The sequence below is a fragment of the Hippopotamus amphibius genome, chromosome 9, assembly GCF_030028045.1.
Source record: "Hippopotamus amphibius kiboko isolate mHipAmp2 chromosome 9, mHipAmp2.hap2, whole genome shotgun sequence".
Lineage (NCBI taxonomy): Eukaryota > Metazoa > Chordata > Mammalia > Artiodactyla > Hippopotamidae > Hippopotamus > Hippopotamus amphibius.
The window spans coordinates 113532629-113590291 of NC_080194.1; the positions used below are offsets into that span (position 1 = coordinate 113532629).

Genomic DNA, 57663 nt, shown 5'->3' on the forward strand with positions numbered 1-57663 from the left:
TGCGAGTGCTTAAAAATATCGAGTCATTTCTTCAAAACAACTTTGTGGATGGGGATTATTATTGTACCCATTTTACAGATGAGAAAACAGAGGCATGGAGAGGTTTGGTACTTTGTCCAAGGTTACACAGTCAGGAAGTTAATGAGGTGGGATTTTTTTCAACCATATTTTCTGAATGTATTGGTCTCTCTCATATTAACAGATATAGAAAACTCATAAACTCATTTTCCTAAAGAAACTGAAAGGTTAAGGGGGCAAAAAAAAGAAGTGAAACATCACTGAATACAATTTAGACACCTCAGCCACATTTTCAGAGCTTATCTCTGCTAACAGTTCTTACTTGTTTACTCCATTTCCCCCCCTCTGGATAGGCCTTTGAAATCTAAATGAAAGGTTAAATCAAGACCAAGATAAGACTATTGAACACGAGGCCTCTGGTTGCCTAACCGGTATCCATCCTTACCACCTTCCTTATTTCGTTGAAGACTGAAATGTGCCTATTTTAAAAACTATATTTCCCAGCCTCCCTGGTAGTTAGGGAGGCCAATATGATGTAAGCCAAAGTCACTATGTGGGGTTATGAGGAAAGCACCTTTTTAAAAGGGAGATAATACAGTCATGAAGAAAAAACTATAGACAGCCCTTAAACATGTGAAAAGATACTGAAGGTTTGAAACTAGGAGGCCTGACTGGAGTCTGCCGGGTTACCTCCCCTGCTCCTGTGTAAGCTCCTTTCGAGGATTACACAGAGATAACATGGATAAACTTCTTCACACACACACACAGGCATCAGGGCCTGGTAGCTACTATTACCAGGAGCAGCCGCAGTGTACAAGGCACTAAAAACTAATATACTTTCTCTACCTTCAGTCATTAAGCATCACTGCAATCTTACATAACAATCTCCCCATTTTATAGCTGAGAAGACTGAGGCTCAGGTAAGTTAAAGGATTTGCCCCGAGATTGCACAGTCAGTGGCAGAGCTGGGACTTAGACTCAGGTCAACAAGACTGCTGCCTTCTAAGTTGGGAGCAGAGAGGAGATGAGGAAATGGGAGGTAGCAAAGTGGGAGCCAGCTTCCCCTCCGGTGCTGAGGACCAGTCGTTTTCTTCTGTAGCCGTGGCTTACCCTGGAATAGAGAGTGAGGAAGGGAAGAATACTTGGCCATGAGCTGGTAAAAGTCAGGCCCTAGTTTCACTGGAATCTGGACACTCTCTTCTACGTATTTTTCTTTCCTTATCAGGTTCTTCCTGTTCAGAATACAACAGTCCAAGGCTGCATGGGCTTGTCTGAGAAATAAATAATGAGGGGAGAAAAAGAAAAATCATGGTTTAGAGCAATGGCTTTCACCATTTTTTTTTTCACAACGAGCCTGAAGAGAGGCTTTCATTTCACAATTCAGCACAAGCACACACATGCCAAACTGAACTGAAACTTTCTCACAATACTGTCTGATTCTGATTATGTGCAGGGCACACTGTACTGGATCATCTTCCCCCTTTATCATTTTTTCTCCGAAAATGCTTATTATGACCCATTAAGCCATTTATGAGTAACGCGAGTTGGAAAATTCTTGGTTAAGAGCAGTTTCTCAACTTTTTTCACTATTGCTCCCCAAGCCTTTTTTAGACATTTTATTTCCTAAGCACCATTTCTCATGAACTTTTGATAACACAGATATACTGTATCTTTGTGCTTTATGTATCTAAAAGATATTTTTTGCCCCGCCAAGAACCAATATCTGCCCTCTTGGGGGCGCTATTACCCCTGTTGAGAATGCACTGGTGACATCATACCAATTCATCTTCTAAGCCACATTTACACGCAGCATCCCAACATCCAATAAAATAGTATTAGTCCCATTTTGCAATGACTAAGCTGAGGCTGCGAGGTTGTATTAATTATTGAAGACTGATATGGCTGGTAAATGGATTGGGAATCCAGAGACCTACCAGATCCTAGCTCAGCTGCTTAATTATCTTCTCCTTCCCTCACATGGAAAATGGTGGAATTGGTCCAAAGACATGTTCTCTAAACCTCAGGGTTTTTTTCCCCCATTTGAGCTAATAATTGCAGACATTTATACAGCTTAAGTTAGATGTCAGGCACCAATCTTTGCCCTTTACATACATTAATTAATGTGATCCTCACAATAATCCAAGAGGGAGATGCCATTATTACTTTCCCTTTCCGATTGAGGGAATCGAGGCACAGAGAGGTTGTGTGACTTGCCCCAGGTCATACAGGTAGGAAGTGGCACAGCTGGGATTTGAACCTTGTAGTCTGAGTTCCAGAGTACCTGCTTTTAACCAAGTATGTTAGAAGGAAACTTTTTATCAGTATTGAAAATAGAAAACCAGTATCACTTGTTATAAAGAGAAGGTAACAAAAAATAAAATGAAAAAAACTTGTTCTGACATTCTTGCTAGATAGTATCACATGCTTAGAATTCTGAGCTGGAGGCCTTGTCTCTCCTTGTTAAAGACAAGACAAGACAAGATAAGCATGGATAGAGAGGCGTTAAAGGGCTTCTGGCAGCAAAATGAGATTTTGTCCTGGAATAATCAGAAGCATTGAAAGGGAATTGGAAAGAGAATGGCTTTTGGGTGTGTGTGTGTATGTGTGTGTGTGTGTGTGTGTGTGTGTTCTTCCTGATGGGTATAACCATCTAAAATAAACCCAAGATGGGATGCATTCCACACACCGTGGTCGCTTGTCTGGATGTTCTAGGAGTGTCTGAACATCCCGTGGAGGAAGGGAGGCACGCCAGCCAGTTCTGGTGTGGGGGTGCAGCCCCTGGCTACACGCGCCTCCGGAAGGCAGCCAGCAGCGCCCGTGTGGAGGGGCCAGCATGGGGTGGCCACGCCCCAGTGCCCATCCAGGCTCCCATGACTTCAGCCGCCGCTTTCCTGCCCAGCCTGGCTCCCCAGGTGTCTCCCTCTCACCCCCAAGTGGACCTCACAGACCTGTCACACAATTCACCCCGGGGCCTGGAATTTACCGTTTCCTGCTCTTTCAGCCTCTGTCAAGTCCAAATGCTGTCTTGCACATCCTCTTTACCTGGGTGTCCTGCTGCCTCAGCCCTGCGGAGGTGTGTAGGTGTGATATCATCGAAGCCTGTGAATAAGTAAACGATAAGTAGCCAGAAGTGGCCTGTTCCCCACATGATACCCAGGGAAGGGTCCAATTCCCCCTCCCTGGGCTCTGGGGTGTGTCCTGGCCAGCGCACCAGATCATTTATTATTTAGTGCTTTTTTTGTACCTGTCCCAAGTTAGGTTCCAGGCAAGTTCAGTCCCACCCTTCATCTGTACAATAGGAAAGGCTGAGGGGGCACAACAGGTGAGTTGGAGTGAGAAAACTACGTGTCCAGACCCTTTTTTTCTCCCAAAGTGTGGCTGTGTGACCTTGGTCAAGTGTCAGAACCTCTCTGAGCTTCAGTTGAATGCACACAAAGTCCCATTGCCTGGGCTCAAATCTTAGTCCTGTCACTCATTAGCCATAAGAACTTGTGCAAGCGATTTAACTCCTCTGAGCCTCAGGCTTTTTATCTATAAAATGGGGACGAGAGCAGTACCTCTACATAGGACCGTAGGGTGACTGAACGAGATAGAGGTAAACAGTTCCCATGTGGCATATTGTAAATATTCATAGTGACAGTCATTAATAGTTCTTGTTTTTTTTATTTTTTTAAAATATTTTATTTATTTATCTGCACAGGGACTTAGCTGCACCTTGCGGGATCTTTGTTGCGGCATGTGGGATCTTTAGTTGCGGCATGTGGGCTCTTAGTTGTGGCATGCCGGATCTAGTTCCCTGACCAGGGATCAAACCTGGGCCCCCTGCACTGGGAGAGTGGAGTCTTAGCCACTGGACCACCAGGGAAGTCCCATGTTGTCTATTTTTTAGTGACCCCTGTTCTGTGCCAGCTGCTCTACATACATTTCCTCCCATCATCGCAAGGAGCCCTGCTAGTCTCTTATGTAATCCCTACTGTCCAGGTGAAGACGGAGGTTCAGGGCGGTCAACTGACTTGCCCAAGGTCACACAGACACATGGTGGCAGAACTAGAACTCAAACCTAGATCTTGCCTGGTTCTAAAATTCCTTTTCACTGGGTCCTAATTCTTTTCTATCTGTAAAGTGTAAATGATAGTTTCTGCCACTGAGGTCTACTGTTAGGATGAAATAAGATAAAGTCTGTGAAGAGGCCTCTACTAATTCTCTAGTTCAGCTCAGCTTCTTACTCCCCCAGGGATAAGAAGTAATTATCTAAGCACAGGCCTTTCATTTTCATAATAAGGAGGCTGGTGAACCCCCTATTTGTCTCTAGGAGGCCATATTATCTGATGTCCATAGGAGGGGGTTGAAAGTAGTAGATGAAAATCAGAACTGCCAGGTTCCTTTCCCACGTCCAAGCCGAGGTCTGCAGAGGTGTCTTTCATCTTCTGGGTTTTCTCTGTGTCTCAGGTCTCCCACCCACCCCATGATAATTGGAAGGACATAATCTTTTACTCTCTTTCCCAGGGACAGTGTAAAACTACAGATGAGAAAATGTGACATCGCCAGCTCTGAACTTTAGGTAAGGGAGATCTTATGGCTGTTTAGCTATTGTGAAGTCAGTTTCTTCCTGCCTCCAACAAATGGTGTGATGTGGGTAGAAGAGGGGCCCTGGCAAAGTGGGGTGCACACATCACCCCTCCTACTGGCTTGCCTTGCAATGAGCAGACTGGGTGCCCTGTCCACCCTCCTGCATAATGTATGCGCCCGTGGTAGGAACAGAATACCATCTGTGGTGAGTCTGGCCACTGCAGGCCATGGACATGTCCAGAGGTCTTGCCATGGCTGACGTCTCTCCGTTGGCAGGAGATGAAGAGACGGAAGGGCGGTGTGTCACCTGAAGCCCTTCCTGGGGCTGAGGTGGGAACTGGTTTCATCTTGGGTCTCAGGATTCTGCAAAGATGGGGGCAGACAAGAGGACAGCCCTAAGCAGGCAGTCTAAGCCAGACTTAGACTCAACAGAGGTGATATTGGGGACAGCTAGACTCCTGTTGACTGGGCTTGAAGCCCCATCTGAGAGGGCTGGGGTGACAGAGGAGGTGGCTGGGATCCTCTCTGTGGCTGAAGGGGAGAGGGGAGATTTGGGAACCAGGGACACAGACCCTGGCAATTTTCAGGGCTGCCTCAGGGTGCAGGAAATCCCCGGGGGTGGTGAGGTACGTCGGGGTGGAGAATATGGACAGAAGTAGGTGGACAGTGGTGCTGCTTTCAGGGGAACGTGCCAGGATACAGTAATGGTGGATGAAGTCTGAGGCCTCTGTGGGGGAGGTGTGCTTCCATGAGTGTGCATGTGTGTGTACATGTGCAAGCATGTGTGTGGAGAACCCAAAAGGTCAGGAATGAAAGTGGGAGGTCGGTCTGCCTTAAGAGCCAAGGGAACAAGGGCATCTGGATAACATCACTTCGCTGGTTGGATTCCTTTCCTTCATATAATCAGTAGGTTCTCAGTGGAGGTCCCCCAAGGCCGGGCTAACTGCTAGGGCTTGGGATGTGAAGGTGAATCAGACCCAGGCACTTGCAGTCCAATTGGAGAGCCAGGCAGTGAGATGGAGAATTTAAACACCTTGTGATAAGTGCTGGAACAGCTCTATGTATATGGTGCCCAAAGCAGCCACATCTGCCTAAGGCTGGCAGGAAGACCACCCTGAGGCAAAACCGAAGCAGTGGTTCAAAGGATGAGGAAGGTGTTGGGGGGGGGAGGGGGGAGCAAGGTGGAGACAGGGGAAGGGTGTTCTACGCAGAGGAAACAGCAGCTGTGAAACCCTAGGCACTGGTTCAGGAATCTTGAACAGGTCCTAAGGTGGAAACTTGCATGAGCTGATGGGGCACAAAACAATCTTATTTGTTTACATGTTATCTGGTCCTCTTCCCCCGGTGGAATATACGCAACACGAGGGCAGGAATTTGTCTGCCTTGTTCTCTGCTAGAGTCCCAGAGCCTAGCGCGGTGCTTGGCACCCTGTGGGATACATTGTGAATGAATACACGGAAGGTAGGCGGGGCCCAGAGTGGATGCTGTAGACAGTCGCCTAAAGCATGTGGGCTTTATCCTGGAGTCAGTGGGGAGCCCTTTGGGGGGTTAAAAGTTGAAAAGGCAGATCTGACGTGGGTTACAGGAAATCACGTTGACAACAATGTGAAGGTGGAAGAGACCAGAGGATGAATCTTAAATTTGGGCACTGTCAATAAAAATGAGGGGGTCAGGTTGAAATAATATTGAGGATAATTCTCCACAATTAAGAAGTGGCTCTGATTTTTACAATATCCCTTGGAGGCAGGCGTTTCCCCGTTTTACAGAGGAGAAAGTGGACTCCGTGAAGCCCAGTGGCCAGGGCGATGCCACACAGCCAGTCGGCGGTGTAGCCCGGGGGTGCCGTCTGGCCTTGGTAGCGCCGCAGAACCCAGCACACGATGAGGATCAGAGCCAGGCGGGTAGCGGCGGGAACCCGCCGTTTATCTTCCGGAACTGCGGGAAAGGCCAGCAGCCCGCGACTGAAAAGAAGAACTGGTGTCCACAGGCCGGAAGAGGGAAGCGAGGCGGGCAGAAGGAAGTTTGGGTCTGGGAGGCCGCCGTACGAGCGGCGCTCTCATCCCCATGGCAACAGCGAGAAGCAGCGGGAGGCTTCTGGGCGGTGCAGCCGCCGCGGCCGATTGGAGCAAACAAAGCGCGGAATTCGTGAACTGCCCGCGGGCCGGAGGGCGCAGGTGATGGGGCTAGGTCGATGGAGGGAGCCCGGGATTTGGGGATAACGGAGGGGTGTGGCCTGGGTCGGGCTGGGACCTTCGAAGGAGGCGCTGCCCCGAATCCCCGAACCCCCGTTCCTCACTGCCTGGACCAGGGGCCATCGTTTGGCCTCAGTTTCCCCAAACGGGAAATGAGAGGAGAATGGGCACCCCAGCCCAATGGCCCCTCTCAGTCTCTGAGGCCCAGGACTTTCTCTCTGCAGCTCCTGGACTGACCAGCGCTGTCCTGCCCCATGGACGTGAGTCTAGGCCCCTTACGCCTCTCTGCAGCGGCCCCCTCAGCGCCTGCAGCTCACCCTGACTTGGCCTGCCTTGGAGCCTGGGCTGGAGACGGGGCTCTTTACCCAACACAGACCCTTCCAGCTCAGGACAAGAGCTGTGAGACGGAAAGAGAGTGCAGGGACGGCCTTCCCACGGAAGGGCACATCCCACTCTGGCAAGATGAGGGATTAGTCAAGAAATCGAGGAGAAAAGGCACCACAGGCAGAAGGAACAGCATGGGTAGAGATATGGGCATGAGAGAGAGGCTGGGGCATTTGGAGAACTGCTAGGACTTCAGTATGGCTGGAGTGTAATGGGCGGACAGAGGGAGAGGTAGGCAGGGCTAGATTAGAGCCTTTGTCACTGAGATAAGAAGTTTGGACTGAGTCAGTGGGAGCCACTGATAGATTGTAAGGGAGGGAGGGATACACAAGGACAGCTGGTGAGGAGAGGGCCCAACTGCACTTTGCAAGACAGGGGCCAGTACTGTGTGCTGAGGGATGGTAAAGTACTGCAGTGGAAGCAGAGACAATAGATCTGTTTGGAGAGGCATTCTGAAAGGAAGAGCAATAAGTCTTGGAAGAGTCTAGAATGACCAACAGCTCTTTGATGGTGCTGAAATGGGGATGACGAGAAAAGGCAGGTTTGGGGACAAGACAGTGTAGTCCTACTGACTCTTTCCCCACCATGTGGTGGCTGTTCGTCCCCTTTTCCCAGCCACCTCCTGTGTCCCTCCTGGTATTTCTGTGTCCCTGCAGCCCCTCCGCATCTCCCCATCCCTCCTTCCTCCTGTGCTGTCCAGGCCTCCTCTAGCCCGTGGAATCCAACCCCGGCTCCCGTCAGCAGTCCCTCCCTGCTGCTCCCCATCCCCGCCATCGTCGTCCTCGCCGTGGGCATCTATTTGTTGCTGCTGGGCCTAGTGCTGCTGACTAGGCACTGCCTGCTGGTGAGGGGCCTGGTGGGGGCTGAAAGGTGGGCCCTGGCAGGGGAAGAAGAACCTGGTCAGTTTGTTCCCTCATCTGCAGGCCTTTACCCTGAGATACATTTGCCATTTAGTCCCTGTATCTGTTCCTTTTGTGGGCCCAGGAGGGTCTTCCTCTCCTGTCCCTAGCTGAACCTTTTCCTGCCCCTCTCCCCAAAACCGAGTCTTGGCTGTCCCTCCCTGCCTGCCGCCTGGCCCAGATCCTGAGCCCTGCTCTCTCTTAGGCCCAGGGCTGCTCCACAGACTGCAGCTCCCCCTGCAGAAAGCAAGGCGCCTCCAGGCCCCAAGACTGTTGCTGGACCTGTGCAGAAGCCTGCGACTTCCCTCTGCCCAGCCCCGCCCACTGCCTGGATGCCTGCTGCCCCCAGCCTGCTGAAGCTGTGAGTTCTCGCCCTGGGCCCCCGCCCCTGAGTCCTGATCTTGGTACTATCTGTGCATTCACTTTTTGGTTCAACAAAATTTATTACTGAGCACCTATTCTAGGCCAGGCACAGTTCCAGGTACTGGGTCAGAGGGAGACAGCCAAAAACAACATAAACAACATATCAGATATTTTCTGGTAATGAAAGCTACTTGGAGAAAGGAACATAGGGCGGCAGCTGGAGAAAGGTAATGCCTGTAACATGTAGGGCACATTTCTACTTCTGAAAAAGGTGGTTAAAAGAAAAGACAGCCCCTCACCGAGCTCCTTCTGTTTGCAGAGTAAATACAATGTTCTAAATACTGTGCTACTTTATTAACAACACTGAGAGCTGGGTATTTAAAAAAAAACTATACGTATTTTTTTTATTACAAAGCGTGCATGTAGAAATACATAGGAAGTACAAGTCACTTTATAAACTAGCTCTGTAACCAAGGTTGCTGCGTTTGGTGTATGTCCCTCATGGACTAGTATACATACAGTACTGTCACTATTGGTAAAATGTAGTCATACCACTTATGCCACACAGACTGTTTCCTCACAACTGCCACTTGCCCTTTTTAACATAACATCACCCCCTTGGCTACCTATCCATGTCTTTATCCTCCTTTTACAGGGGAATACATTGGCGCAGGGAAATGTAGTCACTTCTCCAGCATTCCACAGTAGAATCTTGCACAGCAAATTGCTCCATCATGTGTTGAAACAGAACCCTCAGGGAGAAACCGGGCTCGCAGAGGACAGGCCACTTTTGCATTTGTGGCTTTAAAGATGTTAAGTGTCATTGACCACCTTCCTAGGCTGTGCTTATTTTGGGCTCAGAGATGCAGACAGCAAAGCTCCTGCCCTTGAAGTGGGGACCTTCCCTAGGGAGGGAAGAGTGAGGGGAAAAGACCAAGCAGATTCATAACTTGGGCAGACTGCAGTTGCAAATCCCTGCAAGATGTTTTGAGTTTCAAAATAAATTATGGGGCAAGGAGTTCTCCTCTTTCAGATAGTCTGCTTCTGGTTTCCCAGGGGTAGCCGGGAGACGGGGCCCAGGGCTGGGGCTGAGGGGACAAAGGGGAAAAAGGAGAAGACCCTGGGTCCTCAAACCTTCTATTTTATAGGAAATGCTCAATTACAAAATGATTTCTGGCCCTCTATCCTGGGGACACCATTCCCTTAGGCTTCTGTCCGTGGGGAGGGAAGAGTCAGGCCTCTCTTCCTCCTTGAGAGTGAGGTGCGCTGTCTGGCGGCAGGGACTGGCTCCTCCCACCCCCTCCCACCCCTCCAGGGCGGCAGAGCATCCAAGCCCAGAGACCTCAGGGCCTGATCCTGCCCGGCTTCTGCCCGGCTTCTGCCAGAGCCAGGAAGGATTCCAGAATGACAAGTGGAGGGGCAGGGTCATTCTGTCCTTGAGCTGTCTTTCCACAAAGCACAGGAAGGCCTCTTGTTCTTCAGTTTCCTTATAGTAACAACAGCACCCACAAATATCCCAAAGCTCTTGCCTCCTTCACAGCTGTAGAAACTGAGGCTTACAGAGGCCTAAAGCCCAGGTGGAGACAAACACCCAGGTTTCTCTTCCTCTCAGGGAGGAACGTGCCTGTGCTACTTCTTTCACAGGTGTGTCGTGAGGACCTCATTCATTCATTCATTCACTTATTCACTTACCAAAGATTTATGGAGTCACTGTTGAGGCACTGTGCTCGGCCCCAGGGCTTACATTCCTGCGAAGGACAGAGAGAAGTAAGTAGGCAATGTGAGAAATTGCCTCACATTCTCAATCCAGTGTGAGAAATGATGCAATCCAGGGCAGTGGTTGGTTCTCAGCCCCGTGTGTGATCAGAAGCAGGGACGAGGCTTAAATGGAAAGCCAGGCATCCAGGTCCTATGCCCAGGAGATCTGGAATGGGATCGGAATTTGCGTATCTTTAACAGGTTCTTACACGACGGACACATACACCAGGGTTAAGAGCTGCAGCCAAGGGAAAAGGGCTGTGAGGAGAAGAGCTCCCTTTCTCTGAGAGCTCACTCCTTCCACTGATCCCCCACAGGGACCCTGTGAAGTAGGTGTTGTGTTTAAAATATATTTCAGAGACGAGGCAACTGAGGCTCAAATCGTGAATTAGCCAAACTTGGGCCTGAATTAGATTCAAACCCTGAGCTCCAAACAGTAACGATGGCTGGCCTTCACAACCTCAAAGTGAAAGAAATCAGAGTGAAAAACTACAGGGCCTAGAGAAACATGAGGGTTAACAGTCACATGGAGCCCTTGTTTAATGTACTGAAAAAGCAGATTCCTTCCAGAAGCCACAAGGCTGCCTGTGAGAGTCAAGATGTCCATTAGCTAGTTATTAATGACTAGGGCCCAACCCTTCCAGGGGGCAAAGCCAAGAGATGCTTTTAGTACCCTCTCCTCTGAGATGAGGGCAGTGGCGCCTCTCTCAGCCCCCGATTCTGCACACAGAATGACGGTGCGGTCCTCCAAAAACCCACAGAGCTGACTTCAGCCCAGACCAGGACTCCGCAGAGATGCTCCAAACTACACCCCCATCAAACACAAGGAAACCACTTCACTGTCTCCCCTCCAGCATGAGAGACTTCTACCTCCTCCTATAGAGACGATCCTTTTGGCAGGAGCAAATGCCCTCCCCTCACCACAGCCCCTAGTGATATCTGATCTCACCAGTCATCGGACACCGCACCCCGAAACCTCAGCTCTTCTAAAGGTCATTCCCCTATTCCTGGCTTGGCCCGGTGTCTGATTGAGCTGTGCAACTGTGACTGTCATTAGCTCTGCCTCAGGCCTCAAGGAGCCAATCTTCTGTCACACATCCTGGGTGTGTCCCACTCCAGCGACTTGGCCTGACTCCAGTCCATGCCTGAAGCGGTGGCAAATCATCCGTGTCCCAGGGCAGGAGAGGATTGGGTCGGAGTAGACCAGTTCTCCCCGTCTCTAAGGACATGCTGTTCCTATTCCCTGAGAGGCACACCTTCTGTCTCCCCTGGTAGCCAAGAAGCCCTCTTTTTTCTTCTTTGCCTAAAGAGGGAAAAATGATATGCTTTGATGGATTCATTCATTCAAAATTCTGTCTCTCAGACACCTGCTGAGCCTGAGTCCCCTGGTAGCTCAGTGGAGACAGGAGATGAACTGTCCCTGCCTTAGCAGACCCTGAAAGAAGCTGATATTCATGGCCCTGGGAAGCAGAGGGGTCAGGGGGGATCTCGGGACTGCATGCAGGCAGGCCCAGACCCATTGCAGCCCCATTCCCTAGTTGTATTCCTTTGCACGATCACTTCCCTCTCTGAACCTCCATTTCCTCTTTTGTAAAGAGGCCCTCTACTCAAGATTCTGATAAATAAAAAGAGATGTAACTCCTTTTAAACATTAAAAAATTAAACCTGTAAATTACTACTTTTAAGGAAAACTAGAAAGAGTTTTAAAAATCACTCATGAACACAGTCTGTGCCTGGCACAGAGTAGGTGCTCAGAAGTGGAGGATGAATGAGGTCCAGCTTGGTCTTAGGCCAAGGAAGAAATTCAGAAAACCAATAAGTTGTTTTCATCATAGACAGAGTGTGTCTGTGCTTTCCCTGTCTAACGACTTTGAATTGCATGAGGCTGCAAGGATACAGTAGAACCATCTCTGAGCTGAACATTGTGACCTAAGCGTGGGTCCAGGGCCAGCTGATCTCTGGTCCTCAGTCTCCTCATCTATAAGATGGGGAGAAAGAAAGGACCCCCCGAACCCCAACTGAATGATTTCTTCCAGCTCCTGAACCCAGTTGTTACAAACATGGCCTCCTTGCTGATTTCTCAACAGCACAAAGAATTGATTTGTTTTCAAGAATAGCGGATTGTACCCTCTGATCCACTGGGCAAATGTGACTTTCCAGGCCTCTGTTCCCTTCTCCCCTGAGAAGGAAGCAGCTCCAGGCTCTGGTCCTTGTTCCTCCTGCCCACCTCCCTCACCCCATTCTCCTCTCCCTCAGGATTGGGCCCCTCGCTGCCCTCGCTGCTGCCCACTCTGCGACTGTGCCTGTGCGTGCCAGCTCCCTGACTGCCAGAGCCTCAACTGTCTCTGCTTTGAGATCAAGCTCCGATGACCGCCCAGGGTCCCTGCCCTTTGGGGAGCGGCCAGCCCCCAAGGCCCACATGCCCTGTTCCCTGAGGGGCCTCAGGACACCTTTCTCCAGGCTATTGGAACCACAAATGGCCTACCCAGCTCACCGGCCTGGGAACCAGCAGTGGAGAGCCTGGCTCCCTGCAGAGCGGGACTCAGACAGCCCTCGGCCGCCTGGACGGCAGCCCCTTTGGGGGGCCAGAAGAAAGAGGGGCTGGTGCTCTGGCAGGTGCCCCTGCCCTCCCCTCCCCCTCCCCAAGTAAACCATCCTATCTGAAGGTGAGGGTGGGGGACACTGCTCACCAGAGAGCATGATGGGACAAACTTGGGCCTTGAGTATCAGGAGGTAGGGGTCCCCCAGGCACACCCTGCCCATGGACTCTTGGTTATGTTGAGGTGTGAGTGCCTGCGTCTGCTCTCCCTCTAAAGAAACAGGCTCCAGAGAATCACAACAGCCAGCGTGAGGCCCAGAGTCAGGGAATCAGAGAAGGAGGCAGGGAAGGCCATGGATCTGTCTCCTTACCCCTCCTTCCCTCCTCACAGATCCGTGTCCAAAGATGTATTTCTCTTGACAACCTTTTGAGGGCCTCGGTCTGGATTTCCAAGGAAGAAATTTCCTTTGAAGTACCGGTGAGTGGGCAGGGGACCCTCCCCCCCACCCCCAGAATAGGCAGGCCCACAGCTTCCTCCCCATCCTTAACTTTAGGCCCCAAGCTGGCGTGAATGTCAGGGGCTTCAGGTTTCCCTAAATATAGGTCCCTGCCAGGGGATCTGTGGCGAGGAAAGGGCAGGGGTCACCGGAGAAGGTTGGGGACATTGGTTCGGGGGAGGGCAGGAGCTGCCTTATAACCCAGCCCGGGTGTGGCCTGGCTCACTCACTGCTGACCAGGCTCTGCCCGCTCCTTCGGCCTCCTCGTTGCAGGTGGGCGACAGCAGGACGGAGAGGGGTGGGGTTGGCCTGAAGGCGTCGGCATTAGGAGGGGAGACCTGGCGGGTAGGATGGGGAGGCTAGAAGAGTATCTGGGAGGCTGGCAGCTGGGGGAAGGATTTTATTTTGGAGAGGGAAGTCAGCGCCACGGAGAAGTTTCGCAGGGACTCTCGCCCCGCACCGCCAGACTTGCTTGGGCAGAGCGGTAGCCGGCGGGTTTCCGCTGGGTCCGGCTTTCGGGGGGGCGGCCCAGCTGGCGAGCGCGTGCGCACTCGCGGGCCAGGCTGGCCCCGCCCGTGCGGGAGACCGGACCCGCCGGGATGGGGCGCAGATGCGGCGGGGCACCCGGACCCGCTGCCGCCTAGCCTCCGCCCCCGGCCAGCCCCGGCCGCCGCCTCGCGCTCCCTGTGCGTGCCCTCGCCGCCCTCTCCTCCGCCTCTCTTCCGCCGGCGCGCGCAGTCGCCTGGCCTCTGGATTCAGTTCCAGGGTGACACGCTGCCTCAGCGCAGCCGGAAGCCGGGGCTGCCCCGGGCCGCGGGGCTGGGCCTGCGGGATCGGGGAAGCGGAGCCGCAGTCTTTCCGGGCTCTGCCACCCGCTTTCCCCCCACCCCCATCCCCATCCCCTCCGGTGCCAGAAATCGGCTGAGTCACAGCGCCCCAAAGCGCGCCAGGCCGGGGGCGGGCGGGGGAGGGGGGTCGGGGGAGGAGGAGAGGGGGGGAGGGGAGAGCCCCCGCGACCCGCGGGATGTGGCCCGAGTCACGTCCGAGGGGGACGGGGTAGGGAGGGGTCGTGTTCTGGCCGCACTGTCGGCGCCCAAGCGCCGCCTCCCGGCTTCGCCTTTCCGGGGCGGCCTAGTGCACAGTTCCTCGCCTGCGATTGGACGCCGGGGCGCCTCCCGCCCCCTGCAAAGGGAGAAGCCCCGCGGAGGGGGGGGCGGTGCCTTTATAAGGCCGGGCGCCAGCGCCGGCCCGCCCGCCCCCGCGCACCCCCCTCGGGAGCTGAGTAGGCTGCGTTCCCCGTGGAACGCGCCGCAGAACCAGAGTCCTGGTGACGACGGCCGCGTTCGCCCCTCAGCCCACTCGCCGGCCCGCGGCCCTCCACCGCTCCACCCCGCCAACCCGCCCCTCTCCTGTGCCAGGTGAGCGCCCCTCGCCACGTGCGAAGGTCAGGGAGAGGGTCGTGGAGAAGGATCCGGGGTGTAGTGGCGGGTCGGGCGTCCGCGCGGAGCCCCCCCACCCGGCCCCAGCATCTCCGCCCTCCACCACCACCTACACGTATGCTCCCAGCCCAGACTCCCCAGCCCTTCCAGCCTGAGCTCCCTCGGTTTGCTGCGCAATGCAGCGGCCGCTCCGCGCTGAGTCACAGCAGGGAGGAAGGAGGCCGGACGAGGTGGAAGGCCATTTCCCCCTCCCCTTTTCTTGTTAGGACTCTTGATACAAAGATTATGGCCCCTTTTGCCTTTGCAGGGGTCCAAGGAGGCAGCGAGGGGTGGAGGCCAGCTCATATACTGCCTCGGGGTTCCGGAAAGAAAGCGGGTGGTTGGTCCCTGTCCTAGGAGACGGGTGCCCCTGGTGAGGAGGGGAGCCTCCTGGGCAGTGCCTGATGCCCCATTAACACCTGCCCTGTCTTTCCTTATCGGGTGACCTTGATTCTGAGCCTGGAACAGCTGCAGCCGCGGAGCAGACAGGAGCATTTTGCAGGGGAAGGGTTGGGGCGCTTGCCTCTCCTCCACATTCTCTTACCCCGTATGAGCAGTGAGAATCGCAAACCTCACCCCTTTCTTCCACGTCGGGCTAGGCTTCCTCTGGGGCCCTTTTCTGGGCTTCAGATTATCCTCCTGCCTTCTTCCTAACACCCTTTACTTAGCACCCTGGGAGGGGGGAGCCTGACCTTGGGGTGTCCTTGGGGCCATGGAGCCTGAGCCAGCCCTGGGATCTTGGGTGGATAGGAAGGAACACTCCTGTAAGAGTCAGAAGATCTGAGTTCTAATCTCAGATCTGGCTCTAGGGTTGCTGTGTGGCTTGAAATACAGACCTTTTCCCTTCTCTGGTTCCTTTCAGATGAGGAGGTTGCGCCTTCGGCCTACACACAACCTCTAATTCTAAAATACTCTGGTTCAGTTTTGCTTCCAAGCAAGGTGACCCCATGGCAGAGCGCAAGCCAGGAGGGTCCGGCTTCCACATGACCTGCCTGTCCATGGCTCTGGCCTATTCCTTTACCCCAGATGCCAGTATACAGCCCCACCCTCAGCTGGGTAACACCCAGCAACAAACAGAGTTAGGAAAGGTACAGGAGGCAGGCCGAGTATAGGGAAGTTGGGTGTAGGGGAGAGCTGGGGCAGGAAGTGCCCCAAGACCTGCCGGGTGTGGGGCAGGGGAGGTAGGGAACCTTTGCCCTGACCTCTAGGCAAGGGGCCCTGCTTGTTGGGAGACCATGGGACGACCCTGCTAACTAGCCCTCCCCCGTCTGTCTCCTCTGCCCAGGAACTGACAGGCACCATGCCCCACCAATACCCAGCACTGACCCCGGAGCAGAAGAAGGAGCTCTGTGACATCGCTCACCGGATCGTGGCTCCGGGCAAGGGCATCCTGGCTGCAGATGAGTCCACCGGTGCGGGCAGGACACAGTGGGAGGAGGGCCCAGGGTTGGGGGTGATAGGCTGATCCCCTCATTCCCACATGATGCTTACCTCCAGGGAGCATTGCCAAGCGACTGCAGTCCATTGGCACTGAGAACACCGAGGAGAACCGGCGCTTCTACCGCCAACTGCTGCTGACTGCCGACGACCGTGTGAATCCCTGCATCGGGGGCGTCATCCTCTTCCATGAGACGCTCTACCAGAAGGCAGATGATGGGCGTGCCTTCCCCCAAGTTATCAAAGCCAAGGGCGGTGTCGTGGGCATCAAGGTGAGGGGGCTAGGCCTCAGGATGTGAGACGTAAGATGCTTCTGGGGGAAAGAAATCCAGACTAACAGGCTGGGGGATGAACTTTCGGTTGGGAGCCTGGAGAATTGGGTGAGTCTGCCCTAGGTCACCTCCAAATCGTGTGTAAAAAAGCTAGAAACTTATGGGACCTGCTTGGCACTTTTAATCCTTGCAGTTGTGAGCGCCAGGTGTTACGCTCACTATACAATTGAAAAAGCAGATGCTCAAGGCCGTGAAGTGTTTTGCTCACAGGATTAGTAAGTGGTAGGAACCCAAGCTGTCTGTGTGTGTCCTGCCTCAGAAGAGCAGATACTGTGACTAAGTGAAACATTTACAAACCAGGAAAGATACTGGAGAGATGAAGTAGAGCCGGAACAGGGCAGGGCTGCAGAGGAGAAAAGGGCGCTAGAGATGACTCCCCTGTCCTGTGTTGTTGCCCCCCCACCCCAACAGGTAGACAAGGGTGTGGTACCCCTGGCAGGAACAAATGGCGAGACAACCACCCAAGGTGAGACCTGTTTAGCTCCTGGCCCTATCGACCAGCCCACCAGGGTCAGTACCCCTCTGGGTGCCCAGGGTGTGTGGGAGCCACCTACCCCCTTCCTCTGCCATGCTTTGATTCCTCCATCCCCTCTTCAGGGCTGGATGGGCTGTCGGAGCGCTGTGCCCAGTACAAGAAGGACGGAGCTGACTTTGCCAAGTGGCGCTGTGTGCTGAAGATCGGGGAACACACCCCCTCCTCCCTCGCCATCATGGAAAACGCTAACGTCCTGGCCCGTTACGCCAGCATCTGCCAGCAGGTGGGTCTGTAGGTCCCCAAGAGGCCACTTCCCACCTCATTGCATTCCAGTGTGTCAGTTAGCCTGCTACCCATCTGCCAGGATACTTACTTCTCCCAAGGCAGCTGCTTCGGATCCTCACCAAGCACCAGGCTTAGGCCCATGGAGGTCTCTGTGAGCAGAAGGGCAGCATAGGGATTGTGTGGGTGGATCTGGGGAGATGGGTAATCTCCTACAATCTGCCTAGGGCTGTGAAACCAGGAGTCTCTGTGAAACCAGGGGTCTCTGTCATCATGGAGATAAGCTCTTGGCCAGTGGCTATGGAGAGCCATAGGTGGGGCCCTGGGTTAGGAGGCCTCACAGCTACCCTGTCCCTCACCCCACAGAACGGCATTGTACCCATTGTGGAGCCCGAGATCCTCCCTGATGGGGACCATGACTTGAAACGCTGTCAGTATGTAACCGAAAAGGTAAGTGGCCTGCCTTCCTGGGCGGTGTGGGTGGGCTAGGGAGCTGGTCGAGGGGCCCTGGGGCTGACCCCCATCCCCTCACTCCACCCCATCCCACTTTGGTCCCGCCCTGTTCTAGGTGCTGGCTGCTGTCTACAAGGCTCTGAGTGACCACCACATCTACCTGGAAGGCACCTTGCTGAAGCCCAACATGGTAACCCCAGGCCACGCCTGCACCCACAAATATTCTCACGAGGAGATTGCCATGGCAACTGTCACGGCGCTGCGCCGCACAGTGCCCCCCGCTGTCCCTGGTGAGACCCACACCCTCATCTCGACCTCTGGGAGGTAGATGAACTGTATCCATAATCCTTGTGCCCATGTGGTCTGATTTCCAGGTCAGCTTCAAGGGCCTCCTACCAATCCCTGGGTTCTCTAACAACCCCTCCCTCCATCTCACCCCCTTGTTCTGCAGGGATCACCTTCCTATCTGGTGGCCAGAGTGAGGAGGAGGCATCTATCAACCTCAACGCCATCAACAAGTGCCCCCTGCTGAAGCCATGGGCCCTGACCTTCTCTTATGGCCGAGCCCTGCAGGCCTCTGCCCTGAAGACCTGGGGTGGAAAGAAGGAGAACCTGAAGGCTGCCCAGGAAGAATACGTCAAGCGAGCCCTGGTAAGGATGGGGCAGGAGGTGGGCAGGGCGCTGGGGTGGACAGGATTCTGAGAAAGGGACCTTCTCACTCTGGCTCCTTTCCCCTCTTAGGCCAACAGCCTTGCCTGCCAAGGAAAGTACACCCCAAGTGGTAAGGCGGGGGCTGCAGCCAGCGAGTCCCTCTTCATCTCTAACCATGCCTACTAAGCAGAGGTGTTCTAAGGCTGCCCCCTCAACACTCCAGGTCCCGCCCCCTCCCACACCCCCTCTTGAAGAGAGGGGGCCTTATTGGGCTCCAGGCTGCTCTTTCCCGTCACTCTTGCCTCCCTTGTGACATTGGTGCCTGGTGTTGTCCGTGTACGCTAACTCCACCATTTCTAGCCTACTGCCAATAAACATCTATTTAAGGGGGAGTCTGTTGTCCGTGTCTGTGGTATTTAGGGCAGGGGAGGGCTGGGGGATGGGGGTGGTGGCAGAGCCGAGGGAAGAAAGAGCTCTTGCTTTATGTTCTTCCTTCCTGAGTAGAAAACTAGGTGAAGGAGATGGACTAGGTTAATACTATGATACTTGCCCAGGGCTTCAAGAGCTTGCAAATTTTCTTCCAACCACCCATTGCTCTGCTCCTTCTACCAAGCAGCATCTGATAAGGCTTACAGTTGGGGAGTGCATGTGTAACTGCTGATCTTAGGAGGCTGCAGCCTCAGCCTGTTTTAGGCCCAGACTCACAGGTGTAGAAGGCCCCTGTGACAAGAAAAACCAGCCACTGACAAAAACTAAGATTTTCTGAATCTATAAGCCAGGCAACATTAAGTATGCTATAGGAGTAGGTGCTGTTATTCCCAATTTGTCCTTAAGGTGATCTTGCTGGGAGATGGCACTGATTCTTGGTTGAAACAAGATTATTAATGCATATCTCCTTAATCTATACTGTTGAGCTTGTTTGTCTTCCCATCTTACAAGGATACAGGATTAGAACTGACTTCTTAGACTCTGGGTTGTGGAACCCTTCAAAGAACCTGGACTCCTTTCTAATGCTCCCTTCAACAATGCGAGTGCGCGCGCACACACACATACACACATACACAGCTGTAGAGCTCAGGTTCTGGGTTAAGAACTGAAACTCTGGCTTCTGCATTCCATGATGCCAGAATGAGGGCACTGCACTTAGCCCCATGACGTGCCTTGAACCCTTCCCCATTCTCCCAGGATGGGGTGGAACAGTAACTACACTGGATCTTTTCAGGTATTATAGATTTTCAGGTATTATAGATCCTAGACAAAACCAGGGACCTAGTTAGTCCCACCACTTCCCAGATTTCTTAATATGGACCCTTTCCTGTCTGAGCTCCCCTCTAGAAGGAAAAAAAAAAATCTTCACCTTTCTGATCTCTTGACCTACTGAATCCCTATAGTCATTTGCATAGAAACCTAGTACCTTCTAGGAGGTTAGGAGAACTTAGTCCTTTCTCTGCTCATTTGCATCTGTTACCTACATGCAAAACTGAACCAGTGTCTAGTGCCCCTTCAGCCTGTGGCCTCACTTCTGTGCCTAGTCTCACTCAGCTTTCTGTGAAACAAAGTCTGAAGTAAAGCAAATAGAAATTGAGAGTCTATAGAAAATAGCAAAAAGGACATTACAAAAGGGCTCCAACACCAAGAAGTTTCTTTAAAAAACCAAGAACTTCTGCCTGCAGTAAGAGACTAGGGAAGCAGAGGACTTCAAATGCCAACTTGGGGTGTTTTATAAAGTTTATAATGATGTTAGTGCCAGAAAGAGTAACTGACAGAAGAAACTAGAATTGAGGACACAGCTTTCCTGGGTTCAAATTTCAACTTTGATTCAAACCCAAAGTTCCTAGCTATGCCACCGTGAACAAGTTACCTAACCTCTTTTAGCCAGTTTCCTCCTCTTAAAAAAATAAACAATAAAACAGCAGATAATAAGCAGCTGAGGGGTGTCAAAGGGGCCATTTTTGCAATCAGGGAGGTCATGGTGACTGCGGTATAGGCTTGGTGTGGGGAAGGTGTACTCCTTTCCGCTTCTAACTTCGGAGGTCCTGGGACTTCCCTGCCAATCCAGTGGTTGAAAGACACTGCGTTTCCAAAGGAGGGGGCATGGGTTCCATCCCTGGTCGGGCAACTAAGATCCCACATGGCCCGCGGCTAAAAGAAAAAAGAAAAAAACCCAAACAACTTCAAAGGTCCTCCATGGAGGCCTGGAAAGAGATTTGGACTGGGGTTCCCTCACCCATTGAACGAATACTTGTTCAAAGTAAGCACAGGGGCTGCAAGTGTGAACAGGACAAAGTTCCATCGCTCAAGGGTTGTAATGGGGGAGACAGACTAAAACAGGTAACCAAAAATGTGTAATCTAAAGTTACAAGGCAGAACCCCGGCTCAGCTCCAGCTTCCCCTCACTGACGTGTGGAGGACTGGTCTGGGCTCTCCAACAGCCTCGCAGCGCCAATCCGCTTAGTCCACAATCACTTCCGCCCGCCTGGTGCCGACATCCGGTTCCTTGGGCTGATTTCCATTCTTAGGCTTGAGGGGGTGGGGTAAGGGCGCGGCGTGGGAGGGGGAGTGTGTATATGACGCCACATCCGGCGCGCGGCGGAACTGGTCTCCCTCTGCTTCCGCGGCGGAGCCGGAAGTAGAAGCGGAGGTGGCGGCGGCCCAAAGCGGAGGGAAGGAGGAAGACCGGGAGCCTGAGAGCCGGAGTCGGAGTCGCAGCGGAGGTAATAGTCTGAGACCCCTCCAGGCCACCGTCCGCAGCGCGGGCCCGCGGGGTTCGACGGGAGTTAGCGGGGGGAGGGGGGCGGCCCGGGCTGGGGGACCTGGGGCCGCGGGGGCCGATGTGAGGGGAGGCGGGGAGGAGGGGGGGAGGGGGGGTGGGACACCTCCAGAATCGAGTTGTCCCCCCGCGACCCTGCGCCCCCTAGGGACACTGTTCCGCGGTTTCATCTTCGCCTTTCCCAGGAGACCCCTGTGCGGTGCGGAGGGGGCGGCGGCCCCAGCTCTGACCCGCGCCGGGGGGGGGTGGGCCATGGCGGAGATCAGCGACCTGGACCGGCAGATCGAGCAGCTGCGGCGCTGCGAGCTCATCAAGGAGAGCGAAGTCAAGGCCCTGTGCGCTAAGGCCAGGTGAGCCCTGTGGCTCCGGGGAAGAGAGGCTCGGGATTCCGGCCTGTGGCAAACCCAGCTGAGAACTTTGGGCCTGGCTCATTCTGGACGCTTTCCCAAAGAGGAGCGGCATAGGGCCTCTTCCCTCGAGGAGCAGCCAGCCTATTGGGGGAAGACAGACCTGGATAAAGACACTTGAAGTATTAGATGATGTTTTTCCAGTGAAGTTAGTTGTAGAAAGTACGTAGCTCGGGGAAACAACCCTATCTGTCTGGAGGAGACAGAGAACGTTTTTTGGAGGGACTGAACTTTGGGATAGATCTCGAAGAACAAAATGATAAAAGGGAGTGTCAGCAAGAACAGGAGTTCAAGCAAAAAAGAGTCCGTGGTTTACAATATTCTTTTAATTCCAATAAAAACCCTGAAAGGTGGATGGAATTGATCCCATCTTACAGGTGAGGACTCTCATATTCAACAATTAAGGAATGGATCCTGAAGCCAGTTCTCCACGGCCTGTCCCTTTTTGGGCATAATGCGAGAGAGTGGAGTTGGATCACTCTCGTATTCATTGTGGCGGCCTAGGAAATAGTAGTAAATAAGCCAGAGTAGAAATAAGCAAGGTGTGAAGGGAGGCCCAGCTCAGTCCTGTGGGAAGGAGGATGATGTAATGGTTATGAGCCAGGCTTTGGAATGTGATGGCACCAGGTTGGAATCAGCTCTGCCAACTTCCTGGCTGTGTTGGTGGCCTTGAGGTCCCTGAGGCTCAGTTTCTTCAAGTGGGGATAGTGGTATTTAATAAGATGGTCGTGAAGAGTAAGTAAGTTGGTGCTTCGGATGTGCTTAGCATAGGTTTTGGTAAGAGGTAAGTGCTGGACAAACATTAGGTGTTATTATTACTTTGTAGGAAGCGGGCAATGCTGATATGGATAGCAGTTATTAGAGAAGAATTATAAGAGGAGGTGGCCTTGAAAGATGAAAATAATTTGGATAGCTGATGGGGGCAGGCCCAGTGAAGAAGGGCATTCCACGCAGGATGAGAACAGGAGTGGAGTCAGAGAGGTGTGGGCAGTGATGAGGAGACCAGTTACCTGCCTTCAGAGGAGCTTTCTTTGGCTTCCACCATGCTGGAGAATTGTGAGGAAAGAGTCAGCAGAATTACCCCAGATTTATTGGACAGCAGGCCCACTGTTAGCCTGGTCTTGTACTGGCAAAGAACTTATATCCATTTCCTTCCCATGGCAATCCCATGAGGTTGGAATTATTTGCCCCATTTTACAGAACAGGAAGCTGTGACTCCTTGAAGCCTAGTGATTTGACCAAGGCCACCCAGAGAGAAAGTGGCAGTCGGGCTCTTTGCTTGGCTTTGCCCCATACAGACCTGTAATAGCCAGACAGGGCCTGCATGGGTTTGGTGAACAGGCAAGGCCCCCTTTGAAATGTTTGTCTGTGGCTCTTCGTGTTTTGTCAGCTCAAGAAGATTTCCCTGACCAAACTACCCCCAGGATGTTTTTATATGTCTCCGCTCCTTCAGTCTTGATTGGCATTTTTAGGAACTTAAACCCAGTGCCACCTGGCATTGTTCTTTTTCCTGTAAGTCTTACTCCACCCCCCACCCCACCCCCTGGGCCTGGATCAGTGTGACAGTGACTGATGGCTCATGTTTGGATAGCATGGTGTTTTCAGAATAACAGAAGTTATGTGTTCAGTCTTCATTGCTCTTTGCAGCCCTGTGGAATAGGCAGGGCAGGGGTGACTATTTCACAGAAGAGGAAACTGAGCCTCGGAGAAGATAATGTCTCGTCCCTGGTCTCACAGCTGATCGGAGGGGGGCCTGATTTTGGATCCAGGTCTCTCACTATACTCCACGCTCACCGACAGCCAAGCAGACAGATGTTTAGACTCTGTGAGAGGCAGCAGGGGGCTACTGAGGGATTGAAGGGTCCTGCCCAGCGCCTGAGACGGAGCTCAGAGGTACTAGGCACAGGCCTGAGGTGGCCATTGTTATCCCAGGCCCAGTCTGGAGGAGGACCAGCGCTAGCACCTGGCTATGGCCCCCTGGGGACCCACTGGGGGCCCAGGCTGAGGCTGGTAGTGTCAGGAGCTTTTGCTTGCTCGGAGGGTACAAAGACGCAAAATCTTGGAACTGCAGAGGCCTGGGAGCGGAATTTGCTCCTGTGAGAAACATCAGCACCTTAGAACAGCAGAGGGTTTTGAATCAGGTGGTCGTCAGTATGAAGTATAGCTTTATCACCTATAAACAGTGTGACCCTCGCCAAGTCCCTCTACATCTCCAAGTCTTCGAAATGCTTACAGAGCTCAGATGAGGTTCTGCATCTCCAGGGACAGGGTCTGGCGCTTTGGTTGGCAGTGTTCATTGTGGAAGTGAAGGTGAGCAGGTGTGAGCCCTGAGAGGGCTGCTGATGTGCCGCAGGTGACAGAGCTGGGGCCGGGTTCCCACGCCCCTGAGGCCCTGCTCGCACCCAGAGTCTGTGGAAGGGGCTGGTGTAAAGTCTCAGGAAATTGGGCCCCCGAGTTCCAATTCAGCCGCTTTCCAGCTTTGTGACCTTGATTCTGCCCCTTTTTGCTCTAAACCTCAGTTTCTTTGTCAGATGAGGATGGAAGGAACCTCCCAAGTCACTTGGAAAGGTCATTATAAGCAGTCGTTGTGGAGGACGTTTGGCACGAGATGCAGTGCAGGTGGGAGAGCCTGGCTGCTGTCTGGCCCTTTGGACCAGTGCTAGTGCCATCTCCCATCCCTGGACATCCGGGCACACCTCCCTGGAGCCACCTGAGTCATACAGAGCGCCCTGAGCCGGGGAACTCCTGGTCTTGTGGGAGGGGACTGGCAGAGAGAGGGCTGAGCAGATGCCTCCCATGTCAGACTAGCTTGATAAGAGCCAGACCCTGGAGCAGGCCGCCTTGATTCAGTTTCTGCCTGTGTGACTGCAGGCAGTTTCTTCATCTGAGCCGTAGGAATCATCACAGTGCCTGCCTTTGAGGGTGGTGGTTTGCCTGCGTCATCCATGCGGAGCTCTTACTACCCTCCCGGCACGTGGTGTGAACTGAAGTGTTTACGGCTGCTGTGATCGTTACGGATGAAATCTAGAAACATGGCAGTCTGTTCTGCCTTTCTCCTGTGCTGCAAGGAGAAAGGGAGGACAGAGTCCTCACTGCTCTAAATAAATAACAGAAAAGTGTCAACAGCATATCACTTTGAAGGGGCCTCTGATGACTGGCCTGCCTAGGGCACCACTCCTGTGCCTTTGGACAGTCTGGGAGGAGGCCCCTGTGGTGGGAGAAAGGGGCTGGAAGAGCTCAGCAAGGGCATGGTCTCGAGCAGAGGGCTCTGTGTGGAGAGGAGGAGGAGATCTGTTCTCTGGGAGTAAGCGCTGGATGCGTGAGAGGGAGCAGCAGGGAGGGTCAAAGCTGGGAAAGTCCCAGACTCCTTGCAAAGGCTTTGGACGCCTAACAAGAGCTTGGGATTTGGCCTCTTGGCAGCAGGGCGCCATGGAAGGGTCTCGAGCAGGGGGCTTTGGTCAGCCTATCCTGGGGAAAGTGCACACCTCCGAACCTGGCCCCTAGAGGTTCAAGGAAAGCCTTATATATCCTCCCCCGCAGAAAAGGTCAGGAATTGGGCTGGGCTGGCCCGGTTGTGGTGACCCTGGTCTTCTGTCTCTAGAGAGATCTTGGTGGAGGAGAGCAACGTGCAGAGGGTCGACTCGCCAGTCACAGTGAGTACCTGCTGTCCCTCCACAGCCTGGCTTGGTCTTGTAGGCCTGAGGTCATTCCCCTTAATCTTGTGGGCTCCGAGGTCTGCCCCTCATCCCTGGGAGCGCCGTCTTCAAGGGAGCTTTGCTAGGAGAAATGGCTGTTATGGGCAGGGTCTTTGGAGTCGTTGGAGGGATGCTCTTGGCCAGGCAGAAGGACTCTTGATTTGGTGAGTAATTGGACTCCACGTGTTCGTATGTGTTATTAACGACTTTATTCTGGGTGCCTGGAGGGGAGTAGGGAGAGCAGAGGGGGCCAAGTCCTCTGGGAGCTGCAGGTCTAGCTGGAAAGACTTGGCTCTAGCTCTTGCCCACAGAATAGCTGGCACTCAGTGTGGGATGAGGGGATTGGGGTGGGAGAGGAGATTTTCGGCCCTGAGAAGTGGAGGCTTAGCCAAGAGTGGAAAGGATCTTCTAAGCGGTGGGTGTTTTGAAGGACAGCCCCTGGCAGCAGAGGCTTTCGGGCTGTGAGTTCCGACCTGCCTTCTCACTTCCAGGTATGCGGTGACATCCATGGACAATTCTATGACCTCAAGGAGCTGTTCAGAGTGAGTGTGGGGAAACACTGGGAAAGGTGCCCCCGGGGATGACTGGAAGACCCTTTTAATTGAGAGTGGGAACTTTGAGTTTGGTGAGTGGAGTAGGGGCCAGAGGCCTCTAGTTACGTGGGTCTGTTGTGAAAGATGGACCTCAGCTTGACTGGAAATGGGCCACCACAGTGGGTCAGGGACAGGTTAGGACCAAGCAGAACCTCCTTCTTCCCTCCTCAGGTGGGTGGAGACGTCCCTGAGACTAACTACCTCTTCATGGGGGACTTTGTGGATCGTGGTTTCTACAGCGTTGAAACGTTCCTCCTGCTGCTGGCACTTAAGGTGGGACCCCCTGGCTTCTGGAGCCCAGACCTGGGCCACCTCAGGCCTGACCTGTCTGCATCCTTTCCACCCTCATCGCCTGCTCCATCTGCCCCCGACTCTTGAGCTGTGCTGCTGGTGATGGACAGATTCTGCTTGGGTGGTCAGAGAAGCTTTCTTTGACTTGGGGGCGTCTGATTGGTCCCCTGGAGGATGAGGTCAGAGGACGGCATTGTAGGGAGGGAATAGAGGCTCACCAGGTTCAGAAAGTGTCAAGGAGCTGAGTTCAACGGGGTACATTATCCATTGGTGGGAGAGAGATTGTAAGGGACCAGATGACAAAGTGCTTTAAGTATCTTGCTAAGGGCTTGGACCGTACCTGGTGGATAAAGGAGGGGCTGTGAGGTTTGTAGTTGAAGGGGGGTGGGGGAGGGTGAGAGGATTCAGCTTTGTATCCCTGGAGGAGGGACTGGGAGCCTATGAGGTGGGTGTAACATGATTCAGGCAGAGATGACATGAACCTGGGCCAGGGTGGTAGAGATGAGGACGGAGCGGGGCTGGCAGATGTGAGGACATCTAGGAGGGAGAGACGGAGCCTTGACCCCAGGCCTGGCTTGGTGGCTACATCCAGGTTCGCTATCCTGACCGCATCACTCTGATCCGGGGCAACCATGAGAGCCGTCAGATCACCCAGGTCTACGGCTTCTATGACGAGTGTCTGCGCAAGTACGGCTCGGTGACCGTGTGGCGCTACTGCACTGAGATCTTTGACTACCTCAGCCTGTCGGCCATCATCGATGGCAAGGTAGGCCTGCCACATGGCTCTCGGGGACGAGAGGGATGGGAGAGGCGCCGGGCCTCAGCCTCCTTTCCCGCCTCTCGCTCTTCCCTGCAGATCTTCTGTGTGCACGGGGGCCTTTCCCCCTCCATCCAGACATTGGACCAGATCCGGACAATTGACCGAAAGCAAGAGGTGCCTCACGACGGGCCCATGTGTGACCTGCTCTGGTCCGACCCTGAAGGTGAGGGCAGGAGCTCTGCTCTTAGTTTGGTGCATGACTGAGGGGGTCCTGTGGTTGGAACAGGTGCCTTGAAGGGACAGTCCGGGCAGGTGAGTTTGGAGCAGAGCAGGACTGGTCCTCACTGGTGTCCGCGCTTGATTGCCGAATGGCTGGCACCCGCGATGAGGAGCGAGAACACGGGCAAAATCATTGGCTCCCCGAATAATAGCCCCTGAGGACCCCTCATTTCTGTGGGCCGCCTCAGCTCGTCTGGAGCGGAGCCAGGATGAAAGCCAGCCTCCCGATGCCGGTCTAGGGCTCTTGTGCTGTAACACCGACCTCTGCTTCCTCCCTGCCCTGTGACTACCTCCCCACTGGCTGGGCAGCCCTGGGTCAAGGTGCTGTCCTGGCATGGTGACTGTTTGGACAGTAAATTACATGCTCACCCTGATGGTGAGGTGGCTTAACTATCAGGAAATTCTTTCTTCTTTGGAGCTTATCTGCTTCAGCATTTGCTGTCCTATCCCCAGGCTCCCTCAGAATACATCCGGGCCCTGTGCTCTTGCCATACAGGCCTCATTGGGGGAGGGGGACAGGATACTCTCCTACGAAGGGCAGTGGGCAACCAGTGACGCCCTGAAGACACCCTCTCGTCATCCCTACCCTCATTTGCCTCAGACACGACGGGCTGGGGTGTGAGCCCCCGTGGGGCTGGCTACCTATTTGGCAGTGACGTGGTGGCCCAGTTCAACGCAGCCAATGACATAGACATGATCTGCCGTGCCCACCAGCTGGTGATGGAAGGTTACAAGTGGCACTTCAACGAGACTGTACTCACTGTGTGGTCAGCACCCAACTACTGCTACCGGTGAGCTGCCTGGGCCGGGAGGTGGAGGTGGGGATCTAGGCTGAGCGGCTCCCTTCACGCTGCTGCCCTCCACCTTCCAGCTGTGGGAATGTGGCTGCCATCTTGGAGCTGGACGAGCATCTCCAAAAAGACTTCATCATCTTCGAGGCCGCTCCCCAAGAGACACGGGGCATCCCCTCCAAAAAGCCCGTGGCCGACTACTTCCTGTGACCCCTTCGGCCCCTGCCCCCCTCTGGCCCCCGGACCACTGTGACTCTGCCCTCTGCAGATGGAGGCTGGGCATGGGGGGGGGGGGCTGTCCCCAGCTTTGCTCTCCTCCCAAGAGAGGGCACTTCGAGGGTGAGGACTTTTCTGGAGAGGCGTGGAGCACCAGCTCCCTGCTCCTCTTCCCGTGTCTCCCAACTTGAACCATGAAGTTTCCAATAATTTTGTTTTTCTTTTTTTCCTTTTTTTTTTTCTCTTCTTGTTTGTTTTTAGATAAAAATTTTGAGAAAAACCAAAAAAAAGAAAAAAATTCTAATAAAAGAAGAAAAATGGTCTTTGGGTCTGTGTCAGAACTGATTGGGGGTGAGCAGTGGTGCCAGTCTGGGACCTGGGTTAGTGTCAGAACCTTGACTGCCCAGAACCCTAATCCTGCCAGCAGGCTGAGGCTCAGGCCAGTCAGCTTGTCCAGAGCCTCCTGGTCCTCACTCAGCGACAGTGACCGCTCCTGAGGGCTTCCTGAGTGCTAAGTAGCCGGGCAGGTTCTCAGGCAGCCCTGTTTAATTCTCAGAACACTTCAGTGTCAAGACATTGATTCCCCCATTTTCCTGAAGAGGAAACAGGCCCAGAGTGTTGACTTACACGCACAAGGTCAAGCAGCTGGAAATGACAAATCTAGATTGGGGCCCCGGTCTCCTCATAGAACCTATGCTCACCCAACCCCACCTGGGGCCAAACACCATTAGCCCAATGTTTCCAGAGCACGGACGTCTTTTGAGTTTTATTAACAAAAATACTCTGGTCCTGAGAACAGACCGGTGTGGCTTCCACTGGGGTGAGGGGGTAGAACTTGCCGAGCCCCAAGGGTGAGGCTGGGAGGTGGGAGTGCTGGTCCCAGGTCCCATTTGGCCAGGCAGAGCCTCCCTCCATTCACACCGAGGTGAGAGCCGGGAAGGGGAAGCTGGCCCCAGCTGGACTCCAGCAGCTTAGCCAGAGCTTTGAAGCCAGAGGGGGGTGGGAGGGAAATCAAAGTGTGAAGTGGGGTGGGGGAGGCCCAAGGTAGCCATTTGGTGTGGGGGATGGGGCCTGTGGGAGTGAGGGGGGGGCAACAGGCCTGGGGGAAGGGAACTGGAGGCTTGTGATGGAAGACAGGGAGGGAGGCAGAGGGGCTTCGCAAAGGCTCAGTACATTGGTTTGGAGCCCACATCCAGGTAAGCCCCAGGCCCAGGGTAGGGCAGGGGGAAGGGGCCCCCTTGGAGGAAGTGCGAGGCAAAGGATGCTGGGGCTGCGGCTGCGGGGTATCCTGAGCCTGCTGGCCCGGGCTGCAGCTCCAAGAAAGCAGCTGAGTAAGGGGCTGGGCGCCCAGAGTCTGGAGCCTCAGGGAAGCTGGGGTTCCTGAAGTGCAGAGAGGTATCAGAACAGGGGAGAGGGACGCCCAGCCTGAAACAGCCCAGTCCTGTGCCCTTGTCCCACTCACCTGGTTGGAAGGTGACCAGGGGCCCCATGGAAAGCTGCAGGGTGCAGAAGGTAGGCCTCAGCACTGGCGCCACCACAGGGAGGAGCTGGGGCCGGGGCAGCTTCCCCGGGCGCTGGGGCCTGCTCTGGATCTGACTCACGAACGTCTCCACCCAGTGTGGAATCGCAGGGACCCCCTGGGACATCTGGGGAGGCAGAAGACACAGTGTGGGCTAAGGAGGATCCGCATCTCAGGCCTGGCCCCATCACCACTGGGACCACACTCACCTCCATTCCCGTAGGCTGCCGTGGCTACTGGCTCTGGGCCCCGCAGTTTCCTCTTCACACGGGCATCTCGCTCCCTGGGGAACAGTGATGGTGATGAGGGTGATGATGAGGGTGATGGTGATGGTGATGATGGCACTTACCAGGTGCCAGGCATTGCACCCAGGGACCCCATCAGGTAGGTGCAATTATTATACCCATTTTACAGAAGAAGGAATGGAAGGCCAGAGAATTAAATGACTACAAAATAGCAGAACTGGGATTTATTCCCCACTTACAACTTTCCAGTGGTTTCCTATTGCATTTAGAATCCATGGAACTTCCTTCCCAAGCAACGAGGCCAGGGCACCATCTGACCCCAGCTCATCCCACCTTGCTCGCTCCGCCCACCTCCACTAGCTGCCTCTCAGCCACACTCTGGAATCCCCTCCTGTCCCCTCTTCACCTGCTTTTCTCCTCCGTGTCTCAGTTCAGGCATAACGTCTCAAAGGAGGCCTCCTGACTTCCCACAGCACCACACACCCTCCCTGATGACCTCTGTCAAGAGTGATACTGTTATGTTTGTTAGGGTGATCTTTGAATTAACATCTGTCTCTTCTGCCTGACTCTAAGTGTCTTGAGGGCAAGGGCCAGCTCTGAAGGGGTTCGTTAGAAGCCAGTGTCCTAACTAATGAAACCTTTGCAGCCCACCGTAATCTGGCTCGCCATCGCCTCTCTCACCCCACCCCTGCCACACCGCGGGCATGCTCCCACCTCAGGGCCCCGGCATGTTCCCAGATACCCACACAGCTCCCTGCTATACTTCCTCCAAGTCTTTTCTCAAATGTCCTCTTAGTGAGGGCTTTCCAAGCTTCTTATCTAATAAATGCCTCCCTTCAGTCCTTCTGATCTTCCTTCCTTTCTTTTTTCTCTTTAGAACGTATCCCTACAATATTATATAATATTTATTTCTCTTGTTTACTTGTCTACTCCACCCACCAGGATATCATCAGTTCCACGAGGGCAGGGACTTTGGTTCGATCACTGTTGCATCCTCACCGCCTAGACCTGTGTCTGGCACATAAGCGGGTGCTGAACAAGCATCCAAGTCAGTGAGTGAATACATGTTTTTACTTACATTGTGTTCCTGGCATCCAGCACAGCGCCTGGCACACAGTAGGCGATTAATACACATTTGATGAACGAATAAGCGAATGAATGCAGGATGCCCACCTCTTACAGTTTCTGCCATTCTCCCGGAAGCCCTTGGCAAAGGGGTTGGCTGCGATCTTCAGTTGTGTGATCTGGGTGGGGGGCACACATCCAGAGTCAAAACTCCCACAGCCTGGGCAGGGCACACCACCCCCTCAAGCAGGCTCACTCACCCGTGGGTTCTGGTAGGCTGTCACGGAGATGAACGTGGTCTCGGCGAAGCGGAAGGAGGCAACGCCCCCCCAGTGTTGGCTGCAAAGCTGGGCGGCCCGCACCAGGTGTATGCGGGGCTGATACTTATGCATGGAGTGCAAGATCAGCTGGGAGGGAAGAAACGGGAGTGACTCCCTACCCTGGTCCCACCCCCACCCCTCATCCGGGGGGTCCCAGCCTGGGCCTCACGTGGCCATGGGGGTCCAGTGTGCTGTTGGTGAGCTTGACACGATGGAAAGACACAGGCTGCCGCATCCAGTGGGCACCAGTGGCAGGAGAGTCGGGGTGAATGTAAACGCGGTCGGGCAGGCGGGGCTCTGCCTTGCCGCTGGGCTCCCAGCGCCGGCCCTGCCATCGGTAGCGAGCCCCGTCCACGGGAACCACATCCAGAAGAAACAGGTAGCGGGCCTCGGGGTCCAGGCCAGTGACTGACACTCGGCAAGCAGGGAACATGCGCCTGGATGGGAGAAGGGACGGGAGAGGCCTGGAGCTACCCACTGGCTGGGGTTGGGCACAGCACCGGCAAGGGGGCGTAGCCACTGGCTCACACAATTCTGTCACAGAAAGCCGAGGGATGTGGAGTCAGAACTCAGGGGGTAGGATCTTAGAGCTACGAGCTTGTCTCATCCCATTTTACAGATGAGAAACAAGACAGGCAGGTCAGGTGATCTGAGCAGAGTCACACAGCAGGTTAGGAGCAGCGTCTGGATTCCTGACCTCTGGCCCCTTAAACTCCACTCACAGAAGAAGGAGTGACACACTTTTCTCCTGGAAATCTCACCAGCAGCCTTCTGCTCCCCACCCTGGTCTCCTCGCTTGATCTCCAGCACCAGAATCTACAGCTGCTGGACAAACTTGCTTCCGAGAAAATAAAAAGGGGACTCCCCATGAGAGTGCCTGAGCTCCTGGTCTCGATAAAGACCCCCACACAAGACCACACACTGACCACATCCTTGCCTCCAAGGTGACCCCAGAACTAATCACATACTGACTGCTGATCCTGGCCAGACTTCCCTGATTCTGGTCAATGACTGGCCCTTGACCTCAGTCATAGTCTGAATCCTGGCTCTAGGCACAGACTGACCCCTGATCTAGGCCACGTCCTGGCTTATAACCCAACCCAACTTTCTGCCTCCGGCCCAGACTGACCTAGGACCCTTGCCACAGGTTAGTCCCTAAACCAGCCACGGACTCCACAGACGGACCCTTGACCCGTGCCACAGAATGACCTCTGGTCCAGCCACAGAATAACCCCTGACCCAGGCCACAGTCACCCTCTGAACTCAGGCAGAGCTCTAGCCTCCCTAGAAATCCCCACACCTAGCCCCACCACCAGGCGCTCTGCTTTTCCCCAGCGAGCCCCGCCAGGCACAGACTGGGTCCTCTGAGCCTGGCCCAGCCCCTCACCTCCCAGCTTTGGTGATGACCATCTCTGTTCCCACGGAGCTGAACTCTTTCCACAGCTCCCGGTTCTCCAGGCTCAGGCTGACTCCAGGGAGGGAGTGAAGGCCCTCTGGGGCTGGAGGGGGCGGCTCAGTGCCCAGGGCTGGGGGCAGCGGGGGTAGAGGTGGGGGAGCAGCCAGAGTTCGGGGAGCAGCCTCAATTCCAGAGAGGAAGCAATCCAGTTTGGGGGTGTCCAGATCTGGAGATGGGAGGAGAATGAGGAGCCAGCCGAGGGCCACAGCCCCCACCCCAATTCCTACACAGGAGCTGCTCCCACCGCTCACCAGGGTAGCGGTAGCCTTCTGCCAGGCCAGGCGGGAAGCCGGAATCTGCCCCAGGCTGCGGGGGCCCAAGGCGGTAGCCAGTCCCCAGGGAGGGGTACAACTCTCGTGGATGGTACATGGAGTAGTCCTGTATGGCCTCAGGTCACGCTGCCTAGAGTGCCCCAGTGCTGAGAGATGCCCCCTTTATAGCTCACAGCTCAGCCCCTTCCAGACCCAGAATCACAGCCCCTCCCCTCGTTGGGGCCCTGGAGTTAGGCTGGGGTGGAGACCCCTGGGGCCTGGAAGGGGTCCAAGAGCAGCCGGATACCTGGGTACCCTCCCCTCCTCCCCTCCCCCCCAGGCTTCATTAGCCCCGACCCCCTGCCCCCTCATTACATAATTAACTCCTCGGCCTGATTGATCCCCGGGGCTCGACAGGGACGCAGTTTGGCGCTTCCGGCCAGCTGGTCCCCGTTCCCACGGGGGGAGCCCCCGCTAGGGATAACCTACTGAGGGGCGGGGCCTGAACCCTGAGATGGAGCCTGGAGTCCTGCGGCAGACCTTGGCGCCCCAGACTTTTCTGGCAGGTGACCCCCCCCCCTTCACTAGAAGAGACTTGGAGGAACGAAGCATGACTGGAGGGAAGGAGCAGGGCTGGAGGGACGCAGCCTGAGCGTATTGTTATGCGGGGCACTGGGGACCTCGAGGAGTCTGCAGCCTGGAGTCCTTCCTAATTCCCATTCTGAAAAGGCTCCACCTCGGTCAAGTCTCAAACTTTTAGAGACGCCCACAGCTCGACAATCTCTGACTGCTGGCCCCCAGGTTTCCCAGCAGGTCCTGTGTTGGGGAACCCTCAGAACTACACTTCCCATCAGGCCCAGCGCAGAGGTACGGCGCAAAGGAGACAGGCAGATGCCCCTGGGGCCGCTGGAAGTTGTAGTTGGGATGAGGTGGGTGGTGAAACCAGCTGCGCGGTTGCCTCCCAGGAGAGCTGCCCCTAGGCGGCGTCAAAATGTTTAGGCTGGACTTCCTAGGTGGCGCAGTGGTTAAGAATCCGCCTGCCAATGCAGGGGACAGGGCTTCGAGCCCTACTCTGGGAAGATTCCACATGCCACGGAGCAACTAAGCCCATGCGCCACAACTATTGAGCCTGTGCTCTAGAGCCCATGAGCCACAACTATTGAAGCCCACGCGCCTAGGGCCGGTGCTGCACAACAAGAGAAGCCACTACAGTGAAGAGCCTGCGCACCACAATGAAGAGTAGCCCCCGCTCACAGCACCTAGAGAAAGCCCGTATGCAGCAACGAAGACCCAACGAAGCCAATAAATAAATAAAATAAATAAATTCATTTAAAAAAAGGTTCCTATCAACTGGAGTAATGCAAAAACAAACAAACAAAAAAACGCTTAGGCTGATAAGATGCAGATCAGCTGAGGTCATAGGCCTGGCGAGCTAGAGTGGGCTTGGGACTCTCCACCAGCAGTGAGATCTGCCCCCGGTGCTAGAGAAGACAGCTGAGCCCCGGGAGCGGAGGCTCCCAGCTTTGACCGCCATGTCTACCCCATGCATCCGGGACTCAAAAGGGAACAGGTCTATAGAGGCAGGAGTCTGCATTTGAATCCCCCTGCTTCCCGTATTCCACGTGAGCCTGGGGCGTCTCCACTCCATTGTTTTATTATATACAAACGCTACAGAACAAGGGGAGCAGACACGCGTGGGGTAAGAGGGGCCTGGTGGGAGGAGAATTTCACAGGGCAGATGGTGCACTGGGGCCAAGAGAGCAGCACACAGGCCATATCTATAGAGCAGGCGGGGCAGGAAGGGGTTAAAAACGAGATCCAAGCCAGCCAGATCGCAGGGAGGTGCGGGGGTGTCGTCCACCTTGTCCACCTTCTGATCTCCCCCCAAGGTCACAGTGCATGCAATAAAATATATGTACAGGAGCTGGATCCTTCCTCTGCCAGGGCGCTGACGGTCCAGAGCTCCGTTCGGGTGAAGGGAAGCCAGTGGCGCCCCCTGGCGGCCAGGCCGGGCTGGAGCCACATGCGTCAAGAGCAGGGGTCAGTCCCAGCCGTTGTCTTTGATCATGTGGTTAAGTTCAATGATGTACTTCCCCTCTTTGTACTTCTGGCTGCTCTCGAAGGCCTGTTCCTGAAATGAGGGGAGACTGTCATCCCTGGAGCTAGGGCCTTACCAAAAGGGATAGGGGTTGGGGAGTGGATATGATTGGCCCCATTTTACACATGAGGAAGCTGTCACCCAGAGAAACCAAGCCACTTGCCCACAGACACAGAGCTGGTAAATGGCAGGGCCAGGTTTCTCACTAACAGGGGATAGACAGAACTCTCGGAATCACAGGTGCTTTTCAAGTCCTAATGTTGGCTCCAACAAAGAGGATATGGAAGTTTCTAAAAGATCCAGGATTACAAACTGGTAGCCTGAAGGCCAATTTTGGCCTATACATGTGTTTTGTTTGGCCAACAGAGAGTTCAGTAAAAATAACTTTCAAATAGTAAAATACGGGGCAGGTCGTGCTCATTCCAGTTTGCCAGACTGACTCCCTCTCCAGATCTATGTTGTCCCTTTTGCAGATCCACAGTATCTACCTTGGCCCTGCAGGCACTTGAGTTTTTGAGCTCTGGATTAGGCTACTTCCTTATTTTACAGAGGTCTAGAGAGGCCAAACCACCTGTCCAGGGACAAATCTGTGGCAGAGCCAGGGATGAACTCAGGTCAGGGTTCTGTCTCTGCCTGGGGCATCCTCCTCATGGAGGCACTGCAGCTTCAAGTGATGCCTGAGGATTCCTGTCCCTTGCAGTTTCCCAAGAGCATCTTATTTTGCTGCATCTAATCTGATCCCCATAACAATCTTGGGTGCCAGGTGGTGGCTTTATCCTCCACTGACAGATAAGGAAATGAGACTCAGGGTAGTGAAATCAGACCCTGAGCAACAGCAGTGGCAATGAGGCCAGTGGAAAAGGAGGCTCATGGACCCAAGCTCCATGTTGCTGTGGGGTCTTGGGCAACTTCTCTGATCCTCTGAATGGCAACAGAAGCTGGGGGTCAAGGGTTTGGAGTTAAAAAAAAAAGACAAAACAAGGATTCTGGTCCCTAATTGGTTACTTACCAGCTGTGTGACCTTGGGGAAGTTACCTAACATCTCTGGGCCTTCCTTTCTTCTTCTGTAAAGTGGAGATAATAACAGCCTACCTACAGGATTGCTGTAATGAGTGAACGAGATAAGATTTGCCAAGCACATAACAGTGCCTGGCACATAAGCATTCAATAAATGGTAACTCTGATTATATCCTCACCTCTACGATGGGAATGCTTGTGCCTGTGAGGAGAAGGATGAGTTAAGAGAAAAATTCTAAAAGCCCTTGTAGGATGTGAGGAAAGAGAACATGGTCAAGGGGATGAAAAGATAGTTTGACTTGGGTGAGCTGGGCCTATACACCCTGAAAGATTACCAGGTGACTGCTTGTGAGGAGGAGGTGATGTGAGGTCAGGTCAAAGGCAAGCCTGGGGTCAGAGGTCACTGACTCACATATTTCCAGCCCAAAGTGGTCTTGCAGTTTTCGCAGTGGATGTCAGCGACAGCATGGAGGCCTGTCAGCAGTACCCGCTCCTCGGCTGGCCCGCAGCCCACGTTCACCCTGTGGGGACATGGGGGCAGTCCCAGGGAGGGTCCCCACCATCACAAAGCCCCCCTCTAGCTTGTATCCAACTGGATCTGTCTTTAGCACACAAGAGAAGGGCGCTCAAAGCTTCCTGCCCAAACCAGGGGACTCTGACAGTCTCAGTATGATGCCAGGGGTCACAAGTCACAACAGAGGTCAGGGAAAGAAAGAAGGGAGGCTGACTACTCACACAGAGTTGAAGAGGTAGGCACGCCCCTGACTGCCCTGGAAGGACTAAAGGGAGAGGGAAAAATGAGGCGGTGTCAGGGCTATTGGTGGGGAGCTGCCAGGCACCTTCTAGCCTCCCATTCCAGCCCCAGCTGTGACCTGGTTACCTTGGAGATGAGGTCGTCGTGGTTGGCCAGGTGAGCACGGCAGTGGGCACAGCTGTACCTCCGGTGACAATCATCTAAGTAGGCCTGAAACGTCTTGGGCTTTGAAATCCGCACCATGGCGGGGGCCGGGGGCAGTGGCCCCACGCGGGGAGCGGCCCACGGGGAGCAGAGGGAGCCCAGTGCCTGCAGGGGAAGGAGTGGGCTGTCAGGACCCCGGCCACACACATGCGGGCACGCCCTGGGCCACGGGGACTCTCTCTGTCACACTTGGCTGCTGTCTCCTCTCCCCAGAGCCAGCAGCCTCTCCAGGGGCCAGAGCTGTCTCAGTTTTGACTCACGGAGGAGGCCTCAAGTTGCATCAACGGGGAAACTGAGGCTAGGAGGAGCCCAAGATGAGTCACCCACCTGCTTTCAGCCTCACCCCTGCTGACCTGGCAATTGAAACTGGAGGAAGGGGCTCTAGAGTGGATGAGCTGTCAGTTCTCTGTTTAGGGGGAGCATGGAGGGGGTTAGGAATTGTATGGTCCTTAGGACCTCATCTGAACTGCTGGGGGTAGGGGCGACTACACTCGAGGTACAGGGAGTTCACCTAGGGAGAGGATGCCTCACCTGGGGAAGGCAGGAGGCCTCAGTGAGGTGGAGGGTCGCCTAGGAGGGAAGGGGCTCTTACCTGGGGACGCTGAGGCCTTGTCTATGGCGAGCGGATCTTACCTGCATCGCGGAGCCTTACCTGAGACTCTGGGCCTCACCTGGGGCGCGGGGATGGGGGCGGGCGCCGGGGGGGAAGGGGGCAGTGCTTGCCGCGGGGCCGCGGGGCGACGCGCACCCCTGACGATGCGGGCCTCACCTCGCCTGGGCGCGCGGGAGTCCGGCCCGCCGAGGTGGCCTGGCCTGGGAGTGGGGGGCGCTCCTGGTGGGCGCCGTCCCCCCCGGCCCGGCTTCGCAGACGCCGCGACTTGTTTACACCGAGACCAGCTGCTGCCGCGGCTGCGGCGGGAGGGGGAGGGGGCCAGTCGCTGGTCCCGGCGGCCGCCGTGGCCAATCGGCGTGCAGTATGCAAATGAGGGGGCGCGTCACACAGCGGCCAGCGCAGGCCTGGGCTGCCCTTCCCCCTACTCCTGGCTCGGGCCGGCCCGGAAATGCGGCTGCGGCCCGAAAGCCAGCCAGCCAGCCAGCCCCACTGCCCGGGCTGGGTCGCCCCCCCGGGCCTCCCGCTGTCCTCGAGGGGGCGAGGATCTGAGGTACCTAACCTGACGTAGGGTTAGGAAGGAGATGCTGTCTGGACGCACGCCCCTGGGAAATAATAGTCATAACTGTCTGCGCTGACCCACCGCCCGTGCCCCACTCCCTTAATCCCCACAGCAATCCTAGGAGGCCGCGTCTGCTATTGTTCCTGGTTAACCGGGGAACTGAGGTCCACAGTGGTCTAGCAGCTCTCCAACGCTTATCCAGCTGATAAGAGGTAAAGTTAAGATTCTGACTTTGGTCCGATTCCACGGTTCTTGCCATTGCACCAGGGACAGACTCTTGAATGGGAAGAGCTAAAGGTATCCATCCGTGTTAGAACCCTGGCAGCCAGGGCCTCAGAACTAGCCGATTCCTACTGTTGTGCATCCCCTCCTCCAGGCAGCCTCCTTTGATGTCCTGCCCATCCAGGCTGGGTTTCTCACCTCCCTTTCTCACCTCCGAACTGGGTTGAAAATGAAAATGTCTGTTTAAACGTGTCTGCCATACTAGACTTGGTCTTGTACCCTGCGTTGGCCCCAGCACCCAGCCTGGCCTATAGTTAATAACTTCTTTGTGAAATATGTGATTCATTAAATGAATAAGGTAGTAGGGCTCGAGAGGGTTGAGGAATTCGAGAAGCTTCTGGAGTGGGAGACCTGGGAATGGAAGGTTGGAATGGCCGAGGTAGCAGATGGGCCAGCCATGCCCATCCTCTGAAGCCAGGTGAGGAGGCTCACGGGCAAGTCAAGTCCCTTGCTGCGTGCTTGGGGCTCTTAATGTCCTCAGGAGAATGGAACCATTGTCTGTGGCTCTGAAGGGGCAGTGGGCCTTGCAAGGGACATTCCTGAGGAGAGTGGAGGCCAGGTTGGCACAGGGTGTGGCATTACTCTGGGTCTGGAATGTGGTGGAACCAGTGGGTCAGGGTGGTTAGGGCCGAGACTGTGGCCCTCAGCTGGCCCTTCTGCCACAAGCTGTCATCTTTGTAGTCTTCTAGGATCTAACCCCCCACACCCATCCTCCCCCCAAGCACAAAGACATGACTGAAAGCAATATATTTATTGGGGAAGAGAAACAGAAGAGAGGGTGAGGACTTCCGGGTTAGGAGGCCAGGGTAGGTGGTCTACAGTTGTTGAGGTAGCGCCTCAGTGCTGTCGGGTAATCAGTTATGACCCCACTGGCCCCCAGGCGGAAGGCCGCTTCAAAATCTGACTCTTCATTAAGGCACCAAAATACCACCTAGTGGGGAGGGAGAGGCTTATAGTTTCCCAACAACTTTACCCAGCACTTCCCCTGTATCCAGATGCTGGGAGCTCTCCTCTGTGGAGACCTCCCAGCAGCGCTAGGCTGGAGCGGATCGGTACATTTTCAGGAATTCTGCAAACTGGTTATTAAATATAGCCATTATTTAGCATTAAATGATATAAACATACCATTCAACAAATTATATTAAAAACAAAGATAACAAATGCTCAAAATTCATCACTTCCTAATGGTTTTGCTACATTTTACTGTTACCCATGTTCTGGAGGTTATCTAGGTCTCCTGAATGTATAAGATGGAAATACTATACAATGGTGTGCTACCACACCACACATCTCTTCCCAACTCTGTTCAGTGAATTCATGTTGGTAGCCTGAAATGGACCAAGGTGGAAGTATATACAGCAGGGAAATTACCTAATGTTCAAATCAAGGGTTTTTTCTCCCCCCGGGAGAGCTGGATGTGGAATGTTTGCCAGCCTGCTGCCCAGCCTGTCCACACCTGCCACCTCTCTGCATCTTCCCTGCCTCCTGAGTCCACTCCTGTGGGCACTGAAGTAGGTGGAGATGGTATTTGTACCCTGGGCTAAATCGCTGGATGGACCTCTCAGTTTCTTAATCTGACAAATGAGAGTGATGGTCCAGCCTCCCAGAGTTATGGTGAAGACCGTGGAGCAAGAGGCCTGATCTGAAAGAGCTATGTCATCCCCATGCCTCGCTCACCCCCACATCCAATCAGAGGCCGAGTCCGGGCCTGTCTGTGACTTAACCCTTCCATGTATCCCCGCTGCTGCCACCTAAGCAGCAGTCCTATCAGTGGCAGCATTAGCTGCCTAGGGAGACTCTGCTTCCACACTGGCCCCCACAGTCCCTTCTCCACGTGGTGGCCAGAGTGACCCTCACTCGACAAGGCTCCATTGAAGCAGGTCTCTCCCCTGCTTAAGGCCCTCAAAAGCTTCCCTTCCCTTTGGGCTGAAGTCCACGTTCCTTCCTGAGGTTCAGGGGCTGCCTGCTGCAGCCTCTGCTGCCTTCTCCAGCTCCCCTGCTGCCACTTCCTCCAGACTGCAGCCTGGTGGGACCCCCTCTCGGTTCCTCTGCTGGCCTCTTGCTCCTCCTGGCCTTCCCACATGCTGAGCCTCTGCTGAGATGCTCTCCCTTTCCCCTCCCTGCCAGCCGGCTCCTCACTGCTTCCAGAAGGCCTTCTCTGACCCCACAGACCATCGCACTCTGCTTCCTTTCTGTCCTCTGGCTGCCTGCGATGCCTGCTTTTCCTCCTTTGCCCCTGATGGAAATCCCTGCTCCTTCCCCGGGACCACGGTGCTTGGAACTGTGTTCTCAACACAGTTAGTTCTCAACAAAGGTTTGCTAATTAAATGACCTGGTCAGAGCTGATGCTCAGGGGAGGGGGAGGGGTGGCCTGGGTTGATCTTTCCCTTCTCTGGTCTCTTCCCAGACCCCCTCAACAGGGGTCAGGAGAGTTCAGTACGTCATCATCATCCTAATGGCTGGCCTTTATCAAGTATCAGCTACATATCCAGAAGTGTTAAATATATCATTATCCCCATGTACAGATGAGGAAACCGAGACTAGAAGGTGATCTGCCTAAGTGACCCAGTCAGTTAGTAAAAGAGCTGTGACTGGAATGCTGTGCTGGGCCCACACTGTGAACAACCCACTTGCTCACCTGCACGCCTCGCTGCTGCAGGTGTTGGATCAGACTTTTCCTCATGATGAGCCTGGTGGGGAGTGGGGTGGCAAAGGCCGTGATGAGAGGGGACTGAGGAGAAGGGCAGTGACGGGTCTCTGTGGGACACTCCATCCAGCCTTCTCGCCCACCTCACCATTTGGAAATCACAGCTGCCAGCTGATTGAGCCCGGAGTAGGAAAATGGGAAGTAGGTCCTGTGGAGAGGTGGTGTCGTGGTTAGCCCCCTGCGTCTCTCTCTGTCACGGGCGTGGGGTGGGGGTGGTAGTGACCCCACCCCCCAACCAGTATAACACCACTTCCTCCAGAAGAACCTTTGTGATTGCCCAGAGGAACAAGTCACCCATTGCTCAGTGCCCTCCTACTCCCATATCCTTGACTCCGTGCTCTGAGGGTGTGTCCCTCCCCTCACTGTTTTACAGAAGAAGAAACAGTCTTGGTGACTTGCCTGAGGTCATACAGCAAATCCATGGCGGGGGGCCAGGGCCAGGACCAAACTTGATGCCCAAACTGGACATGCAGTCTGGAGGTCCTCCTAGTTAGGCCTGACCAACTTCCTGAGATCAGACATCACTTAATGGGTTGGCTACTTGCCCCTAATTGTCCCACTCCAGGGGTGACTTTTTTTTGTTTTTAATGGTGAAGGTTTTTTTGTTGTTGTTGTTATTGTTGCTTTTTTGTTTCATTTTGTTTTTTGGCTGTGCCGCATGGCATGTGGGATTTTAGTTCTCGATCAGGGATCAAATGCGCCCCTTGCAGTGGAAGCACAGAGTCCTAACCACTGGACCACCAGGGAAGTCCCCAGGGGTGACTTTAGAGGCTTTTAGTGTCCTAGGGCAAGCTCTGCTGTGTGACCTTGGGCAAATTACAAAACCTCTATGAGCCTCAGATTCTCCATGGGTACTGTGGGGCCCATGATTCCCCGGGGTGCTGCAAGGTAAGGCTCAAATAAACTAAAGGATGTGAAAACACCTTGCTAACCCTGTATAAAAAGTTATGTATACCAAGTTCTGAAGTATAATGATCTCTGTGTGGCAAGGGATGGTGGGACTTTGCTGGGAGCTTCCTTCAGGACAACAGAAGGGAGCAGAAAGCACTGGGGCCGCCACAGAGAAGGTCTCAGAAGGCAAAGGGAGGGTCCCGGCCTGAGAGCTGGTAAAGTATCCAAATTCCTGATACTTTGCCCAGCTGCTACTTTGTTAATCCTTGTCTCTAAGCAGGAAAATGCTTGCCTTTCTGTTAGAGAATCAGAGAATGATGCTGTAATTAATAAATATCTGTCTCCCCACACAGACTGTAAGCTCATGGAGGGCCTCTTCCCATCCACATTGGTCTTATTTACTAGTGTAAGTGCACCTGAAACAGAGTAGGCATTCAATAACTCTTTGTTGGATGACCAGATGAACAAATGAACCCTTGTCCTAAAACTTCATCCACATCAACACACGTTTGCATAGAATTTCAGGGGGTTCGTGGCCCCCTTAGTATTCATGAATGCTTGGTGAGACCACTGTCTTAAAAGGACCCTGGGGGGTGGGGTGGGGAGAGGGCGGTTATCCTTGAGGGTAGCCAGGGAGCTGGGGACAGTGGATCTCCTGCTCCACATGGGACTCTGCACAATGGGGTTTGAGGTGGGGGGTGTATTTTTTTTTTTAATTGTTAAAAAACTTTTAATTTTATATTGCTGTATAGTCAACACTGTTGTGTTAGTTTCAGGCATACGGGGGGTGTTTTTCCGAGGACTGAAGCCTGGGGGAGAATGAGAGAGGGAGATGGGGACCCTGTAGTACCTGTTGATGATGGTGGGCAGGAAAGAGATGAGGAACCTCTCAGGGATGGAGATGAAGGGCAGCAGCCCCAGGTAATAGAGCAGCAGCACCCGGTATCCTCGGCTTATTGTGAAGGAGGTAGGCATCTCGGGGTTCTGGGAGGCAAGGGAAGTGAGAAAGAGGGTCAGTCTGCTCCTGGGGAAGCAGAGAAGAGGCCTGGGCTGCAGGGGAAACATTCTGACATTCAGGAAACTCCACCACCTGCAGGATCAAAGCCACATCTTGGCCCAGAGTTCCAAGCCTAGAGCCCCCTCCCTGTCCCTCTGGCATGCCTTTGCTCACACACTGTCCCCGCCTCCCCTGCTCTCCAAATCCCACCCCTGGAGATCCTGCTCAGGGCTCCTCCAGGACCCCCAGACCTCTGGCCTAGGCCCTCTGGGGAGGAGCAGCAGGCACAGGGAGGGCTAGGGGCTCACAGCAGCCCTGCACTTCTCCATGACTGAGCTCTTCTCCGAGGCCCAGATGGTGATGTCATCGCGCCCATAGTGCCTCACCAGGCCTGCTATCTGCGAGGAGGAGGAGGTGAGGGGGAGTCAGGCCTCTGTCCAGCCCTGGGCCCTCGCCCACCTCTGCCCACAGCACAACCTTGTGAATGAGCTCTTCATTTTGCTCTTTGACTTCCACGCTCACGGGCATCCGCGGGAACCTCTGGAACACATCCTCTAGACGCACCATGTGCCTGTCTGACCCGTGTGCAAAGTGGCCTGAGGGGTTATGGGAAGAAAGATCAGAGAAGGATTACTGGGGTGGGGGTGAGAGCCCAGGGGGAGGGTGTGGGTCCCAGAGGAGAAGAGAGGGCAGGAGGTTGAGGCTGTGACCCCACTCCGGCTGGCTCAGCCCAGCTCTTGCAACCCGCGCTCTCACCGGGTGAGAAGTAAACCTCCAGCTCTTCCTTGTAAAGGGGCAGCTCCTGGGGAGAGCAGGGAGTATGTCACTAGGAGGCACGCATGGAGGCGTGGTGGTTCTCTGGGTATGGTGGGGGGCCGGGGCAAGGCCCACCTCAAAGTCCAGGCTGCCCACATCCCTATTCACGCCCGACTGGCGGGACAAGTTCTTGTCGTGTGACACCACCACCACGCCATCCCGAGTCAGCTGGCAGTCGAGCTCCAGGAGGTCTGCTCTCTGGGACATGGCACTGTGGGGGTGAAGGTCAGTGAGTGGCTGAGGGATGGGGATGGGCCAGCTGGCAGGGTGGCGGGCAGGTTTAGGGGAATGTGGGGCAGTTCTGGCCGGATGTGCAGGCTGTGCACTGCACAACTCCAGGGGGCTCCTGTCACCCAGACTAGGAAGTGAATGGCACCCCTTAGAGTCATGCCTCGCACAGCTGGCACAACCTGACCCGGCAGCTTGGCTGGGCAGGTGGACTCACTTCTCCATGGCCTCCATGGTGTTCTCCAGGCGCTCTCCAGATCCTGTGTGGGGCAGCGAGGGTGGGTTCCTGGGGCCTGGCCCCTGGCCCCGCCCCCACCTCATCACCCCCAGCCAGGCAAGCTTGAACAGCCTCTTCTTCCTTATTCCACATCCTGCCCTGCCATCTGGCTCTCTGCCTACCTTGAACTCTGCCCTCCTTTTAATATCCTGCCCTTTGGACCTACCCCTCTCTGCTGTCCACCTTGGCACCTGTCTTGCTATCCTCACTCCATCCTCAGGAGCTCCTACTCCCTGCCTACCCCAGCCCAGCTCACCTCCCCGGTGGGCCCCCAGGCGGGGACAGAAGGCTGAAACCCATGGCGTGTGCAGCAGGCGAGGCCGGCGCAGGAAGAAGATGGAGAGCATGACGTAGCCGCCCAGGGCGGGCAGAGCACAGTACAGCAGAGGGCTCATGGCCACGCCACCTCTCCAGACTCTGGCTGCCGCGAGCTCAGCCGTTCTCGATGGACTGTGCTCCTCGCTGTCTGGCTGATGTAGGCTGGCTCCACCACTGGTTGCCACCACACCCCTTGGGACCTGCTGAGCCTGCTACTGGCCTGAGGCCAGACTGCAGGGCTCAGCTGGGGATGGGGTAGAGGCAGGAGTAGACGCCAGGCAGTTCCATCCTCATAGCCCCAGGCCCTTCACACACCCCAGCATCCCTCTCTCTGTGGCCGCATTGGGGGAAATCAAGTCCCCCCCACCCCCATCCCCCCACCAGGTCTGCTACAACACTTCCCCCTTCTCACTGGTGCGTGTGGCCAGGGGTATATAACATACCACCCTTTGCCATTTCCTGAGAATCCGGGGGTGTGTAGGGTGTCCCCGAGTCACTCCAGAATCACCCCCAGCCAGTTAGACAGGAAGCCATTAGAGAGGGGACAGGGCAGTGACTAAGGGGGAAATTGACCCCACTCTGTCCAGGAGTCTGGAACTCATACTCCAATCCTCAACCCTGGCCAGCGGGGGAGCCAAAGTCCACCACACCCAGGGAAAGCCTCTGATGGGAAGTGGGCTGGTGGGAGCGTCAGTCCTCAAGGCTGCAAGGGTTATAGTCAGGGTATCGGCGAACACAGACAGAGAGCCAGGGCCGTCCATAGACACATCTCTGTATTTATATATTAGATACAGGCACAGGGTGGGCAGGGGCACCGGGCTCTCCACGGGCCCCCACGTCCACTTCTGTTCACCCACACACGGAAGCAGCGGGGACGTTAGAGGTGGCAGCTTTGTGGGGGAGGGGGTTTAGGTCTGGGCCCTCCTCCTCGGGGATACTAGTCCTTGAGCCTCAGGAATGTTCCTTCAGGGAAAATGGGGTGGGGTTTTAATGAGCTGAGTGGGGCAGGGCTGGCCCTGAGTCCCTACTCAGTGTCCTCCGTGCCCCTCCCCCACCGCCCTCAGTAGGTCCTGGGGCAGCCAGAGCCCTTGAATTCCAGAACTACCAGAGACTGGGAGAGCCCGGCAGAGGCAGAGCAGCAGAGGTGGAATTTGCTTTGGGGCCACCGGAGCCCCGCAGGTCCTGGGAGGGGAGGGAGAGGGGAGGGCGCGTTGGCCTGCCTGAAGCAGGATGCCTGAGCAAAGCGAAGGGAGGTGGCCAGGCCCGCCCTCTGCCCCCGACCTGGGCTGTCAGGGGTCTGGGCTGGGCACAGGGTCCATTTTCTAACAGTCCAGCAGGGGAGGGGCAGGCAGGAGGCAGGGCCTAAACGAAAAGGCAGGCAGGAAAGGAACCATTAGCACCCTCCAGCGCACCTGCCGGAGCCCCGACCTCCACGCCCCTCATTTCGTCCTCCCAGCTGAATGCAGTGCAGTGGGTTTCCTTATCTGTAAATGGCGATGACATTAGCACCCATTTCAAGGGACTGCTATAGGGACTGAGTGAGTGCATACATGCAAACCTCTTACAACAATGCTTGCTGCTCGAGAGGTGTTTGCTCTCATTATCAGGACTGTCTCCAGGAAACTGAGCTGAGGTGTCTTGCACAATATCACACAGCCCTCGGTAAGTACCAGAGGCGGGCTTTGAACACAGGTGCGTCTGCCTTGCTGCTATCAGGCCACAGCTGGCCAGAGACAGAGAGGAAACGAGAGGAGGGACACAGGGCAGTGTGGGTGGGCGTAGCCCCAACTGGGGCCCTCAAAGGCATGTGAACTGCTGACCTGCACACCAGGTGTGAAAAAGCCTGGCATGTGGGTCAGGCTGGGTGCTGCCGGCTCCTCCCAAAGCAATCACTGCCCTCCCTGCCTCCCTGCCTGTCCTGGGAGAGCCAAAGCCTGGCTCCGTTCCTCAGATGGGTGACAGGGGCCCTCAGTGACCTGGGGCTGGGTGTGCAGGGTATTGACAGGTGAGAGACATGTGGGGCTGGGGGACCGCAGGTCTGTGGCTGAGGCAGGCTCTGGCCCTTCTGTTGCCACCATACATGTGAGCAGGCTTGTGACTGCGTGGGGGCAGGCTGGGCACCCTGGTCTCAGGGTGAACCTGTGCGTGGGTGGTGGTGGGCACTCACCAGGCCCTGGGGAGCGGAGGCATCTGTCCAGGTTAGGGGGCCTCCAGCGCCCCAGGCTGGAAGCGGGCTGTCTCCTGGAAGATGAGCTCCTTCAGCCGCTCCTTGGGTAGGTCATCCAGCTCCATGTCGAAGGTGAAAGGCTCCTCGGCCACTGGCTGGGGTGGCAAAGAAGCAGGGGGCCTCAGGACAGGGACTGAGGGACGCCCACCCACCCACTCACCTGCCAGCCCTGCCGCTGGTGGTCGGCGCACCTCATCTGTTGGGTCGTAGTACTGCTCCAGGTAGGGGTGAGCCAGCGCTTCCTCCACTGTGATCCGTTTGTTGGGGTTAAAGGTCAACATCCGGTCCAGCAGGTCAAGAGCTAGGGAAGCGCAGGTGTCAAGGGTCAAAGTGAAGGCCAGAGGAGCTCCCAGAAGCATTGCTTTACTTCTCTGTGTCCAGGAGCCCGGGCAGCTATCGGGCTCATGTACCTTCCTCTACATCGTTTTTATCACACACCAGCCCCAAGTCTCTCTCACCTTTGGGGTCTGACTTGGGAAAAAGCTTGGCCCAGGCCACCTTGGTCTTGGAGGGCAGAGACTGTAGGTAGTTCCGGGCCTTCATGTTGATGATACAATTCAGATCCTCCTGGGAGGGGGAGCCCAGGATACCTGTGGGGAAGGCAGGTGACTTGGTGAGCAATCTCTCCCTTTTGGGAACAGAAGGTGCCAAGAACAAGAGCCTCCAGCAACCTGCTCCAGGCCACCAGCCAGTACTACAGTGGTGAAGGGCAAGGGTTCTGGATTCGGGCAGCCCTAGGTCCAGATCCCAGCCCCAGCACTTCCTAAGTGTGGGGCATATGTAGCCTTGCTTTTCTCATCTATCTAATGGGGATAGTATCTATACCTCAGTGAAGTACTGTGAAATGCCGTAGGGGCTCCACACACAGTAGTCCCCCGACCTTGACCTGACTCTCGCAGACTCACTGACCCCGACCCTAAAGAAATCTCACCTCCAATAAGCAACTCTCCCTCCCACTTAGCTGGCCAGTACCCCCCTCACCCAGAATGTGGTTGAGCTGGTCCAGGTAGTGCTTGCCCGGGAAGATGGGCCGGTTGGAGAGCATCTCAGCCAGAATGCAGCCCACAGACCAGATGTCGATGGACTTGGTGTAGCCCTGGGGAGAAGGAGAAAGCGGTGGGCTCCTGGGCCAGCCTCAGCCTGCTGTGGAGCCAACCCTGTTGTTTGGGCCCACCCACCACCCCCAACCTAGGTTCAACACCAGCCAGGGAGGCAGAGGGCAGAGGCCCAGAAGAGCTAATTCAGTTTCTTTCCAGAGCCCAAGGACCCAAATAACATGACAAGGCCTGGGGGTAGGCTTCCTGCATCGTGGGGGTCAGTGCCTGGTTTTGAGGTGGCTCTGGGGCTTTCTGGAACCCAGCCCTTCCCTTCAGGGGTGGGTGGCCCCCCTACCTTGGAGTTAAGCATGATCTCCGGGGCCCGGTACCAGCGTGTGGCCACGTATTCTGTCAGGAAGCCAGTGTGGTCGTGCTCAGGATCGGCGATCCGGGCAAGGCCAAAATCACAGATCTAGAATGCAACCCAGGCTACTGAGCTCAGTGCTCAAGGCCTCCTGGGCCCAAGTAATTATATTGCCGTGTCTTTTGCCCACGCTGTTCCCTTCGCTTGCGATACTCTCCTACCTATGGGGGGCTACCAGTCACCTGCAAGCCTGAGACCCCAGGGGCAGGAGGAGACAGGCACTCAACCCTCTGACCTTAAGGTCGCAGGTGGTGTTGATGAGCAGGTTGGAGGGCTTTAAATCCCGGTGCAGCACATTGGCGGAGTGGATATACTTGAGGCCCCGCAGGATTTGGTAGAGGAAGTAGCAGATGTGATCGTTGCTCAGCTGCTGGCTTTTGAGCAACTTGTACAGGTCTGTCTCCATCAGGTCCTGCACGATGTAGCTGAGGTTGGTGGCAGAGACCCCCCAGGTGGGGGCAGCGGGAGGCACTTAGTTAAGAAGAACAGGCTGTGGTGACCAGGCTTCACATCCCTCCAGCTGATGCCCCTGGGACTCAACAGATCTGCCAACTCATGTCATGAACTGGGCAAGGTCCATACTGAGCAGGTGGGCTCAGGGCCTCTGCCAGATCTCAGCCAGTGACCCTGAGCAAAGCACTTCTGTTCTGTGGCCTCAGTTTCCCTACTGGGAAAATGGGGCCAATAAACTGTGGGAAGCAGGAGAATGTCCCATTTAAGAGCAGTAACTCTGGAGTTCACCTGCCAGTGTCTGCATCCCCACTGCCCTGCTCACTGGCTTTATGACCTCAGCCTGTCTGTGCCTCTACTTCCTCATCTGTAAAGTAAGGAGGAAAACATGTTCCTTAAGCGTGGTTGTGAAGATTAGCTGAGAGATGACCCACGTAGAGCAGCCAGCCCAGTGCCTGGCATGTTGTAAGGGCTCGGCAAACATAAACTAGTACTGCTGTTATAAAAGCCTACCACATGGCTATTGAGGAGGTTAAGGGAGGTAGTGTATGAACACCATCTGGCATGCAATAAATGTTTGCTTAAAAATAAATGCCCGCCTTATGGGAATGGTTTGTGCAAGACAGATGAGGAGAAACTCCCCACTGCACGCTCCTATTCAGGGTGCTTGGCCATATATCTGAACACAGATGAGTACATGTCCTTTTATATTCTAAGATAAAAAAGATTAAACATAAATAAACAAACAAATGTCATGTGGTTTATTTCTGGAAGACTAAATTAGGGCTGTCTTTCAGAATCAGCCTTAGAAGGGCCTTCCGAGAACATCTGGACCAGCCCTGCTGTTTTAAAGATGAGGAGGCCTAGCACAATGCAGTGACTTGGTTAAGGTCACACGGCAGGCTGGGGGTGACTGTGGAGATTTCCTGCCCACAGTTTGTGGTGGGGGCTGCAGCCAGTGCAGTACAAATCCCCACTCTTGGGTGGAGAACTGGGACTGCTTGGGGGTGGGTGGGGTAGGGGAGAGGTGATGGGTGTTAAAAGCTGCTCACAGAGCCAGGCAGGAAGTGGACAACCAACTAGGAAAGTGATATGGGGGGGTGGGGGGGGGGAGGGAGGGCAACAAAGGCAAGGCTGTCCCTCCCTGGGCAAGGTGCAAGTCCACGGGTGATTGGGGTGGGGCTCTGAGTCGGAAGTCCCAGAGAGAGGATAGGTTTTCATCTGGGGGAGGGGAAGAGGTAGCAACAGAAGCACTTGATCTTATTTAGGCTTTCTGAGCCTCACTTTCCTCATCTTTGAAATGGAGCTGATGAGACCCATCTCATAGGGCAGCTGGGAGTTGGAATAAATGTCAAAGCACTCAGTTTGCACTGCATCAGACTCACAGTAGGCCCTCACAAAAGGGCAGTTTTCTTCATTCCTGCCTTCCTTCCCGTCTGAGGGCCCAGAGAAGAAAGAATCACCGTCTGTTAAACAAAAGAACTGACTGTGGGCTGAAGCTGGATCTCGTCAGTCACTGAACTCCAGATGTCAGAAGACAAAGCTCCTATAGAGACCATCTTGCCCAGCCCCCTACTGAGGCAGAACTTAGAGAAAAGACTTGCCCAAGGCCACACTGCTTGGCTGCAGCAAGCCAGGATTCATCTGAGGCCTCCCCGTCCTCTTACACTCTGTGGCCTCTTTGCTGCTGGAAAGTTTCTTTTACTGGGTTTGTTTTGGAGTGTGGTAGGGAAGAAGGAAACAGAAAACAAGGCAACATTCTCCCAGCCCAGCTCTGAGGCTGTGCCTGGCCGGCCACCTGGCCAAGGTGAAGGATACACGTCCCTCATGGCTTCCAGGGTGGGCGCCCGCAGAATGTCTCGGATGCCGATGACGTTCTCATGGCGGAAGCGCAGCAAGATCTGGATCTCTCGCAAGGTGCGCTGGCAGTAGGTCTGATGCTCAAAGGGGCTGATTTTCTTGATGGCCACTCGAGTCTTGCGCACGTGGTCGTAAGCTGAGCTGAGAGGGCCAGAGAGATGTTGTTGGTGTGGCCTTACGAAAGGGGGAGTCCAGGCCCCATGGCCCCACCCAGGCCTTGGCAGGGAGGGGAGGGAACAGGAGAGGGCTCTGGTCAGTCATAAACAATGCTGGTTCCTTCCTGCTGTGAAGGCCTAGGATCTCCAGGGAGAAAGCTGGGGACCAGCCAGGCAGACCTTCAGTGACTTCACAAACAGAGGAAGAGACTGACCGATCACTGACTTCCCCTCTCCTCAACCCTTTCCATTCTAGTTGCCCTGACCTCTCATCCTCCCCTTCCCAGGATGGGCTCTCTCAACCCAAGACAGGTCCAGGGGGTGGGAGGTGTGGAGGACGGATGTACAGTGAGGCAAATACAGTGAGAAGGAGGGAATCATAGGAGGGACTGGAGAGAAGGGATAGGCAGGGCAGGGGCGGGTGTCAGGGGGAGGTTCCTGGGCAGCAGAGTTATTCCGAGATGAACAAAGGCCCAGAGTACCCAGTGGGGCTGGGAGAACTCACAGACCCCCTCCTAAAAGTTGCAGGAAGGCATTCCTGGACCCCTCTTTGCTCACTGGGTCCTTGGCCTCAGGCCCAAAGCCCCGCCCCACCCTGCCTAGCCCTGAGCTCTGCTCTTTCCTCCCAAACTCCTTGGCAAGCCTCACTGGGCGGTGGGGTGGTGGAATCCAAGGCATCCTCTCCCCAGCGAAGGGTCCTTCACTCCTTCTTCACTAAGGATATTACCTCCCCAAGAAGACTTATCCTCTTCTCCTCACCCCGTGTCTATAGGGTCTCCAAGGTGCCCACAGCTCCCCCACATATACTCAGGTGACCCTCCCTTTATTATGGAATGGTCGATTCAAAGCCCCCAAGCCCCCTCTCCTGAGATTTTACGCAGCCCCCTCCCCCAGAAAGCACTCAAAGGCCTTCTCCCTGGGACACTCCCCAGCCTCCTGAAGCCCCAGCTGCTTCAGGATGTTCAGGGTCCCCCAAGGCGCAGAAAGCTCTCAGCGCCCCTCCCTGCCCCCTCCCTCGGAGCCCCCTCCCCAAAGACGCCCCCTCCCCCAGAACGCCCCTCACCTGACCATGCCGTACGCGCCCTCGCCGATGTACTGCAGCTGCGTGTAGCGCGGGCCCACGTCGAAAGGCTGCCCCTTTACTATCTCTACTTCCCCCGGGACCCCCGGGCCGACCCCATCAGTTCCCCGGGGCTCCCCGCCCCCGCCCCCCTGAGCCGCCGCCGCCGCCGCCATCTCCACTCCTCCCCTCCCGCCCGCCCGCCTCCCCCCGGCGGCCCCGCCCGAGGCCCCGCCCCTTCCCGCCCGCCCTGTCACCCGCGGAGCCGCGCGAGCCAGGCCCCGCCCCCGCCCGCCCCCGCGTCCGTCACGTGACCCCGCCCCGCTCGGCCAGCTTTCCCGCGGCGGGTGCTGCGGTCCCTGGCACCTGTCGCCTCCGTCCGCTCCAGTCAACCTAGACGCTCCCCAGGGCCATCTTGAGACTGTCCAGACCCTCCCCCGAATGCAGACCAGTAGGGCCGTCCGGTGACCTCACCCAGAGCCACCAAGAAAGTGAGGGCCGCGGCGGGGACCAAGAGCGGGCCACGTGGCCCTGCTGCCCCCACCAGCCCCACTTAGCCCGATTTGGGGCCCCGGGCTCGAGAGGGAACCTTAAGGGAACCCTCACCAGCCCTCTGGAGTTTGACCTCCCGGAGCCAGGCCCGATGCTACGTGATCCCGTGCACATTTCACAGTAGCTGTGAGAGATGGCTTCCTCACAGATGTGGCGTGACTTTCACAGACGAGGAAACTGAAGCCTGAGCTGGACGAGGTGACTTGAGAGCTGGAAAACCCAGGCGTCCAGACTCCCAGCCTAATGGCTTTCAGACGGAGGCGTATCCGAGTGGTCTGGGACCTGGCCTCAGCAACCAGGCAGTGCCTGTATCTCCAGGACAGATAATCCCAACCTACCTTTACATGGAGAGCAGGGGAGAGGTGAGAGAGCTGCGTTGACTGGGTTTAGTGAAAATACATTATTATGAGGCTTTTCTCAAAAACAGCAAGATAGTTAATGTTTCTTTTGTCGTTGGGTTTGGCAATCTTTTCACGATCACCATCTTTTGATTCTGTACTAGACTTTATAGTTTACACCAGGGGTCCCCCACCCCCGGGCTGCGAACCGGTGCCGGTCTGCCGCCTGTTAGGAACCTGGCCACACTGCAAGAGGTGAGGGGGGTGGGGGAGGCGAGTGATTGATGCTTCATCTGTCGCTGCCCGTCTCTCTCGAATTACAGGCTGAAACCCACCCTCCCCCACCCCCCACCCCCGAAAAATTTTCTTCCAGGAAACTGGTCCCTGGTGCCAAAAAGTTTGGGGACTGCTGGTTTATGTAATACTTGGTCCACTTCAGTTTCTTCGTTCGGACAACCCCACAATATGTGTCATCTGCTTTTCTGAGCTGGATGAGCAGGAGTCCTGTCTGTCTTGTTCACTGCTGTAGCCCCCCACCCCTGACCCCTACACTCAAACTCAGACACTCAAAAATTTTTGAATGGATGAATCACGTTTTATAGAATGGGAAATCTGAGCGTTGGGGAGCTGAGACTCAACATGGTATCTTCTGACACAGAGGCAGAGGCTCTTTTTAATTCCATTCTGTCTCCCAGAATCAGAGACTGTTAAAACTGAAGAGAGGGCCCTCAGAGACCATCCAGTCCATCTCCCTCACTTCACTGTGAAAATGTGAGCTGGGAGCTTCACAGAAACACATCTCCTAGGCTCCAGAAAGTAATCACGTTGTTTTTGTCTTCCTTAGAAGCTGGGAGCAGGTCCTTGTATGCACTAAAGATCGAGAGACAAAATGGAACAGTAATTATGATTCTGAAATTGCTTATAATTAGATCTATGGTCAGGCACTCTAATTCAGATTAATGAGACCAAGTTGCTGCTTCCCAATAACCCATAAATCAGTGAAGGTTCAAAAGGTGCTAATTACATCTTTTTTTTTTTTTTTAGTTATTCATTTGATAAGCTATTGAATAGCGCTATGTGCAAAGCTCTGAGCTAGGCACTAGGGCTGATAAAAGATTACTATACAGTGTGAATTAGTGGTTAAGAGCAAGCGCTCTCTGGCGTCAGATTGCCTGGATTAGAATCTCATCTTTGCCACTTGCTGTGTTAACCTGGGCAGATTACACACTGGCCTCTCTATTCATTGAGTTTCTAATTTATTAAGGAGAAAAGATGCACATACAGAAATCAATTTAATATAGGATAGATGGATGTAATATACAGGGTGTCAGCTCAGGGGTGGGTGAGATCACGCTAGACAAGTGAGGAGGGACTAATGGAGGAGGTAGCATTTGCATCTCTGAAAAAGAAGCAGGGTTTCGGAAGGTTGGGAGAGAGGAAAGGCATTGAGAAGGAGCGGCATGAACCACAGTACAGAGGCAGGAGCACGATGTGTCCAGTGTGGCTGCAGTTTAAAGGGTTAAGGGGAGTTTAGGCTGGAGAGGGAGGTTGGAGCCAAATTGAGGAAGGCCTCCGATTCCAGCAAGGAGTTTAGATGTTACTCAGTAAGCAGTAAAAGCCTTTCAGGGACTTTTGCCAGATCATTTTGCAACTATGGGAGAATATAGTGACTCAGAGAAAACACCATGGAGTTCAGCGCGGAGCCAGGTTTCCTGAGTAGGAGTGAGTTTCCCGGCATGGGAAAGGCTGGTGTATCCGGAAGGGGTGCCTGCCACCTCAGCCGCATTGGAGTCTCATTTAAAGGCGTGTGACTGAGATTCCCCTCTAGTGGTTGAGGTTGGTATTTCCTTCTTCCTTGGAGATTGGATTGAGATTTCTTAGTCTATTTCATAGATTCATATTCAACTTATAGAGACTGAACATTTATTCTATGCCAGTTTTTTTTTAAATAGTTGGAGACTTCAATACTCCACCTTTTTTTTTTTCTTTTTGGCCATGCTGCACGGCTTTCAGGATCTTAGTTCCCCGACCAGGGATTGAACCCCAGCCCGTCACCAAGTCCTAACCACTGGACAACCAGGGAATTCCCTGTGCCAGGCACTTTTATGTACTTTATCTCCTGTCATCCTCATAGAAGTAGATACTATAAACATTTAATAGAAAAAAAAAGCAACTTACTGAACTATGGTGTTGGAAGGAACTTTTGAATCATTTCCTCCATCAGGTAGTGCATTACCTCCAGCTCACTGAATTGTTAGAGTTTTTCTAACGGCTGCTCTTCAGCTTAGCTCTAGCTGTGGATCTACCCAGACTAAGTCTTATTTTATTTTATTTTTTGGCTGCACCATGTAGCATGTGGGATCTTAGTTCTCCAACCAGGGATCAAACCCATCCGCTGCACTGGAAGTGCAGAGTCTTAACCACTGGACTGCCAGGGAAGTCCCCAGACTAAATCTTAAACCAGCTCTCATCTCTTTATGATGTCAAGGTCCTGAGAGACCAGTTGATAATTTGCCCAGGGTAACGCAAGTGAGTAACATTGGAAGAACATAAATGAACAGTCCCATTTCAACTGACTCAACTCATCAGCACAGACAGAGAAGGGAGCAAATGTACAGGCATAGGGGTCAGAATATAACGAATAACTTATTAAGATTTAAGTACTGGACTTCCTAGGTGGCGCAGCGGTAAAGAACCCGCCTGCCACTGCAGGGGACACGGGTTCGAGCCCTGCCCTGGGAAGATTCCACATGCCACGGAGCAACTAAGCCCGTGCGCCACAACTATAGAGCCTGTGCTCTAGAGCCCGTGAGCCACAACTATTGAGCTCATGTGCCGCAACTATTGAAGCCCACGCGCCTAGAGTCCGTGCTCCACAACAAGAGAAGCCATTACAATGAGGAGCCCACGCACCACAATGAAGAGTAGCCCCCACTCTCAGCAACTAGAGAAAGCCGGTGTGCAGCAATGAAGACCCAACGCAGATAATAAATACATAAAATTAAAAAATAAATTAAAAAAAAAAGATGTAAGTACTGATCTCTTTTTTTAAATCCAAAAAACCTCATTATAATTTTCTTGTGGCACTTCTTCACATATTAGAGATTTGCTGCATCTAAACATCTGTCTCCTGGTATAAGCATTCTTCAGTTGATCCCTTCTCGGAAATCTTTGTGATCAGCTCTGCCTGCCTCCACTGGGCTCCTTGCCTGGGCTGTCCTCACCAGCCTTCTTTCTTGATGTTTCTCCCTTAGTCATGTCATATTCCTGTGATGTCAACATTTTCGTTTGTGTTAAATCTCTATCCTTAGCCATTGCCTTTCATCCTAGTTCCAGTTCCAAAATTTCAGTGTTTGCTACACATATTCACCTGGAGACTAGCTGATATAAAAAATTCAGGGTGTCCAATGAAAGTCATCCTTTTTACTCCCAAACCCGCTTCTCTTCCAGACTCTTGTTTCAGGACAACCACCATTCTCTCAGAGTCCAACGCTGTTATTTTCTCATTTTCCATTTCTCTCTGTGTCTAGCCAACTCCTTGTCATTTTATTATCACAGTATTTTCCGAGGCCATCGCTTCTACTATTGATCAAACCCTAACTTCAGGGACTCCCCTGGTGGTCCAGTGGCTAAGACTCTGAGCTTCCAATGCAGGGGGCCCAGGTTCGATCCCTGGTCAGGGAACTAGATTCCACATGCTCCAACTAAGACCTGGTGCAGCCAAATAAATACTTTAAAAAAATCCTAATTTTGTATTTTTATTCATTTACTTTCTAACTTTTTAAATAACTTCAGAACTTACCAAAAAGTTGCAAAAATAGTTCAAAAAAATTTCTGTATACACTTTATTAACACTCCCTAAGTGTTAACATTTTAAATAAACACAGTACAATGATTAAAATCAAGACATTAACATGAATAGGGTTAATCTACAAATCTTTTTTCAGCCACCTGTCCCCAAAATGTCCATTTTTCTAGTTCAGGATCCAAATCAGGATTACATGTTGCATTCAGTTGGTATGACTCACTTTCCTTTAATCTGTAACAGTTCCTTAGTCTTTTTTTTTTTTTTTTTTTGTCTTTCTTGACTTTGACACTTTTGAAGAGTGCTTCTGATGTTTCCATGTGATTCTCCTTTCACTTTGCCTCTACTATTGTGTGATGCTACTACTGTTGTACTAAATAGCCTCCTTTCCTTCAGTGTTCTTCCTCCTCAGATATGCCTAAAACACAGCGCTGATGAGGTGTGTATGAAGCAGGAATCTTTCAGTAACAGGTGCGTAAAGATCCAGCTCAAACCCACTTAAACAAGAAGGGAAATTTATGGGTTTACTTACTGAAAAGTTTAGAGGTAGATGGTTGGCTCACTTGGCTCCAGGGATTTAAACAATGTCATCAGGACTTTGGTCGCAATTCTGAGCTCTGCTTTCTTCTGAATTGTTTCCATTCTCTGGTTTTTCCTTTCATGGCGACAAGATGGCTGCCAGCAGGTCCAGATTCATGTCTGATGTTTTTCCCAGTAACTCCAGCAGGGGAAAAGTTCATCTCTGTCTTTCTTTCTGTCTCCTTGTAACAGAAGTGCCAGATTTGACTCCTATTGGTTCTGTTTGGAGCCTGTGCAAATCCCTGAACCAATCAATGTAGAATTGGGGATTTAGTTATCTCTACTTGTGTGACATGAACTAGGCTGGGGAAGGGATGGTTTTCCCAAGGAAAATTGGGGTGCTAGCCCCAGAAAGTGCTAGACACGCAAAATATCAGTGTCCATTACAATGTTTCTATTTAGAGATTCTTCATTCTTCCCTTTAACTACC

At 54.2% G+C, this 57663-nt stretch overlaps 7 protein-coding genes across 13 annotated transcripts; 3 read left to right on the forward strand and 4 right to left on the reverse strand.

The window, feature by feature from the left end:
- Positions 1-6658: 6658 nt before the first annotated feature.
- Positions 6659-13213, forward strand: LOC130861367 (keratin-associated protein 10-10). Its single transcript, XM_057750196.1, has 6 exons — positions 6659-6761; positions 7004-7039; positions 7864-8007; positions 8268-8423; positions 12440-12849; positions 13114-13213. The coding sequence occupies exons 2-5, from the start codon at positions 7034-7036 to the stop codon at positions 12551-12553; spliced, it is 420 nt and encodes a 139-aa protein (XP_057606179.1). The 5' UTR covers positions 6659-6761; positions 7004-7033; the 3' UTR covers positions 12554-12849; positions 13114-13213.
- Positions 13214-13396: 183 nt separating this feature from the next.
- ALDOA (aldolase, fructose-bisphosphate A) lies at positions 13397-18719 on the forward strand. 2 transcript variants are annotated; one of them, XM_057750648.1, is made up of 9 exons: positions 13397-13492; positions 15983-16109; positions 16195-16406; positions 16878-16932; positions 17064-17224; positions 17590-17673; positions 17792-17966; positions 18128-18327; positions 18418-18719. In XM_057750648.1, the coding sequence occupies exons 2-9, from the start codon at positions 15998-16000 to the stop codon at positions 18511-18513; spliced, it is 1095 nt and encodes a 364-aa protein (XP_057606631.1). In that variant the 5' UTR covers positions 13397-13492; positions 15983-15997; the 3' UTR covers positions 18514-18719. The 2 variants fall into 2 exon arrangements, with proteins under 2 accessions (XP_057606631.1, XP_057606632.1); XM_057750649.1 differs by lacking the exon at positions 13397-13492 and adding an exon at positions 14493-14637.
- Positions 18720-20923: 2204 nt separating this feature from the next.
- On the forward strand, positions 20924-28438 carry PPP4C (protein phosphatase 4 catalytic subunit). 3 transcript variants are annotated; one of them, XM_057750644.1, is made up of 9 exons: positions 20924-21041; positions 21283-21447; positions 25106-25157; positions 25691-25741; positions 25964-26065; positions 26676-26849; positions 26940-27066; positions 27724-27913; positions 27994-28438. In XM_057750644.1, exons 2-9 carry the CDS (start codon positions 21350-21352, stop codon positions 28121-28123), a joined length of 924 nt encoding a protein of 307 aa, XP_057606627.1. In that variant the 5' UTR covers positions 20924-21041; positions 21283-21349; the 3' UTR covers positions 28124-28438. The 3 variants fall into 3 exon arrangements, with proteins under 3 accessions (XP_057606627.1, XP_057606628.1, XP_057606629.1); XM_057750645.1 differs by having other exon boundaries at positions 20939-21041; positions 21246-21447; XM_057750646.1 differs by lacking the exon at positions 21283-21447 and having other exon boundaries at positions 20973-21041.
- Positions 28439-28898: 460 nt separating this feature from the next.
- On the reverse strand, positions 28899-33103 carry TBX6 (T-box transcription factor 6). Its single transcript, XM_057750222.1, has 8 exons — positions 32986-33103; positions 32666-32900; positions 31448-31715; positions 31219-31365; positions 31067-31137; positions 29858-29931; positions 29592-29775; positions 28899-29509 (listed from the first exon to the last, which is right to left on the reverse strand). The coding sequence occupies exons 1-8, from the start codon at positions 33101-33103 to the stop codon at positions 29296-29298; spliced, it is 1311 nt and encodes a 436-aa protein (XP_057606205.1). The 3' UTR covers positions 28899-29295.
- Positions 33104-34623: 1520 nt separating this feature from the next.
- YPEL3 (yippee like 3) lies at positions 34624-37814 on the reverse strand. The gene is given in 5 exon segments (XM_057695589.1): positions 34624-35116; positions 36513-36621; positions 36836-36879; positions 36981-37168; positions 37171-37814. Coding segments are annotated over 5 exon segments (468 nt in total). The 5' UTR covers positions 37208-37814; the 3' UTR covers positions 34624-35026.
- Positions 37815-39259: 1445 nt separating this feature from the next.
- On the reverse strand, positions 39260-45350 carry GDPD3 (glycerophosphodiester phosphodiesterase domain containing 3). The gene is made up of 10 exons (XM_057750290.1): positions 44685-45350; positions 44369-44411; positions 43999-44134; positions 43864-43909; positions 43585-43703; positions 43416-43505; positions 42961-43094; positions 41308-41367; positions 41151-41202; positions 39260-39443 (listed from the first exon to the last, which is right to left on the reverse strand). Exons 1-10 carry the CDS (start codon positions 44821-44823, stop codon positions 39306-39308), a joined length of 957 nt encoding a protein of 318 aa, XP_057606273.1. The 5' UTR covers positions 44824-45350; the 3' UTR covers positions 39260-39305.
- Positions 45351-45502: 152 nt separating this feature from the next.
- Positions 45503-52138, reverse strand: MAPK3 (mitogen-activated protein kinase 3). 4 transcript variants are annotated; one of them, XM_057750288.1, is made up of 9 exons: positions 51963-52138; positions 50703-50885; positions 48670-48859; positions 48366-48482; positions 47955-48069; positions 47432-47563; positions 47165-47274; positions 46914-47068; positions 45503-46108 (listed from the first exon to the last, which is right to left on the reverse strand). In XM_057750288.1, exons 1-8 carry the CDS (start codon positions 52133-52135, stop codon positions 46946-46948), a joined length of 1143 nt encoding a protein of 380 aa, XP_057606271.1. In that variant the 5' UTR covers positions 52136-52138; the 3' UTR covers positions 45503-46108; positions 46914-46945. The 4 variants fall into 4 exon arrangements, with proteins under 4 accessions (XP_057606271.1, XP_057606272.1, XP_057606268.1 ...); XM_057750289.1 differs by lacking the exon at positions 47432-47563; XM_057750285.1 differs by having other exon boundaries at positions 46914-47274.
- Positions 52139-57663: the final 5525 nt, after the last annotated feature.

Bases quoted from the DNA above. Each gene is read 5' to 3' on its own strand.
- LOC130861367 (XM_057750196.1), top strand. The intron at 8,008-8,267 runs GTGAGGGGCCTG...GCTCTCTCTTAG, and splicing joins TGACTAGGCACTGCCTGCTG to GCCCAGGGCTGCTCCACAGA. The intron at 8,424-12,439 runs GTGAGTTCTCGC...CCTCTCCCTCAG, and splicing joins GCCCCCAGCCTGCTGAAGCT to GATTGGGCCCCTCGCTGCCC.
- ALDOA (XM_057750648.1), top strand. From the start codon at position 15,998: ATGCCCCACCAATACCCAGCACTGACCCCGGAGCAGAAGAAGGAGCTC. The intron at 16,933-17,063 runs GTGAGACCTGTT...TCCCCTCTTCAG, and splicing joins TGGCGAGACAACCACCCAAG to GGCTGGATGGGCTGTCGGAG. The intron at 17,967-18,127 runs GTGAGACCCACA...CTTGTTCTGCAG, and splicing joins AGTGCCCCCCGCTGTCCCTG to GGATCACCTTCCTATCTGGT.
- PPP4C (XM_057750644.1), top strand. From the start codon at position 21,350: ATGGCGGAGATCAGCGACCTGGACCGGCAGATCGAGCAGCTGCGGCGC. The intron at 25,158-25,690 runs GTGAGTACCTGC...TCTCACTTCCAG, and splicing joins GGGTCGACTCGCCAGTCACA to GTATGCGGTGACATCCATGG. The intron at 26,066-26,675 runs GTGGGACCCCCT...GGCTACATCCAG, and splicing joins TCCTGCTGCTGGCACTTAAG to GTTCGCTATCCTGACCGCAT.
- TBX6 (XM_057750222.1), bottom strand. From the start codon at position 33,103: ATGTACCATCCACGAGAGTTGTACCCCTCCCTGGGGACTGGCTACCGC. The intron at 31,716-32,665 runs GTGAGGGGCTGG...TCTCCCATCCAG, and splicing joins GTCATCACCAAAGCTGGGAG to GCGCATGTTCCCTGCTTGCC. The intron at 29,932-31,066 runs GTGGGCATCCTG...ACTGTTCCCCAG, and splicing joins AATGGCAGAAACTGTAAGAG to GGAGCGAGATGCCCGTGTGA.
- GDPD3 (XM_057750290.1), bottom strand. From the start codon at position 44,823: ATGAGCCCTCTGCTGTACTGTGCTCTGCCCGCCCTGGGCGGCTACGTC. The intron at 43,095-43,415 runs GTGAGCCCCTAG...CTTGCCTCCCAG, and splicing joins TGGAGAAGTGCAGGGCTGCT to AACCCCGAGATGCCTACCTC. The intron at 41,368-42,960 runs GTACTACAGGGT...ACCTCTCCACAG, and splicing joins CTGCCCACCATCATCAACAG to GACCTACTTCCCATTTTCCT.
- MAPK3 (XM_057750285.1), bottom strand. From the start codon at position 52,135: ATGGCGGCGGCGGCGGCGGCTCAGGGGGGCGGGGGCGGGGAGCCCCGG. The intron at 48,860-50,702 runs GTATCCTTCACC...CACCAACCTCAG, and splicing joins CTGGAAGCCATGAGGGACGT to CTACATCGTGCAGGACCTGA. The intron at 48,483-48,669 runs GTCAGAGGGTTG...GTTGCATTCTAG, and splicing joins ACACCACCTGCGACCTTAAG to ATCTGTGATTTTGGCCTTGC.